This window comes from Notechis scutatus, chromosome 2 (assembly GCF_049901735.1).
Source record: "Notechis scutatus isolate UNSWTSFEM ecotype Mainland chromosome 2, rNotScu1.2, whole genome shotgun sequence".
Lineage (NCBI taxonomy): Eukaryota > Metazoa > Chordata > Lepidosauria > Squamata > Elapidae > Notechis > Notechis scutatus.
Window position 1 is genome coordinate 99,607,468 of NC_142010.1, and position 60,948 is coordinate 99,668,415.

A 60,948-nucleotide genomic window follows, 5' to 3' on the forward strand; every position below is an offset into this window, starting at 1 on the left:
CCCAGAGGATATTTCTTCCAACATGTTCCTGCATCTTATTTCTGGAGAAAAAAATACCCCTGGTGGAAGACAGTAGAATGTTGTAAAGTTTTTTTCCCCTTCCTCTTAACAATGAAGTCCCCTTAACAATGGGACTGTAACTGGACCATATGTAATTTAGAAAAGTGAGAGTAGGAGCGAAGGAATCATAACTTATTTCCCACAACAGTACAAAAAAGAGAGGTAGAATCTGATGCAATTCTTTGCCTGATTGCATAGATTCGCCTAGTCATGCTAATCTTAGCATTAAAAATCTTAAAACCCTAATTTTTCTCTGCAAAGCATGCTTGCAGGCACTCCAGTTTCATGCATTCTTTTTTATTTCACTTTTATTTTGAGGCTACCAAGAAGCATGTTTTAAATATGGGTGCTTGCAACCTGACTTTAGGTCCGGCACTATGCAATTTATGATTTTGAAGCACTGGACTGTATTATATATTCTGAAAAGGCTTCTAACACGCTCCTGCCCATCCATCAATTTTTTTTAATTAAATCTGTTATAATTGGAAAGAGATCTGGTATTACATAGTTGTCCTCTAGAGCAGTGATCCACAACCTTTTTGCCGCGACCGGCCGTCCGCGGAACAACTCCTACTGGGCATCAGCTGGGCGCCCATGAAAGTGCTTCCGGTGAGCTTTTCCGGTAGAAAGCTCACCGCCACATTTTCATCAAAAGATGGCAGCGCTTCGGTGAGCTTTTCCGGGTAGAAAGCTTTCTACCCGAAAAGCTCACCGAAGCTGCGCCGCCATCTTTTTGATGAAAACGCGCTCGTGAGCTTTCCCGTGAGGTCACCGAAGCACTTTTTCATCAAAAAGATGGCGGCGCCCAGCTGATGCCGTACCCGTAGGGCGCGCCAGCTGATGCCGGTACCGGGCCGCGGCCAAAAGGTTGGGGATCACTGCTCTAGAGAAAGAAAAAGACAGCATTTGTTTGGTGGGTAAAATCTAGAAGAGAAGAAGGATGGTGTATATTTATTAGATTCAACATAGGACTCCAAGACCTAAGCCAATATTACTACAATATTACTATATTATTACTATTGTTGAAATTGTTTAATTTGGAATACTTATCCTGCCAAGACCACCAGATAAAAGGAAGAGCACAGACAATTAGAAATAGTTCTATTATGGTTAATGGTACTATATTAAGTTAGTGCACCAAAGCCCAGAAAAGATAAATATTCCTCCATCCCCAGTTTACTATAACATGTATAAGAATTACTAGACGTGTATTGATAATTTAATAATTGCATCATGCATTCATTTCACTAAATCCTATTTATCTAGCAGGGTTTATCTTTAAATAAATATATCTAGGATTGCACTGCAAGTTGATTTGACATGATTAATAAGAAAACCATTTTTGGAGGCCTTTGGTGTCCTTTGGGGAAACCACTTATTAAAAGGAAAAAGTAAATCACTTTAGTGCAGAAAAGAAAAGGCGTGTATTTAGACAATATTTTATACAGGTAGTAAAGTTTATTAGTAAGGAAACAGAATTCAGCTACAAGTCTCATGGCTCTTTGGGTCAAGCATTCATTATAACATTATGAAGCACTTTGTGCATAGAATTTCAGACATTTTGTCATAAAACTTAGTCCATTTGGAAAATTATATTCACCAGAAGCCAAAGATTAGTTCCCCTTAAAGCTAAATTCTGAGTAATTTCTCAGATCATTGATCTCCTGCGACAAAAACTAAACTTGCACATTTAGCCTGTTTCAATGTGGATCTGGAGAAAAAGATTCACACTCTTTAAAAGGCGCTAGAAATAAAAATATAGCATCATCATGCCTGTATGGAAGCTACTATGGCTTCAACCATGGGGAGATTGTAACAAGCTGTTGTTGCTGTTGTTGTTGGAAAGAAACTTTTTTTTCTTTAAACTGCAACATTAAATATGACTCAAGCATTATAGAATATAAACCAAATCCTAAAACAGTGAAGTTTACTTTATTTACCAAAGATGGTTTTAAGATGAAGACCAAAATGTACTTTATTTTGTTATTGTTTTTTGAAATATATATTGGTAACATATATAGAGATATATAATCAAAATGACCACACACTGGGACATTTAGAGGTTTTCAGCCACAATCCTGAAAGTCGAGAAAGAAGAAGTTGGAGGAGGAAGAGATTTCTCACAGTGGGAAAGCATCCAAAGGTGCTCTCAATGCCCAAAGCCCAAACAAAAGAGGAATTCAATATTCAAATGGCAGACCAATCTTTATCCATAGCAATTTCCAAAATACATACCATTTTTCAAGGACATTAGCTTTCAAATTCTTTAACATCTTTTCCAAATAGATTTATTGTACCAATGCAAAATATTCACTCTCATAGTATCCGCCCCTCCATTTCTCCTTCCTTCAGGTATGAAGCTATAGGTGTGGCTGCAAACCCTCCTTTTATTTGATTCACTTCTTATATTCCCCATGCATACTTGCAAGCTGAGGGGCCAGGAAAATCGTAATTAGGCAGATTTGAATAAGGAAATTGGTGTGACCAATATCTTAATTTTCTTTCTGAGTTCAACTCCTCTCCCCCATCCCACTTTGCCTTTTCTTGATATTCTTCATATTGGAACACAAAACATTTGGTACGTGTGAGTAACCTTGTAAAATGAAACTTTAAAAAGAAGAGGAGCTTTAACTGATACCCCAAAAGAAAGGCTTCCCTACAATTAACTTCACTGTTTTTAAAAGTTACTATACATAGGCAACTCTTATGCAATCCAAGGAAGCAACATGGGACATGAAAATACAAGAAAACTCATGTTAGTTAGCTAGTGCAATAGTACTACAAAAACCATATTGCAAGTATTACAGAGGCCATGCTGTGTGACCCTTAAGCTCTTCCTGAAAATCAGAAGGGAATTTTAGATGGAAGATAGTTTTCTCCAAGCCTAAAGATAAGCAAGCCAGAATTATAACCACTTCATAAAAGTTCCATTGCTGTGATTGGAAGACAAATCTGCACAAGGCCACCATGAAGGTAAGGGGTGGCTGGTCCTTCCATCTGGCACAATGCTTGCACTGCTTACTCCCTCGCATTTTATGTCTTTAATGCAATTTTTTAGAGCTTTGTGTTTTTGTTTTCAAAAACCCCACAGAGTACCAAATAACAAGAAATGTTTTAAAATCGTTATCCTGCCTTTAGCATCATTCACAAGTGCACACAGCTGTGCCTTACCTTGTATGAACACAGCATTCCAACAACAACCAGACTTTAGACCCACTCATAAGCAGTATGTAGTTGCACCACATTTTATGTGTCTGAAGACTTTGCTTCCATGCTTAAAATTCTATTTTAGCAATAAATTAATGTTAAAGGTTCCAGAAGCAAAGTAAATTAAATATTCATCACACATATTTCAATTTAACGGAGTCATCACTTTCTGCATTTCTTAATACAATTTCTGAGGCTATATACAACACATGGGGTTTTTATGTGATTAATATTATTTCAATAAATTACACAATTATGTTCTGCTGGATGATGTTATATTAGGAACTAATTTTCCCAAACTCAAATACAAAGTTTGAATGAAACTTAATGTATTCACTTCCATTGTTTTAGTTTAAATGGGGATATTTTAATAAATGAAACAGGAAAATAATCCTTGAAATTAGCTCTTTTGTTCCCTGTTTTTACTTCTCTACATTATCAACATTATTCACTATTCACTTCTCTCAGTGATAGACAAGCTTCTAAGGGCCATCATGAAAGAACTCCACACTTGGTTTCTTCACCAGCTCCTTACAGTCTTTTCCATTTTTCATATGAGTCAAGCAAAGATGCACCTTAAGTTTTGGAGAAAGATGGAAGATCCCTGGCGAGTCTGGTCTATGTGGCATATGGGATAGCACAGGGATCTCTTGGATGATTCATGAAGTATGAGGCATGTTGTCATGTTGCAGCAAAATGTCTTTCTTCATATTCCAAATTCTGCTTAACTGTGTTTCAAATGTTTTGAGTGTTGTAATGAGAGGGCTTCTACACTTAAGGAAATCCATGTCAATAATCCTGCATTGGAATCACACCCAAGCTGTAACCATGATGTTTGTCATGCTCCTGTTGGAATCTGATTCCGAGGGTGAGGCCAAGCAGCTGACAGGGAGTAGGAGTGTGGCTCAGGTGGCTGTGGAAGAAACTGGGGAAGGGCACAGTCAGGCTGAGCATTCAGAGGAAGACCCAGGGCCACCCCCTCTTCATCCTAGGGCATGCAGGGAGGAATGGAGAAGGGAGCAATGTGAGTTACGGGGGTTATGGGGGAGAAAAGGGTCCTGATTCCCTTCATTAGTTGCAGCTGGGAAAACAGGATTTAAAAAGGGCGTTTGCACACAGCACCTTGCTGGAAGCAACGCGTGAATTATCTTTGTTTGTCAAGTCTTATCTAGGTTCTGGTGTCCTCCCAACTCTGTGTGTTTCGTTATCTTTTGAAGTCTGCAATTCCTTATTTTGCCCTGTCTTGTTAATTGCTGCAGTGTGATTTGTGTTGGTTTTTATTTATAATTTATACGTACTTTGGGTTCGGACTGAATTTCTTCCCTTTAAAAACTGTTCTTGGGAGAGTTGTTTCTCCAGCCGATGATAACTGGACATTGAGGGCCAAGTTGGAGGTATTAAAGGGACTTTATCTACTTTTGTGACTTTGTAGCTTTTGTGCCATGCCCCGGGTCATCACAACATTGCAAAAAAAAAAAAAATCCTCCCCTTCACCTTCTGGCAGGACAGCAATTGATAGCAAATTTCAACTCTTGTCATTTTGTCACTATGCAATGAACCCATCTTGTGCAAACTTACCAATACTGAAAAACATCCATAATGTGACCACATGTTCCTGTGAAATGCCAAGCTTGATGGCAATTTCCCTTTGAATGAGCTACCAATTGTCCTTAAACATGAAACTCATCAGTTGCTGTCACAGGTCATCCACTTCATTCTTGATCACACAAATCAGTTCTGCTCCGTTCACCATTATTATCCATTTGGGCCTATTAATGTACAATATTCACATCAGCAGGCTCATCACTATAAATAATCTATGTTTGGCAGTGAATTTCACTTGGAAGGACTCCTTCAGCAGTCAAAAATTTTACACATTGCTTAAAGTGCATGAATGAGAAGTCACTGCACAGTTATGTTTCACAAAAAATAACAGTATAACCATTTCTCATAGCAACTTTCTGCCAACTAAATGGAAAAACAGATGCTGAAAACTATACCAGCACAATTTAGAACAATGGAGATGTTAGTCTTCATTCAGCCCTATTTAAAATTAACGATTATGTTATGACAACAGAGGTAGAGAATAGTTGAATAATTTCTTTTAAAAAACAGGTTGCATCTTCCAATCTTCATCCATATAACATCAGAGAGACCCACACTCTTTATAATTAGAGACAATACACAAGAAAGATAAGTCTGTGTGGTTGATGTACAGGCCTGACCCCCAAAAGTAGCAAACTCACTGCAAAAACAGAAAATAAAACAGTTTTTCTAGGGCAATTAGGAGTTAGGTTTCCCTCTAAGTTAACAGCAAATACTTTGCTAACCTAATTGTTAAGTTTGGAGAATAATGGAGACCACACATCTGACCAGTGACTTCAACTCTTTAATAACAGTAGATAGAACAGAACAGAGCAAGGCTATGGGCAGCAGTAACCCTTTTATAGGGTTGGCTGCTACCCTATTAACCAATAATATGTGCAACAAGTTCAGCTAATACCCAATAAGAAGTGTCCTAATATTGGCCAATCAGGGGCTTGTTATGGACCAATCCTTGTTCGTTGTTTAAGGACCAATCAGGTGTGCAGGCTTTCAAAACCCGCTTTGCATTTGGGCTTAGTTACTTTTTATTGATTCACAACACCCTCCCCTTGGGCTCCGTTTGAGGGGAGCTGTAACAAAATCCTCAAGATAGACAGGCCGTTTGGTCTGTCTGGATGATTTCCGTGGTTCCACCGGGTTTGGCCTAAAGTCCGGTTCTGGTGGAGCGTTTGGATGATCTCTGTTAAGCTCCGTTTCGCTGCACGGAAATTCCGTGCTGCTTTCGTTAATAGTTGTCCCCACCAATCAGTGTTTCTTCGGGGTTTCGCAGTTCGGTTTCCCCGTGTTCACGTCCCATGGGAAAGTCAACTCCTCCCTGCTTGATTCCCGGTACTTCGCTGGGCCGTAGGGTTTCCGTTGGCCTGCTATCTGTCATATCGAAGTCAATTTCCTCGATATTTCCTCCCCTCAGTTGGTGAACCCGGGGAGCCATGGGCGCTGGGTGGTAATCTCGAACGGAGTTGGTCTATGTGGCGTTCCACACCCTCCCATCGTCTGTTAGCAGGCGGTAAGATCTAGGCCCTGTGAGGTGGGTGACGGTTGCGGGTATCCATAAAGGGTCGCCGGAGAAGTTTTTGGCAAAGATTAAATCGCCTACCTTAAATTCCCGGCATTTGCTGCTGGAGCCGAAGGCTTTTCGGTGCGTATGCGGGGTGGAGCCGGTCAAGGTGCGATCGTAGTTTCCGCCCCATGAGAAGTTCGGTAGGGCGTTTTGTTGGTAACGCTGTGGGCGTGATGTGCTGCAACAATAAAATTCGATTGATTTTTTAATCGATGTCGCGAATTCCATTTTGTGGAGGTCTTTTTTACAAACTGTACCATGCGCTCTGCACGTCCGTTCGCCGCAGGGTGCGCGGGCGAGGTTAGCGCATGGCGGATGCCCCGTCAGCAAGATATTGTTCAAATGGTAATGCTGTGAACTGTGGGCCGTTATCTGAAACCAGAACGTCCGGAAAACCATGTGTGGCAAATAGTCTGTTTAATTTGTTGATAACTGAGTCCGTTGTAGTTGTGTTCATTCGATGGATCTCGAGCCAATTTGAATAGGCGTCGACTGTAATAAGGAAAGTGTGCCCTTTTGTAGGCCCGCAAAGTCAATATGAATACGGGACCATGGTCCCCTCGGAGTTTCCCATTCGGTTGGGCTTGCTTTAGGTGGGGTGTTGCTGACGTCCTGGCAACGTTGACAAGTAGCGACCCAGGCTTCGATTCTTTTGTCGATTCCCGGCCACCAGGCGTAGCTCCGTGCGAGTGCTTTCATTCGCACGATGCCCGGATGTCCGTCGTGCAATACTGCTAAAACAGTTCGTTGCAGTTTGCCGGGATTACGACTCTATCGCCCCACAAGATGCAGCCCTTTTGGGAAAACAGTTCGGTTTGGCGGGCTTTGAAAGGCGCCCATTCAGGTGATAGTTGTTCTGTTGGCCAACCACGTTCAACCCAGCGTAGGATGTGTTGCAGGACCGGATCTCGTTTTGTTTCGAGGGCAATGTCTCTCGCCGTCAATGGCGGCGCGTGTGAAACCTCAATTTGCAGCGTTGTGATGGTTGGGGCTGGATCTTCAACCGATTCTGGGAGTGGTGTTCTGCTCAATGCATCAGCGTGGAGAATTGATTTCCCGGGCGGTGTTGCAAGGTGTAGTTGTACGCCGCCAAGAATTCAGACCAGCGGGTCATTCTGGGGGACAATATATACGGGGTTGGTTTATTACCCGCAATAATCCCCAGTAGTGGTTTATGATCAGTAATTATTGTAAACGCACGCCCATACACATATTCATGAAATCGTTTAACTGCAGCCACAATAACTAAAGCTTCTTTATCCAGCTGACTATAATTTCTTTCAGCTTTAGCTAAAGTTCGCGAAAAAAACGCGACGGGGAGCTTCTGCTCCGTTCGGTATACGTGGGCCAGGATTGCTCCAACCCCAAAGGTGAGGCGTCACAGGTAATAGTTAACGGCAGAGTCTCGTTGTACTGCATAAGTACAGAATCAGAAGTTAGCAATTTCTTTACTTGTTGGAAAGCGTATTGTTCACGTTGTCCCCAAACCCACGTTGCTTTTTGTCTAAGAGTCTATGTAATGGTTCAGCTACCGTTGCTTTATTGGGTAAAAAGACGTTATAAAAATTGATAAGTCCAAGGAGCCTGTAGATCTGCCTTGTTCCTTGGAGTGTGGGCCTTCTTAATTGCCTTTAATTTGTCCTCAGTGGGATGGATTCCTTGACTGTCCAGGAGGTATCCAAGAACTCCACCCTTTCGGTACATAACTGGCATTTATTTTTTTACTTTGAGGCCAGCGTCTTGGAACCTTTGTAAGACCATTCGGAGTCGTTTTCTAGAATGTCTCTGTTAGGGCGGCGATGAGTACATCGTCGAAATACGGTCGACCCCTCTTATTCCTTGTAACAGCCTTTCCATTAAGCTCTGAAAGATTCCTGGAGCGCGCTCACCCGAACTGGAGCCGGTTGCATTTAAATGCGCCCTATGCGTGATTATAGTTTGCACCTCCGCGGTGGCGGATCTACAGGCAATTGTTGATACGCCTGCGCTAGGTCTAGTTTAGCGAAAACTTTCCGCCGCCCAGGGAATGGAGCAGGTGTTGCACTACCGGCACTGGATATGCACTTTGCTGAAGTGCGTGGTTTAGGGTGGCCCGGTAGTCTCCGCAAATTCTCAGTGACCCATCAGGCTTGATAGGCGTCACTATTGGGGTTTCCCACCGGGCGTGGTGGTGGGTTCCAGAACGCCCTGTGCTATTAGCTTATTGAGTTGTTTGTCGATTTTAGGTTTCAGGGCGAACGGCACCTGGCGCGGCTTAAGGCGGATGGGTGCTACCTCAGGGTTCAAGTTAAATGAGATCGGGGTCCCCTTGTACTTGCCTAGTCCGTTCGCAAAACGTCTTGGAATTCTTGCACGAGGGCTTCCTCCCAATCGTTGCTCTCGGCACGGTGGACTCCGGCTAGTGATTCCGAGCGGTCTGAACCATTGCAGGCCTAAAAGACTAGGCCGGTCACGGTCAACGACAGTCAGTGGCAGTGCGACGGTGCGGTCCTTGAAAGAGACCTGAATCGGCGGGACCCGACAACGGGAATTCGGTTACCCTGGTAATCTTTGAGTATAACCCTTTGAGGGTTGAGGTCTTGGCGGCGAATCGTTGGAACGAACTGTTGGAGCGTCTTCCAGGACACCATCGAGAGGGATGATCCTGAGTCCACCTCCATCACACAAGGTTTGTTTTCGATAGCGACCTTCACTCTGATTTTCCCGGCATCTAGGGATGTAGCGTGGCCTATGGTAATTGTCTGGTGGGTCTCTTCCCGCCTGGTTTCTTCCCGCCTGGTGGAAGTGGTGGACGGTTTGTTTCTGTAGGAGTGGCTTCCCCATTGGTGATTCAGTTTGTCTCGGGGTGTGCCGATGAATCCTGAAGACTGGCATTCGGCCTGTCGGGGTTTGGAGTTGGAGTTTTGTTTGCTTCTGCAAACCTTTGCGATGTGACCTCTTTTCCCGCAAACGCGGCAGGGTGCGTCGAGGAATTTACAGCTGGATCATGGGTGATTCGCTCCACATCCTGCACAAGGTCGAAGTGAGCATTGTGTGAACTGGTCTCATTCCATTCGGAGTCGGTTGACCTCTTCCTCATCACTTTCTGACGGGATTCTAGGTCTTCGTGGTGAGTCGATACCGGGTGTCTCTCTGAGCAGGCGAGGTATCCTTGGCGAGTTGACGTAGCGGTGCACTGGTGCGGCATATTCGGGCTGCCGACTTCTTGGTTGCTTCTGCTGCAGTGGCTTCTTTAAGGGCATCGGTGAGGCTGATGTCCCCCTTAGCCATGATTTTGCTCTGGATCGTGCAGTCTTCTAGGCCCAGAACTAGGCGGTCTCGGAGGGCTTCTTCTAAGTTAGAGAATCCGCAGAGGCCTCCAAGGTTGCGGAGGTCTGCGACGTAGTTGGCAAGGCTTTCGCCTTTCCACTGGACCCTCTGGTAATATTAGTGCCTTCTGACTAAGGTTGGCACGGTGGGCGCGTGGTGGGCCCGTAGCAAAGGCTCGAGGACGTCCCAGTCCATTGCTTTTACTTGGCTGGCTTGGCAAGTGATTTTGCCATTTTAAACACGGTAGGCCCGCAGTGGGTTAGAAATACAGCTCTTTTTTTGCTGGCGGTTGCATCTTTCAAGTTGTTGGTCTCCAGAAACATCTGGAACCTATCCATGTACGACTCCCAGTCTTCGGTTTCTGGGTCGAATGGAGCGGGTGGTACGGCACCGCTGGCCATGTTGCCGTTGATAGTGCGTGTTCGACCACGTGCTCTGTTGGTTGCTCTGTAGATTAGTCAGCTCTTCGGTCTCCGCATCCCATCCTCGTCGCCAGTGTTAAGTTTGGAGAATAATGGAGACCAGACATCTGACCAGTGACTTCAACTCTTTAATAACAGTAGATAGAACAGAACAGAGCAAGGCTATGGGCAGCAGTAGCCCTTTTATAGGGTTGGCTGCTACCCTATTAACCAATAATATGTGCAACAAGTTCAACTAATACCTAATAAGAAGTGTCCTAATATTGGCCAATCAGGGGCTTGTTATGGACCAATCCTTGTTCGTTGTTTAAGGACCAATCAGGTGTGCAGGCTTTCAAAACCCGCTTTGCATTTGGGCTTAGTTACTTTTTATTGATTCACAACACTAATAATAAATAATAAAGCAAATAATAATTCTTATAGTAATTATTGAACAGGACTGTACAATCATGACTCATAATGATTGTGACAAGTTTATGATCCTGCCCAGTATTTGCAGCAAGTTTGAAACTTATAGCAAACTTACCCTGCCAGTCTTGGGGGGGGGGGTGTTCTTGTTAGTTCCTTGATTAGGCTGTTGTTTACTGTTAGCTTCTTTTTCTCGGTTGGTAGTTCCTTGATTGAGGTATTGTTGACTTCTTGACTGTTGGTCTAGTTTTAATCATAGTATTAAATATTAAAGGTGGTACTACACGAATAGCTTAACAGAGGAAGCAACTTTCCATAATGAAAACAAAGCAGCAAATCCTGTGGACAATAACAACCAGAAGATAGACACATAAACAATATGATTCTATAATGCCAGATCTCAGAAACATCTTTTAGCCACCTCAAAAGAAACATTTCAAAGCTTCAGAGGAATGCAGAACTACAGAAAATGAGACAAGGAGTAAAGACAGAAAGAAAGTTGTGTCCAGCAAAAGGACAAAGAGTCACTAGATTGGTGATTTACAGAATGAAAAGATCTCCTGAATGAGCCCATCAAGTCATGAACATGTGCTGTGGATGTGAATTTCCAATTCTTATCATGTTCTTTAATAATTAAAACTTTCTGCTAAATCATATCAGAACAAGCAATACTGCAAATTAGTTACACCATCCATTATGAACTGGTTAGATGCAGGAGTGGGATGCTACCGGTTCTGTCCGGTTCTATAGAACCGGTAGCTCTGAAGAGCAGCAGACACCGAATCGGTTCTGTGTTTGCTGCTGTTTGGCCCACCTGCCCGCCCGGGCTCTTTGCACGGCACAGCTGAGGTTGAAAAAACAGGAAAAAACAGGCTTTTCCAACGCTGCACAACTGCATGCAGCTCTTTTCAGCTGTCTGGGTGGCACAGCTTAAGGTTTTTCTACATGTGCATGCAGCAAAACCTTTATCACTGAACCGATAGTAACGCCGGTTGAATCCCACCCCTGGTTAGTTAGTATTTGAGTCATGGAAGAAAACCAAAAAGAGGGAAAAGGAAACTGTAAGCCAGGGATGGGGAACTATGGTTCTTTTATGACTTGTGGACTGGCTCAAGAATTCTGGGAGTTGAAGTCCACAAGTCATAAAGGGCTATGCAAATAATGTGGAAAAGATTTGATTTCTGGGACCATAACATGAATTTAGTGACTGATGGATTACAAACATAGGATGGGTTACACCTCACCAAGATAAACATGTTTTACCAAACATGACAAATTTGGTTAGAAAAGTATTAAACTAATATTGCAAACAAGATATATAAATCTCCTAAACATCAGATAATCCAATAATACAACTTATTAGCAATGGATATTATTTCAGAAATAACATTGGCTCATTAGTAACACCCAGATTTTGGGAAACAAGATGATCTTCAACTCTGAGAACAAGAAAATAAATATGATTTAAGAGGTGAAGCAGATCTTGGTAAGATTCTGATTATTGGAATGTAACGATCAAAGATGAACTGTGACAGAAAGGCTAGACGAAGATTTGCACTCAGCATTTAAAATATCCACATTGGCTTAGAAATCCAAATGAATAAACAGAGCATCTAGCTTAAAGTTAATTAAAGCCTGCCCAACCAAGGATAAGATACTGGTGGGTTTTTTTGTTTTTTTGGATAATTTAAAACTAAGCTATAGATTTTTTCAAAGCAGCATTGAGTAGCTGTAATGGAAGACTTTAATTACCTTAATTACCAATTTAGGGTAGACAAACTCTGTCAAATGGCCCTTTCTGAAAATGCTTAGCTTGTGTTGTTTCACAATTTGCCCCTTCAAGGTGACAGAAGCTGTTGTCCTTCATATTAACCAATAACAAAAACGGACTTGAAGGAGGAAAATAACCTTGATTGTAAGGGAAACTTAAACCAAAAATAGCTCAATAATGTCTTTGGATTCAAGAAAAATTATAAAAGTATCACAGCAATGGTGAATAGGATTCCATAGTACTAGCAGCAATGGAGAAAAGGAATTCACGGTGAAAGCAAATTCCTAAAAAAAAAAGTAAATCCTGAAAGCATAACAGTTACACAATTCCCTACAGATAGACCATGACTTACAGCCACAATTGGAACCAGAGCAGGGCAAGATTAAGTTTTTAAATGAATCAGACTACAGTAACACCTCTCCACCATGAAAAAAATCATTTTATTAACTGTGCCTGTCTGGCACATAGCTATGAATGTCACTAGGTGGCCTGTCATTTAGAATAGGATCCTTGTAATATAAACATTCTCAACTACACATGACATTTCTATATCCCAGAACAGGATTGTTAAGATTTGAGAGGTTGAAATTAGAATTTCAATTATGTAATGCAACTTCTTTGCCAGAATAGCAATGGCGATAAAAGGAAGGTTGTGGTGTTCAGCTCATGACAATTAAACCTGGTTTCATTGCCCAGATGTTTAAAATGGTGAAATTCAGAATTATATGTGAATTACATTTGCACTGTGTTCATACAACATGCTAACTCCTGCTTCGTTGAATGAATTCAGCTGCCTAGGCTCACACTAAGCATTTGTGACATGAAAGGCGGAATGGAAGGGGGAATTTGCATACAACCCTCAACAACAAACTACTGTAGTCAATCACATTTTTAGCCTAATATGTTGTACAAATCCAGTCTAGAAGTTTGGGTTGATGCAAAACTTTGCATCCGTTCTTACAGCTAACCATGTGTCCAATATTAAATATGTTCAAGTGCATATATCTGCATATTTTATCAGACCTGAAGGCTAGATAAAAAGCTTATATGTATTATTCTTACCCTATAGGAAAAGTGATTTGTTCCCAATTACCTGTAAATATGATAGGAGAAATCATCTTGTGTTTGGCTGAAGGTAGAAGATATTAAAGTAAAAGGGGGAATCGACAATTAGCTGCAAAGACTGGTGCTGAAAAACATTTTTCTTTGGTGTTTGCTTTTTATATTCTCCTTTGTGGGGGGTTCATCTCCTTTGTGGAGGGGTTCATCTTAAAATTAGAATTGTTTTTCTTTGGGATAAAAAATGGTAAATAATTTTATTATATGAAATTCTTTTTCCCAAATCTACCAGCAGCTCAAACAAGACAAGAGTTACAACTACACGTATTTACAACTACAAGTTCTTTATTATAACAATGGAACGAGTTACAACATTGTTCAAAATACAACTTTAAAATATAGCTTGTTTACTTGTTACAAGGGAGGGGGAAGATCAATTACTATTTCATCCAGAGTGGCCAGAAAATCTTTAGTAGACTGCAGACAATCTGAAAAAAATAAAAAATAAAGATTATAATATCTCCAGACAGTTAGCTCTAACTTTAGGTATTTTAAAGTGACTAAAAGTGTGTTTACTTAGTCATTCTTAAAATAGCTGTTACTGGATAATTCCTAAACATTGTTGTGCTTTTTTTTCCCTACTACCTCTATCCCTTTCTAACCAGGTGCCTTCCAAGTATCTTGGGACTTCAGTTTGCAAAACTATTAGCCCACATGACTAATAAATAGCTAGTAAACTAGAAATCATGGTTTCAGTACATGTTGCAGACCCCAAATTGAACAAGGCAGTTAAAGACAAAATATCACAACTGCTAGATTTTTCTGAATAGTGTTTACCATAGTCCCATGAAACTAAAGGTTGTCTTGGAGGCAGAGGGATGCTACTTGTAAATCTATCAGGCACATTATCAAATGTCATAAGAGGAACTCCAGTCAAAGACATATGGCTCAGCCGGTGCTCTTCAGGAACATCAAAACTCTCGAAATCTATTAATGGAAAATGGTAGAACAAAATACAATGAAATGAAACTTCCCGTTTGATCTTAAGCATAGGTCAGAAATAAACTTGATTAAAACTTTGCTTAAATTGAGTCAATATAACTTCTAACTTTTCATGATCTTTATTAACCTGGATCAAGAATAGAAGCCTACTTCATTATATGCAAGATGATATGCCAGGGGTGTCACATCTTATTGTACATATGTTTATTTGTGAAACCTGATTATTAAATGAGTCCTCTGTTGCCAAAACAAAAACAAAAACCCTGAAGCTCTTTCCTTTTTGGGCATTACCTAGAGGATTATAAGAAAAAAGATTCTCCTTCTCTGGGAATTCTTCAGGAACCATGCTGTTGTCTTCAGTTCTGCTTGTATTTTCATTTTCCTAAGTAAGAATAATAAAAAATAGTTACAACACCCTCTCAAAACAAAGATTAGAGACTGTAGCACATGAATATCTGGGGTTGTTTTATTCCAAAGCTACTAGCCTAGGTTATTAGCCCACAATGCCCCATTAAAGTCAAGATCCATAAGCAGCAGCTCCAATCTTTCAGGTAGAAGTTTTATTACTCTACATGAAGATGCCAGAGATTAAATTTGGGACTCAATTGCTTTTTTATGGAGTCATTTCACCTCCTGAGATCAAAGGCTTAAATACAAACAGTTTCTTCTGTCTGAGCATCTCAGTGTCATCCAACAGAAAATTAGCTTTACTAACCTTTTTTGACAAGAACTTTTTTCCTTTGGGGAATTGACTCTTTGTTGTTGCTAGAGGTCTGTTCAAATTTCCCAGAGCCTTCCTGACTGATTGAGATTCTGTTAGATTCACATTAGCTGTCCTTCCAACAAGAGGGGTTTTAGGATGAGATCTTTCTACAAACACTTTTGCTGTAGAAGGGGAAAGTCCTGTTATACAATGCAATTTAGATCCTATATTCCAACAATTTAGATCCTAAAGTAGGTTTAATAAAGTAGGTTTAGCATCCCCAAATGCACTAAAAGCATACAGTTGGACAATTCAGAATAGGGCTATGGAGGAATTAGTACAACCACGTTGGCTTTTATGTCAATTAGATAATAATTTTAATAAAAATTGCTTGTCTAATAAACTAAGACAATATCCTGCAGTTTAGCTCAGCTTCTTCCATTCACGGCAGAATCCACACAGCGGTCCTCTGTACAAAGCAAAAAGATGGCCGCTTTTAATTTCTCTTTCTTCCCACCCTGCTACAGTATTTTCAGAAGAGTTATATGATCAAGTTATCCCTAAAGTCTCAAGACTGACTCTTTTCTCAGTGCTTTCCATTACACAAAAGCCACATTGATATCATATTTAGGTAACTCTTCACCTTCTATCCTCTTAAAATAACAAATCATTCTGATTAGACAGCAACCAAATCAATTAATATGTTGAGCGAGCCTTTTCAGAGATAGATTTTTTTTGCTCATTTAGACTAGCTGTATTATATAAATGCAAACTCACAAGGTGCTAATAGCTGTTTTAGTTGGCCCTTAGTAGCAATAGTGGTGCCAGTTTCTCCATTCTCTTTGTCTATGAAGATATGTGTTGCCATTCCTATGGCATCAAATGATCCCTAAAACAGATACCCACAATATTATAACACATCTAAGTTTATTATCTAAACTTCTCACATCAATACAAGATTGCAAGTGTACTTTTCTCCTAAAATATCACATAACTAGGATAGCCGCTTCTAGCTCAGAATCTTTCAGAACCAAGGCAGTTATCCTAGTTCAAACTGTCTTAAGCTGACTCAGGTGGGAAGACTGAATTCCATCCAAGATTCACCTGTTCTTTTTACAGGAAACACATTTTTTGCTTAAACAATTTGAAAATGTGACTTTATAATGTTTCTTCCCAATTTAGAAAATATAGTCTGCCATCTACTACTTGCAAATATATATATAGTTCCTTGATTTGACAGTGGCAACAAGTAAATAAATTGCATTGTCTTAATGGATAGAATAGAATTCTTCATTGGCCAAGTGTGGTTGGACACACAAGGAATTTGTCTTGGTGCAAATACCCTCAGTATACATAAAAGAAAAGATACATAAAAGAAAATTTCAAGAGCTGGAAAATAATTTGATTGTAAAAATGCCATCTGTGGATAATTATGCCTCAGCAAATGACTTTGGGCTCAAAACTAAGAAAAATCAGACCAAGTTTACACTAAGATAAAAACAATTAATATTGTTAAGATAGGCCGAGATCTCAAAAGTAGGCAGTTACAATGCACTTCCATTTTGGTTTCATAAACATTTTGATGAAGTAGCTGGGTTTCTAGCTCATTAAAAGGAGACTTATTTACATCAAAGCAGGAGTTATAGTTGAGAAAGATTCAAAATTTATAGATCAGATTAAATAGAGTACAGTATAGCCATTAATTTGACCTCCAAATGCTACTTGTCTCAATTCAGTCTTCCCAACATAGTATTCAAGGATCTAAAACCTCTTGAATTAAACACTTTGAAGTTGAATTAAACTCTTTGTAGTTTAAACAATTAGCCTTTTAATTAAAAAAAAAATCTCCCTCATCCCCTATTTTGGAATATCATGCCTCATGAAGTTCTAAACCAACATTTTTGTTAGTTTTGTAACAAAGATATTATTCTATATGAATTTGTTGTGGTGTGCATGCACTATAGCAGTCAGCGTATCTTGCTCTCTGCTGCTACCTGTAAACAGAACTGAAGCCTTTATTTTTCAATTATTTCAGTTTAATACTAGTAGCCCCGGCATTTCTATGTTCATTAATAGAGCTTCTTTCAGAATTAGTTTTAGAAGGCTATCAAACAGAAAAATAGCACTGGGGTACAAGTCCATAGAAAGCATATACGACTTAAAAAAACAAAACAAAAACAAGTTTCAGCAATTATGACAAAAGATAGAACTGAAATACTGACCACCATCCCGCTTCTTCCTAAACTATTGTTTGCAGTTTTAATTTTGCAACAGAGCTAGCCTTTAAAACCTAATACGTATGAACAAACAGAAACGAAAATTAAACTATCATGAAGGAAAAAAGTTCCACATCCATTATCCCCTTATCGATCCATTACCTCGGCAAACACTTTGGTTAAAACTTGCAACGTAGCTTTCTCTACCGGATTCTTTTAAATCTTGCACTTGGTCCCTGATTGGCTGTTGCTCCTCGTATTGAGAGGTTAAAATTACTGATTGGCTCCCTTTCTAAACCAATGTTGGCGGGGGACAAGTGGAGGCTACACTGCTTTACCTTGAGTCTCATTCGCAGGCAATGCGGGATATTTAAGAGCCAAGGATTGCGATGTCGATTTGTGAAGTACGAAAGCGATACTGACTTGATCCCATAATCTTCAAGGTGGGGGGACTTCAAGCTCCAGTATAATTTAATTTAAAAAACAAACATCAGCGGGATGGCTGTGTTGATCTATATAGCAATATAATCCGCATGGGATCGTGGTATTTTACGGCATTTTACTGTGATGCTATGAACGTCTAAATCGGACCAAAGCCCCATTGAAACTCACTAGGAATTACGACCAAGTAAGTTTAGCTAGTAGTGTTTGATTAACTTTTATCTGGGCTTGGAAGGGAAGCGGAGGTTGCCGTGGCCGTGGCTAAGACTTGGATGGGAGACTGCCGCCCCTGAGACACCACGACCGTCGGCTAAGGCTGGTCGAGAAAGTCCCGGAAAAATGCAATACGACCCGCTTCTAAATCGTTGGCAAAGTAATGGCATGCTGCCCCTATAAGTCACATATTAATGATTGCTTGCATTATTCCTGTTATGATTGCGTGCCATTTAAACCATTGTGTCTAGTGATTGCATAGCTAGAGTTTCTCCATGAAGAAATAAAAACCTTTGAATTGCACGCTTCACTTTGTCAGGTGTTTTTTTTTTAACGAGGCAAAGATCCATGGAAATTTATGCCATAACAAATAATAGATCCTAATAGAGGCTTGCATGAAAGAAAATGCACTTCCACCAAGTCTTGGGTTTCAGATCCTCGGGGCTTTATAAATGTAACAAGTTTATTTAGGAATAAACTCCACCGACATTTGAAAGGCCGACTCCGAACAGCTCTAAGCTTGCACCCTCAAAAGAGTTTACTGAAAGCCAAAGCCCGGGAATGAGCGTTTTTAAAATAAGAGCGCGGCCCCTTTAAGGAGTAGTGAGAATGTGAGCGTGCTGCATTGTGGGAAGCGGAAAGACACCGGAAGTGAGGCTTAATGAGCGTCGTAGGCCCGGTGGCGCAGGAAGGCTGATCGACGGCTCGGGCGAGTGCTCTCGTTTGGGTCCGCGACACTGATCGGGGCTGGTTTGCTTTTTCCCGGGTGAAACCTGCAACCGGTGTGTAAATTACACGTGCAACTTAATCCGGGTTAAGTTGTTTCGTAGGTAGTTAAAATTCCGGGTCTCTTCGTTAATGAAGTTCAGAACTCTCCTTTTTAAGTTTCATAAAACGGGAGCGAAATCCAGTAATGCCTCTTGTGCTGCTGCTGCTACTAGATAAGCTCAAGGCAACTAAAGCTGGCCGGGAAACATGGATTATAGGTTTCATAGTCCTGGGGTTATTGGGCAGGTAGACTGGGGCTGGTGGGAGTTAGAGCCCAAAACAGTTGGAGTCTACAAGGGCGTCTGCCCCAATTTAGAAAAGCAGCATTAAAAACTAATTGGAGTTTCGAGAAGGTCTCAAAGGGAAGGTGGCTGGGGGTGCTTTTGATGATATTTTACACCGTTATGTACCGTATATTTTAGAATTTATATGGCTGGCTGGCTGGCATACTGATCCTAGACTGTTCACAACAGCCAACAAAAACCAGAGTAGTAACAACAGAACAACCCTTCCCATCAGATGCCAGACCAACCACACCATTAGTTTCCTGACTCAAGCCCAGTATTTGGGGTAAGAGCCAGCAAGGTGGTCTTCACAGCCTTCCAAAGGTCAGGACCAGCTATAGAGAAGGTGCTTCTTCAAAGCCCCAAAAGATGGCAGCCTTCAAAGGAAGGGAACTGGAACTCACCCAGGTCAGATAATGGAATGGCAGATATTCTTGGAGAGAGGCAGTCCCATAAGTAACTGATCCTATGCCATGTATTTCTTTAAAGGTGAGAAGCAGCACCTGTAAAGCAACTGGGAGCCAGTACAGTTCAAACGGCAACAGTCGCACTATAACTTGGGGGAAGCACTGGGCACCCATTCTGCAGTGAAGGATCCCCAAATTGCACAATAGTTCTGTCTGGAGGGGAGGGTTTCCTTGTCCATACAATGAAGGGACAATGACCCACAAACATTGTGTCTTTGTAGAGTTGACTTGCAGCCAATTTCTCCCCAACCATGCCCATAGAACCTCCCAATGCTGACCGAACAGTATAACCTACCTAGCATGGGTAGAGATATATGATTGGGTATAACCAGTGCGCAGGTAGTCTTTGACTTGCAATTGAGCCCATCATTTTGGACATAGGTTGTAATGGTCGTAAAGCAGGTTACAACATGCCATACCCAATTTTATGATCTGTTTTGTGGCAGTTGTAAAACAAACCAAACTGCATTTGTAAAACAAGCGGACTGCTCTATCAGGTCATTAAGTAAACCTATTGGTAGCTATAGAGTGTTTTTTTGCCAGAAATTGAAATAAACATTAGTTTCAGTCACATGATTGCAGGGTGCTGCAAACAGCCATAAATGCAAACTGGTTGCTAATACCCAAAATGTGGTCATGTGACTGGACATGGGGGTCATTGGAACTTTGAATTTGGGCTGTAAGTTCCATTTTTATGATCTGTCATATGTTGAGAATGCCTGTACAAATGATGCCAAAATCCATACCATTAAAGTTCATATTTCCATTATATGTAAGTTTGTAAAAAAAAAGTTTGTAATATCTACAAAAGGCACTTAAATTGCAAAGAAAAATGCAAGATATTTTTAAATAATACAAATGACAATAAAATATAAAAGTCTTCATTGAACTTATAAAATTGGTATAAAGTTATAATAAAACTCAGAAGTATTTTAGTGATGGATTAGCTCTCACAATTAAAAATAGCATGAAAGCTCTGTTTATGCTGGCTCTTGATCCATGGATTGCTCTCAGAAAAAAAACTGGTCTTCCATACTCATCCACATCTTGGTATCCTTGGGAGAGAATTTGCTTTTCAGGCTAGACTAGATTAATTCATCAAAAATGGTCATGATTTTTTAGCATTTATTAAAATAGTTTGAAAACTTAAAACTTTTAAAATAGTTTGAAAACCTTTTTTAGCATTTATTAAAATAGATTTGAAAACCTATTAACAAATACAAACATGTATTTGTTAATAGGCCATAGAATAGAATCTGGGAACATGGAAACTATAGCTGCTAATCCTCCTGGAGGATCAAATGGCTTGGAAGAACCCAAGAAGATGACAAGAGAAGATTGGAGAAAGAAGAAGGAATTGGAAGAACAACGAAAACTGGGAAATGCACCAGCTGAAGTCGATGAAGAAGGAAAGTAAGTATTGTTTGCAATCCCAATACAACTTTCTTTAACTTTTTTAGCATAATATAACAAAACTAGGGGGGGGACGACAGCACCCTGCTGGCCAAAATGACACGGAGGGGCACATAGCCTCCCTATACCTCATTTTTGGTCTGGACGGCCTCCTGCAGCACCCTGCCAGCCAAAACAGGATGCGGAGGAGCCTCGCACAGCACCCCCCCTGCTGGCAGCCCCATTTTGGCTGCCAGAAGCACCACAGGCCAATTCTTTGCTATTTCCAGGCCGACCGTGCAAGCCAGATTTACGCACTCCGCAGGCCAGATCTGAGCCTTGAGTTTGACAACCCTGGCATAGAGAATCTTAGTCTTCACCAGAATGCTCCATTGCTTTCTTTGCCAGTCACTGGGGGGTAAAGAACAGGAAAGACAATCAGAGACAGAATCTATGTACAGAAACGTACATAGTGATTATATAGGTGAATGTATTATATAATATAGGTGAATATATGTTATGTATGAGGTGTATTGTTGAGCCACATGAGCATCTGTGAAAATCTTGCTCGCTCTCCCATATCATACAGATAAAGTTCCAGTTAAGATCTTAAAAATATGGTATGATGGAAATTGAATTTTTTTAAAAAATTGGAAAATTAAGTGCCGCGTTCAGTGATTCCTACTTAATGACTGGAGCCTAAATTCTCATCTAATTGTAACACTACTTATTACAGAGACATCAATCCTCATATTCCCCAGTATATTTCCTCAGTACCATGGTATATAGATCCTTCAAAAAGGCCTACACTGAAACATCAGAGACCTCAACCAGAGAAACAAGAAGAATTTACATTACTAGGAGAATGGTATAAGCGAGGAGTTAAAGAGGTAGGCAGCTATATGTAAAACTGATGCTGTTGTGCAAGATTATTCATAAATGTTAGCTAACTTGTTTGGCTTTTTTATTATGACTGGTGTTTGAAAAGTCAAATTCAGTGATGGTGAATTTATACTCAAATGTGAAGGGGCATAGTTTGTTAGCTATGTCTGGCTAAAATTCCCTGCAATTAGCATTTCAGAGTGATTTATATAATTAGATAATTTCTTTGTAAAGTTAGAATGGGCTACCATATTCTATATTCTCATATAGGAGAGGACAAACTAAATACTCTATTGCTACAAATGAGTTATTTGTTTTTGTCTTTAGAATGCTGTTGCAACCAAATACCGTAAAGGTGCTTGTGAGAACTGTGGTGCATTGACTCATAAGAAGAAAGATTGCCTAGAGGTAAATAACATTCCATAAAAGCAATATGACCCTATGTCTCAGGTAAAATTTTGTAGTCTCTGTGGATTTTAAAAATTTGTATCTAATAGAATTGAGTTCTATGGAACTCAAGAGTTGCATGGAACATAAGAACAGAAGGCCTTTTTTGCTGGACCACAAGGGAGAATTCCAGTGGCATTTTTTTTTCTTTTTTTTTCTCATCATGTGCATTTTGAAACATGAGTTACTGTAGTTCTCAGCAAACGAGGCCTTTCCCCCTCCCACTGCATTGCCTCTTCTTAACTCTTCATTATATGTCAAAGCTGTCAAACTCCCGGCCCACTGGCTGGTTGCATCATGCACTAGCCATGCCCATGCCTAGTTTAGCGGAAGGGGGGAAAGTCCCAGTAAGTCCAGTGACATCGTAGTCGTGAAGATGTGAGTTTGACTTCCCTGTTGTTTGTTCTCCATATGGGCAGAGACATCTCAAGCTTGCCTTTTGAAACCTGAGCTGCCTCTGCCTGAGTCATGCATCCTCAGCAGTGGAAGGAAAAAAGTGATGAAAGTTAGCTTGGAGTGGCAGGGGCTTTGCAGAAGAAGCCAGGCCTGAAGTAGAGGCTTGGGGGCAGCAGTCGACTGATACTGCTAAAAGCTCCAGGCCTCTACTTCAGCCCCAGCACAGCTGGCGAGGAATGCCACTGTGCAGGGTAGCAGAAAGGACAGAGAGATTGGGGAGATAGCAAGGTGGATGGAGTTGTAGTTTCCCTGTAGTTGTAAGTGGACTGCCAAATGCCCAAATTTTGATCATGTGAAGGTGGAGGCACTTACAACAGGTGTAACTTTATGGGCCAGGCGTAAATCCCATTTGTTCAATGCCGGTGTAATTTTGAATGGTCTGAACAAATGGTCGTTAAGCAAGGACTGCCTGTATGAGGAAGAGGTTAATCAGATGACAAACAGGAACCACTTTTCCCAAAAGTAACAATTTGGTAAAGTAGCAAGAGAATCAAGTATGTTGTTAAATATAGCTAAATTAAGGCTATTTGCAATTGTTAAACTGCCTTTCCCCTATTTCAATCACAAAGAACCAGGAAAAACTTTTGATGTCAGAAAATTCAAGTTTCCACCCCATGACAGAGAATAAGGCATATTCTTACACATCTATTGCAGTGAGGTTATCATGGGATATGGTGGTCCAGGCCACAATGGATGGACCAATAGGATTTTAAGTTTATCATTCCAAATTTTAGGTCTTTGAAGCTCCTGTTTGTTTCTTTATTTACAACATTTTAGTAGTGTTTTCATTTAAAAGAAATCAAAGCAGTTACTTTTTCTGTAAGGAGTTATGTTCATTTGTCCCTCATGGTCCTTGGTTTCAGTGTTAACAGTGGAGCTGTAGTTCAGCCACATAAATATAGTAGCTGCATTACATCTGGAAAAAACTTAATGCTACTAAGGAAGAGTCTGCTGGAAGGAAAAAGTAGAAAAAACATCAGTACTATGTTTCCCTCATGTCTGTTAAGAAACAGGAATAATTGTAGGCAGTTGTCTTGCTGAGAAACAAAGATTGCATTCCATATTGTTCCCTGCAGAGACCTAGAAAAGTTGGAGCAAAATTTACAGGAACTAACATTGCACCAGATGAGCACATGCAGCCTCAATTGATGTTTGACTATGATGGGAAAAGAGACCGTTGGAATGGTTATAACCCAGAGGAGCATATGAAGATTGTAGAAGAATATTCGAAAGTTGATCTAGTAAGTAAATTGTTTTTTACCCCACTTTGGGTATAACATCAACCCTATCTTTTGTCATGTTGGTATAAAAATAAATAACATATTATCCAGAACTGATTCTTGTGCTAATATAAACATATAGATGTGTTTATAAAATAGTGTCATAAGCTGTTATTAGTTCATTTACTTTAGTTTTCCAAGTGTTCAGATAAGATTTTTCCTCTTCCGTGCTTGGAGACCCTGGGGATATACTATACCTGTTCATGTTTGCGTTGTAAACTAAGTACTCTTTCACCAAGCAGCACCTTTCTCTAATAATTAAGATTTCCCCCTTTCCCAAAACTTGGTTAGTCAACAATTAACCACAAAGTATCTCCATTACTAAAAAAGGAGACAAGAGAAAGGTGCATCCTCCTACACACACCATTCATAGTTTGAAGGGAACCATGGTCAATCTTTGGCTGCCTTTACTTTTGATTCCATTGATATTTTTTCATTGACTGCCTCTGAATTAAGACACCAAAGAGGCTAAACATTCTTAAGTCTTGAGAAAGTCATTGAAGAAATGAAGGAACAGATTTCAGACAAAGTTTAGCAAACTTACTAGGTGTGAGGAAGAAAGCTGAGTTAGATGTAAGTCAATTTTCTGTCTGTAAATTGCTTACACTTCTGTATTGTTGACTCTAAATTATAATTCCTTGCTCATCAAAACTAAGAAGAACATTTATTATTTCATGCTAAGTATGGAGTGGTTAGGAAATCTTTTAAGAGAAATACTACTCCTGCTTTTCCTTTAATGTACAGGCTAAACGCACACTCAAAGCTCAGAAACTGCAGGAAGAACTGGCTTCAGGAAAACTGACAGAGCAAGTGGTAAGTCAGGGGGAAAAACATCTAAATCTGAAGGATAAGGTAGTGTTTTCCTCCTTTTTAAATATATTTTTCCAGCTAGTATAGGATGTTGACACAAAAGCACTGAATATGGCTAAAATCTGTAAGGTAGAGCTTTCTTAATTGTAAATTCTTAATTGCTTCACTAGATGGCAGTGTAAACTTTATATAATTCTTCTGAATGTGAGGAATCAAAGCTTTTCAGAATGAAAAGATATTTTCATTGTTTGGAATTTATTTTCCTTTGCCTGGAAACCTAATTATTTATTTGGGTAGCTAAACATTTCTTATTCTGGTTTGCAGCAACTCCCCAAGTTTGGCAATAGAGGGGTGGTTTTTTTTTTTTGCATCACTGGCTACCTGATCTTTTGAACATTGCACACAGAATGGACTCATTTCTCTCTATATGAGCATGTGTTCTTTTTAGTAATGATGAAGTCCTGTTTCGTACTGGGTCTTGACATAACCAACACAAGATGCCATCATAAGCGCTATGATCCATTTTGATTCCTTATCTCCTTTTAACAACTACTTTTAAAATCTAAATTAGAAGCCAATTTAATTTAAACTGTTGCATTAAAATTGCAGTTTACCAACCCTGACAGTGTTCGATATTGTTATAAAAGTATTAATGTCTCAGTTCTTGATTTTAAGAATGGGTATGAAATTTCAGAAATATTTTAGTTATTTGTTTTGTCACTAAGAAAGGATGAAAGAACGATATCCCTAAAGCTATTTTGAGGAAAGAATCTTAGATAAATAAATAAGATGGCTTGAAGCTAATGATCTGCCTTGGTTTAGCTTGAGACCAAATAGAGGCCTTTCTTTTCAGAATGCCTTTTCTCAAACAATTTATCAATTATTTTGATTACTTCACTGTAAAGTTACTCTGTGCTGATTTTCAGAGACTGTTTTTGTTGTTTTCTCTAGAATTCTTCACGTCATCGATGGGGAGAAGAGGAACTAAATTTACAAACGGTGAGAGTAGGGTTTTTTTTAATAAATAACAAAAATTAAGGGTATTTTTTTGTTGTAAATATGTCTTTCACATAAATAATTTGATATTCTGTGTGGCATTCCTTGATTTTTAAGTAGCCTTTATCATTTGCCTTCTTATATGGAGATCTATAGATTCATCTCTCATTACAGCTGCAGTTTTTCAGGCAAGTGATATAATGAAAATTGGCCCAAAGCAGAACTTAAATACCTAACAACCTCAAGCTTTATATAATTGTGTTTTTATTTGCAAACCACTTAGCCAACTAATTCAGTCCTTCACTAATAGAATTATATTGATATTAGTATTTTTTCAAAAAAAAATTCACCTAAAATTTGGTATATGTGTTTTGTTATTGATGCAAGTGAAATCACACCAGTTAATGCCATGCTCTCTCTTTTTAGGAAAGAGATCATAACAGTGAAGATGAAGACGAAGACAAATATGCAGATGACATTGATATGCCTGGACAGAATTTTGACTCCAAAAGACGCATTACAGTCCGAAACTTGCGTATTCGAGAGGATATTGCCAAAGTAAGCTAGACAATATCAAGAACTGTCATTTTGAAGCTAATATTCTCCATATTATTCTAAAAGGTGTAACTTTCTTCTGCTTATCTTCCTTTCATATCAGTAGTATCATCAGGTAGTAACTAAGTATGCTACTCTATGGCTTAGGATACTGTGTGAATTCAGCATATGCAACGTAATAGTGTAAATACAGTGTAAATCGTTAAGTACTGTGTAAAATGATCAAAATAATCCAAGATAAAGAATTTCAACTATCCTCCCTTTCTGCAGAATGGCATTCCTTCCTTATAGGGATAAAAGAGAACATGGTGGATATAGTGATGGGTGATAGCTGTAATGTATCCTAACTTTGGCTTGGTCGAATTCACATTATTGATTATCTGATTTTATTGGTATTTCTACATGATGATCTTGGAATAGCTACATTAAATTGATAGTGTTATTAGCTGTATTAGAACTTCAAGTTGATATTTTTATGTTCTTGCTCTTTAGTACCTACGGAATCTAGACCCCAATTCTGCCTACTATGATCCTAAAACCAGAGCAATGAGGGAGAATCCTTATGCTAATGCAGGAAAGAATCCAGATGAGTAAGTTAGCTTCAAATTGCTTCAGCAAATACATGGTCTTATATACTGCCCTAGAATTGATACATAGGAAGGTCTTGATTTTCAGTTTGAAGAAAGTTTTTTAAAAAAAAAATAGAGAAGTGTGTCATTGTGCTCTTTCCTCAAAGCAGGTTGTTTGGAATGCTCATAGATCTTGGAAAACTTGGGAGAGTTGGTGGTGAACACAGATGAATATTAGGTGCCTACAGCTTAACTCTGCTGTAAAATAAGTACCTCAGGTTTCTGTAAAATTATCTTTAGAAAGCTTTTAACTCTCCATGAATAACCATGCCATATAGGAAAAAGTTTTTTAATCCCTTATAGTGGATGTTTTGCTTCTGAAGAACATATATCCTTTTTTCTTGCCCAGACTTTATTTGGAGATTGTTTCTCATAGTGCATTTTAATGACAGAGAAATTACAAATTACTCTGTCAATACGTTGATCTAAATTACTAACAAAGTAATTTAAAATGACATTTTAAGACCAAAAAGATTGGCTGCTGTAATCAAAATGCTATAGGAGAAGCAATAACAAATCCCAGAATCACATTAATAAACAAAGAATGGGTCTTATTAAATTTATACTTTTTAATCAAAATGGCCTTGCATTTGCTTTGCTTCTGTGCAAAATAGAACTACAAGCTAAATACTTACAGAATAAACTATTTTTCTTACAGAGTCAGTTATGCAGGAGATAACTTTGTACGTTACACGGGGGCCACCATTTCCATGGCCCAAACTCAGTGTAAGTACTAAATCTAAGGTGTATAAAAGATAAAAGACTGCTGCTCACTTGTTTTTAAGTTAAATTTGTTTTAGATAAGATTATTCTTTAAGGAAGAATATTTATATATCACACTTCATAACTGCTCATCTCCTTCATAGATGCCCAGTTTACTGCAAGGAATGTCATATTTGGTACTAGATTTCCCAAGCAAAGGTAGAGGGGGAATACTAGAGGCAGAGTCCTCTAACAGTGCCCTCTCCCAAAGTATATTAAAACCATTGATTTTTTTGAAAGGTGTATGTATATATCTTTCCAGGCTCTTCAAGGACTATAGGTGTATGCTTTCCTTATACTATCAAAGGGCCACTGACTACAGAAAGAAAATGTCCACTTTTATGATTTCTTTGGGGTATGGGAGATGGCTCAATGATTAAAGACATTGAGCTTGTCAGATGGAAAGCTGACAGCCTGGGTTTGAGACCCAAGTGCCATGAGACAAGGTGAGCTCCCGTTACTTGCCCCAGTTTCTGCCCACCTAGCAGTTCGAAAGCATGCAAATGCAAGTAGATAAATAGGTACCACTTTGGTGGAAGGATAACAGCATTCTGTGTACCTTTGGTGTGTAGCCATGCTGATCACCTGACCACCAAAAATGTCTTTCGACAACGCTGGCTCCCTCAACTAAGAAATGGACATGAGCACCACCCCTTAGAGTCAGGCATGGTTACCTTTTATCTGTACCTTTATGAATTCTTAGCAGATTGGAGCTGGAAATGGGTTAATTTATGATATCAAGAGACAGAGGGATGGATGGGATGGTACCAAGTAAAATGTCCTCTAGTCCCCTTTACCTCTCTCAGGTCCTTGGTTTAAAAATGGACCTGGCAGGGATAAGTGTTTATCCTTCACACTGGTTCTCTCTCTCCTCCTTTTGCTCTTGAAGCATCCCAGAAGATGGGAAAGAGTAAGAATCCTCTTTTCTAGGGTTTCCTTCACAGATAATTGGTTCACAATATTTTCTGAGTGCTTATTAAATAAAATAATAGTTTAATGTTCATGTATTTTAGAAAAATTGAAACTATTTTTCTTTCTTTTATTTTCAAAGTATTCGCCTGGGAGGCCTATGAAAAAGGCTCTGAAGTTCATCTTCAAGCAGATCCTACAAAACTTGAACTCTTGTACAAATCTTTCAAAGTGAAAAAAGAAGACTTTAAACATCAGCAGAAAGAAAGCATCTTAGAGAAGGTGAATTAACAGGCGTTCAGTCTCCTTCAGAATTCCCTTTTTACTATATGTTACCATTTTACTCGGGGGGGGTGGTAGAAATGTTTGCAGCACTATGGTATCATTTCCCATTTCTAAATTAATTAAAACTTTATAAAGTAAAGTAATTACATGTCAAATTATGGGAGACTTCACCAGATCGATATTATTAAAGAATAAGTCAGTTAAAAATGGAAATAATCTTGCATATATCACTAGAGAAAGCTAAAACATAATTATAAATATAGCCAACTTCAAAGTCAGAATAAACTTACGTAACTCTTGACTTGATATTTTTTTGTATGGTATCTTAAATTCCCAAATGATTTTGAGACAGTTTTTTAAACCTGGGGGCGGGGGGAGGCGGAAGGGTGCTGAACTTCAGCAGGAGGTTGTAAGGATGTTTGTGGGGAGTCCGTTGTAACTTTGAACAGTCACTAAGTGACATAACTTTATCAGTACTCTCTCCACTATGGGAATCTCATAGAAAAATCAAAATGCATTTTACATGGTGTAAAATGCTATAAAAATAATTTTTTTATTTGAAAATTTTGTATGGCCACTCATAACACAACTCTGGGTAGCTTACAATAAAAGACAAAAGTGATCAAAAACAGTAAAACCAAAACCTGGCATCTGAACCATCCTTCATAGTGCATCCAAAAAAGTCATCCTCGGGCCACAACATCACCCTGTTCCAATCTTTAGGGGGAAGAATCAGCACTTTACAGTTGTCCAGAAAGGATGAGGTCCTGACGGATCCTGGGGGAAGGCTATTCCACAAGGCAGGGGCCACTATGAAAGAGACACATTTCATAGGACCTGCTGGATAGCAACATTTAAGGGAAAGAATCTGGAGCCTCTCTACCCTATCCAGTCTGGTGAATGGGCAGATATCTTCAGGGAACGGGAGTCCTGCAAATGAATCTTTCAAACTTCTCTTTTTTTTTTTTTTCTTGTAGTATGGAGGCGAAGAACATCTGGATGCCCCACCATCTGAACTGTTACTTGCTCAGACAGAAGACTATGTGGAGTATTCTAGACATGGAACAGTTATTAAAGGTCAAGAGAAGGCTGTTGCTCGCTCCAAGTATGAGGAGGATGTAATGATCAACAACCACACAGTAAGCACCTCAAACAGGATTTGGCAATTTGTGGTTCTTGAACTAATTTCAAATACTTTCTGCATAGAATAAGTGTAACTAGCCTCTCTGCATTACTTAGCTATGGCAATCCCTGCAATCCCAATTGCCCCTGTTAACCAAATCCCACAGTCATGAGGCAAGGTAAGGTAACTTCTTGCTGGCTTCCCACAACCAAAGTCATTGGGGAAACCACAGCAGCTGGCAAGTTCCAGGTTGCAGGGAAGTAAGTAGCTGCTGCTGGATGGGAGCAAAGGGGACACTAGGGGGTACACAAGCATGTACAGGGGTGCATAAGAGTTGTGTGGATCTGGGCGTGGGTGCAAGAGTACAGGTTGAGAAGGGGTCGCATGAGGAGACATGAGAATTGGTAGGCACATAGGGTGCATAGGTCTGGCATATGAGCACAGAGGGACTGCAGGAGGCTGTATAGGCTGGGGAGACTTATCCTGATGACTTCCAACCTTCTCTGCCAGCTTCCCCATTGACTATGGGGAAACCAGCAGGGAAGGTCACAAGTGGCAATCATTTGATCATGGCTGCTACAACTGAATGTAAATGTGAACCATTTGCCAAGCATTCAGATCACAATCACGTAACTGTAGCGTACTGGGATGGCTAGAACTCTTGAGGATTGATCCTAACCACTCTTTCAGCACCATCATGACATCAGTCACTGAAAGAATGGTCATATGTCAAGGACTTGCTGTGCTGATAACTTCATCTCTGCCCTATCATGTGCTCTCCTCAATAGGTCATTCTCGGTGAATTGCTGTCATTGATTTAAAAATTGCCTGGTCTGACCTAAAAAAAATTTTTTAAGACCCTCTTTCTATTAGAAATAAATCTTTTCAAGTAATGAACAGTTAGTAAGGATTCTCTGCTTAGAATTATTCTGAGATTTACAATTGCAAAAATCTAGAAGACAATGTAATTTTTGGCTTCTATGTGTTTTTTAAATTACTTTTTCGAATTTATTTCTTTAGGGAAATGTATACTGTACAGTGCTTTTCCTTTTCCTCCACATTCTTGTCTTATTCTTGTTCTGTTAAAGTTAGCTAACTGGTATGTGATCCATTAGGGACTTTTCATGGCACAATTAAGATGAAGCCAACAGATGGAATTAGGGCTGGTTACTAACTTTACTCAGAATCAGATTTAAAACACGAGAAATCAGTTTGTAATGAGAAATCAATTTGATATCTAAACATTAAGACTCTAATTTTTGTTAGTCATTCCTGACACTATGGTGTTAGTCATCACAAAGTGTTTGATGTTAATCATGAATAGGTTCATAAGAGAGTATTGTGAAACATTTGCCATGAAGGAGATTTTAGCAGAATTGAAACTGAAGGTACTCTAGATCAGTGATCCCCAACCTTTTTTATGGCGCGGCCCGGTACCGGCATTAGCTGGGCGCCGCCATCTTTTTTTGATGAAAAAGTGCTTCCGGTGAGCTTTCTACCCGGAAAAGCTCACCGGAAGCACTTTTTCATCAAAAAAAGATGGCAGCGCCCAGCAAGCCAGCGGCCCGGTAGGACTTGTTCCACGGACCGGTACCGGTCCGCGGACCGGTGGTTGGGGACCCCTGCTCTAGATGAAGCTTGTTTCTTTCAACAGAGAATTGACCTTTCATTGAGCCACCAGTTTGTTTTCCTTATTCATTTCAAAATATTCTATGAGGAAAGGATTTAATATTTACTGGGTAAGGTTAAATGCAAGGAGAAAGTTCATCGTAATTATAGAAATGCTTACTTACTTAAATTTAGCCGTTTGAACCTACTGTCTGGGAAGGTAATGGGGATAAAATGTGAAAAATATTGCAAGTGAAATCTGTCCCATACTTTTTAGATTCCATTGATTTCATTAGTAGAATTAAGCAGATGCTAAATCCTTCAAATAAACCAATATAATAGAATAGGGACTTGGTTCTTGATACAAAGGAATTATCACATTACACGCAACTCAACTGATTAGTGCATTTTTCATTGTTTCTATTCATTTTTCTGCTGTAGAAGGTTGTACCAAACCTGTACCGAAATTTAAATAGTACATTCTTCAGGAATAGAGTATTTCTTAAATTTATCACAAACTCTTTGGGAATCAAAAAAACCATTATGAAATGTAATACATGAGGTTGCAAGCCATTATCATAAGCAGTTAATACCTTTGTTTTCCTTGCAGTGTATTTGGGGTTCTTACTGGAAAGAAGGAAGATGGGGATATAAATGCTGCTACTCATTTGTCAAGTTTTCGTATTGTACAGGAGAAGCTGGAAAGGAAATTGCTGTAAGATATAGTTTATTTAGTGGAACTATAAATTGACATTTTAAAAACAAACCTAATGCTTAACTCTCTTTGTGAAATTGGATTTTTTCTTTTTCCTACACATAGAATGCCAGTGAAGAATTGCCAAGTGAGGTGCATGAGGATGAGCAGTTAACCAAACCCAAAACTCTAATGGAGGTGGGCTTCTTTATTGTTTCGTTTTCTTTCTAGTAGGTGGCTTTCTAATGAGCCTATTGCCAGTCAAGGACAAGATAAGCTATTTTGGTATACAGAGTGTATTTATAATTTTTTTTCCAGTAGCCAGAAAGGCCCTAGAAGGGATAGCAGTGGTATAATTATGTCACAGGATGTGACAGCTTGTTCCTGTTTTAGAGGAAGATTAAGTGCAATAAGCACATTTAAGCCTTGAAGGGGTGCCACACATTTTGCTGCTTAATTTACAAAAAGTAAAAAGAAAAGAAAAAAGACTTTCTGCTATTATTCAGTTGCATGATCTTAGAGGCAATAGAAAAGTAGGTGGTGAAGTGTGGATGGCCTTCTGTTTACTTGTTTCTGTTTTATATGAAGTCCTAAAAACATTACAGCACTTTCTAGGCAGTTATAATGCAACTATTGTACAATGGCAGTTGCGCATCTGTTGCACTTGTTGAAACTTTCAGGTAGGATGGGATTCTGCCAGGTAAGTGATATAGATACATGCCATCTGCCCCTAAGAAGAAATTTAATGTGACACTCCCTTAAGTACCTATTGCCTGTAGCTTAGAATACCCTCATTCATGTCTGTCTGCATTTTATTTTATCCTCTTTCCCATTGCTACAGATACACCAACAAAAACAAAAGGAAGAAAAGAAGAAGAAAAAGAAAAAGCATAAGAAGAGTACAAGTTCTGATAGTGAGGGAGAAGACAGAAAGAAACAAGAAAAACTGAAAAAGGTATACATAAAACCACTGTCACCTGTATTATCCTCAAATCCTCTTAAAGTGTACAGACTATCTGGCATACCAAGTTCCAACATGAGAATAGAGGCTTATTTCTCTCAATTCCCATGCTGGAACTTCTTTCCTATCAGCTATCTTTCCAGCAACAGATCTTCATAAATTCATATTTATTTTCACAAACCCATATTGAATTTAAAGGAGAGAAATTGTGTTTTCCAATCAGAACACATTGGCATAATAAACCAAATTCTGGTTTTCTTGGATTTAAGGGAGAAATGGAGATTCCTGCCCTGTCTTGTGATACCACTGTGAAATTATAGTCTCAGTCTATAGAATAGTAAACCGTATTCTCACAACTATATGGGAACAAGTTCCTGTTGATTATTGAAAAAGTCAGTGGATGCTGAAGCTCTTATATTTAGCATTAATTATGAGTAGTCTGTGAAATTTGAATAAATTTGCAGTGTGATATCATTTATACAACTATTAGCTTAGACAAACATAATGTGTTCTGACCAAGGCTTCCTGAGACAGTAACAATCACATGCTGTTTCCAAAAATCTTTTTTTTAAATATTTCAATGGCTGTGAATTATATGCATTCACAGCCCATAATGAGTCCCAAACAGTTTATGAATAGTCCAACAGAAGTCTGCCACAGTCTTTCAGAATAAGGCTGATAAGCACCCACCTTTATCTCCCTTGAAATGCTGACAATGACTAAATTGCCAATTAGCTGTACAAGGCCAAACAGCACAAAGTCAACACGGAGCTTCAGATTTTAAATCAACCAGAACTAACAAAGTTGCTTCCTGCAAAGGCTCATGTCCCTTTGCTCCTCCTTTATGTCTTATGGGACGGGCCAATCATCTCCAAACCTTACTCCTGAGTCGCCCCTTTTGTCTTTACTGTTCTTGCCTTCTGGCAACTCTGTGCAAGTGCACACTGGGAACAGGCTCCCCTTGTTCCTCTGCTTTGCTGATGTCAGATTCTGGAGGCTCTGGAGTCAGCACATAACTCTCAGATGGCCCTGGCCCCATCTGTCGGACGCAGATCCCTCGTCCGAACCCTCCCCAGATTCCAGGAACTGGCCCATGTTCCTCCCCACTGTCCGACTCTGCTGCCAGCTCTGCAGGCCGCTGGTGGACCACAACATGTTTCGCTTCTGTGTTCATAGTGAGATGATTTTTTATTCTGTTCTGATATATACTGTAACTCTTGGAATATTTTATATTGGCCATTTGCTGGAATCCTTTGGATCAAATCTGACTTATTACGTGACCTATGTGGTCTATTACGGATTGCAGCTTTTTCCAGCTTTCTCATTACTTTTCCTGAGTATCTTAGCAACTTTACTCTTTGAATTGTATTGAGCATTACCATTTGCTTACTAGATAGTTGTAGTTCCAGGGACAACTGTAACACAGCGGTGAATTTGTATTTTCAGGCACTGAATGCAGAAGAAGCCCGTCTCCTTCATGTGAAAGAAATCATGCAATTAGATGAGAGAAAGAGACCATATAATAGCATGTACGAAAACCGAGAACCAACAGAGGAGGAAATGGAAGCTTACCAAATGAAGCGCCAGCGACCAGATGACCCCATGGCCTCTTTTCTGGGACAGTAGTTTTGGGCAAAAGACTTGCAAGCTCATAGGACTTGTATATAGGTGTCTAAACAGATCAATGTTGTATGTGTGTCACTTTCCCTAAGCAAGTTGTCAACTGATGTCCTGTTCTTTCGCATCATACTTACATATGGCCCACCCAGCCTAGAGCTCTCTGAGCAGAAAAAAAGTTTTTTGTTGAGCAGGTTTGCTCAAGTCCTTGTAAATTATAATGCTGAATGAATTTCTGAATTTTAAAAAAAACTATATTGATGAGAAGAGTCAGTAGATATTGCAAACATCAAACTGCACACAATTGATAGTCTGTTTCAAAAATACATAATTGTTTACTTCCCTGAATAGATTAAAGCTGACTTTGAGGAAAACTATCTGAATCTTAATAGAATTGCACAATTCTGAAATGGTTTTCAGTTTCTCAGCAGAATTTATTTTAGCATTCCAGCTATTAAATTCTGGTTATAATATTTCATTTCTAATAGGGTACATTATTCTGTCACATTTAAAGATTCTATTTTCCTATAGACATCTGTGGACTCCTGGGCCTTTTGTTTTATATCAATCTGCCTGTAACTTGTTGATCATATTGGCCTGGAATTTTAAGGGTTCAAATTCTTATCAATATGGAAATGCTTTAATCCTGATTTTTTAACAAAAATGTTGAGTCTTGTAGTAACAAAGGCTAGTTCATTAATGTAACATACGCCTGGATTTGACTAATGAGTCAAACTGAGGAGCTCAAATTGGAAGGAGATTTTGCCACGCTGACATGGCAAGTCAGAAGTTAGTGAAATGCAGAGTACGGTCCAACATTAATACATAATGCTCAATTGAGAAATATAATGGATATTTATATTAGTTGTGTAATTGCCAAACTTCCTGGCTTTAGTATTTAATTGTAGAAGAAAAAAGTCATTTTGAAGTAATTCTAAATGAATAGAATCAACTTGGCAATATACATTAGATTAATAATTTCTCCCTGGATAGTGGGACATTCCTACAGGTGCTTATTATTGCTGTTTTTATATGCCTGTCCTTTTGGCCAAAGTTATTCCTCTGGTTGTAATAGAAGGGCATTGCTGGAAAGTAATTATATACCTTATATACAGATAAGAATGCAATTGGACCCTCAAAAAGAACATGCAGAAAATAATACAGAATATTTTGACATTGTAATTGTAGCATAGACAAAAAGAGATCCCATTTTGAAATGTATTATTCCAAAAATGTATATATATTTTACACAAGCTTTTTATTTATTATTTTCAGTTTTAATAGTAATTCCCGTATTCTTTTATACTAATTATATGTTTAGGTGCAAGTATTATTTTACGGTGTTGTGCTAGATCTTACTAGAAAATTAGACTCTTAGGAAAACTAGCTTAATTTTAAAATCTGCAAACTCATACTATCTTGTTTTAAGATTTTATCTACAAAAGGAAAACGTATTTCACAAATTTTAAGTGTTTTTTCATCTGTTCTGAACTGACATTGAAAACCTCATCAAAATAGTAGAAATGTTTTAGTTGCAAGAAAGCCAGCACACCACTAAGACTTGCAATACTTTACCAAGCTTTATACAAGGGAAAAATGGGAAGAATAATAATTTTGCATGGTAACCTTCATGGTAAAGTGGATTTGCACTTTAAAACTGGATTCTAGAAAAGCTATTTTCTAGATCTGTCCAATTTTTACATATCCAGTGCAATCCAAGAAAGGTTTTTCATTTTCTGTCATATTTGGGGTTTTTTCCTAGTTTAGCTCTCATCCCATGTGTTTCCATATAATCTTTTTATACCTTTTTTTTATTTTATACTGAAAGCATTGTAATTGCTAACAGCAGGAGAACCTACCCACAGTCTACATCTACTTTTCCTCCTCTAGTGATGTGATAGGAGGCTGATATCCAAAACAGCATGTCACCACCTGTAATTTTCCTAATACAAATCACACGAGTTTATTTACCATATAAATATTGTACTATGTTCTGGCATATTAATTGTAAAAGAAGTAGTGTTGATTTTAAATATCAGCCCAGGTTTAGCCTAAACTAAATTGTAATGCTGTTCTGCTTTGCATCTGTGAACATTTCATTTTAAAGGCTCTAAATTATACTAATCTAAACAGAGCAGCTAAAGCCTGGCTTGCCTCATAAAAATCTAATATAGGCTAAGCTAATAAGCATTTTGTTTTGCTGTCAGAACATTTTATAAGATCTCTCTTGGGATACTGCACAAACTGTCCCAGATTTCATAAGCAAGAGCCAACACAACATACCATGTTTCAGTAAAGAATATAGCTGTACTATTGCACCGTTTGCCAGAACTGGAACAAAGTGGGCTAAGGCTTGGAAACAGGGCAACTAAAAAATACTGTTGGAAGAATTACCCTTCTGGTTTCAGTTCCAAGTGGGGAAAAAGACACTGGAAACATGGAGGCTGTTTGGAAAGATGGTTTAATGGTGGACAGGACCACATGACTTGGAGCTCCAAAGAAGGAAGGGCTGATGCTGGTTTTATATCCTCTGTTGGGATTTGAATTTGAGCTTGTATTCTGATTGGTTGTCAGACTCCCATGGGGCCATGCAGGGGCAACTCTGTAGGCTGTCCTGAGTCCCAGGCTTGGTTGAGCCTTGCTGGGTGATGATGTAATGAAAGGGCATGTTTTCTTTTATGTTCACTGAGAGTCTATGCACCAAGACAAATTCCTTGTGTGTCCAATCACACTTGGCCAATAAAGAATTCTATTATATTCTAAAACATACTGGGAAGATTAGTAGTATATATAGTAGTATATATATATATACAGTATTTGTCACCCTGAGCATATGCACAATTTTTTCACTATAGTATATCACTGATCTTAAAATAAATACATGCCTGCACCTGTTGAAATTTGGCAAAATTGTTAGCAACAGAGTTAAAATACCTGTGAACTAGATTAAGGCTACCTGCTGACCAGCAATGGGTAATGGTCCTCCACCTTACAGACTTCAAGACGTGGACTAGCCAGAGAATTCTGGGAGTTGAAGTCCACATATCTTAGTTGCTAAGACTGAGAAGCAAGGTTTCAGCCTCATTAGGTAACATGTTGAAGACAAGTAGCTCCTGATCCTTGGAAGCCTTTGCCTGGAACACGAGGAAAAGGGATTTCTCCAAGTATTTAGCCACATGTGTGGAGAGTTTTCTTCCCTGCGTCACGTGACACAAGGCAGACGCTCAAACACATTACACAATAATCAAAAAATGCCTCTGGCAAAGCTGAGCCAAAAAAAGCTGCTGGAAGAAACTGGGATGCAAATGCAAGGCAGCCACTTCGGCAAATGGTATTTGAGAAAACAAGCTTTTCAGATACTTCATTTAAAGGAAGTGCTTTGTGGCAGTGACTCCTGACAAAGGTGGGCAACAAGGTCGGGCTGAAGAACATTTGTTTTTAAGATTCAGCAAATTTCCGACTGGATGTCAGGCGCTGCTTGAAGAAAGTGGTGCTGGTAAGTAGTTTATTTTTAACTTCTTTTAAGCGTTTTTTAAGTAGGGCTTTCAGCCAGAGGCTATGCAAAAGTATGGGCAATTTACTGCTAAAGTAAGCATGTCACCTTAAAACGGTTGATTTCTTGAGGTTTGTATGGCACTGACAAGACGTGGGGAGACAAAGTGCAGTGCAAAAATGCTGACTTAAAGTTGCAGTTGTCTCTTGTGCAAAAAAAAAAAAAAAATAGTGTGCCAAGGAATCGCTGGAATTGTGCAGTCACACATGATCAATGACAAAGAATGAACTTCTGATGAGTTCAGTTTTGAAATTGAAAAAATAAAAGTGAGGCGGCCACAATAGTCTTTAATTTGCACATTTCTCTCATTAAACTCCACCAATGATTTGTTTTGGATTCTGCGCTCTCATAAAAAACCCATTTGATTTCAACAGAGAAGCTGTTTTTAAAGAAAGAGAGAGAGAGAAACAGAAAGAAAGAAAATCTTTGCTGTTTTTAGGGAAGGGATAAAATTAATCCGGAACTAAAATATTCATTTTAAGTAACTAAATAGTAAAACTAAGAGAACAATTGCCACACACACAAAAATAGCCAGAGGGATGTTTGACGTGGCTTTTGTGATACAAATGAAGGGAAGCTTCCTTTCTAATAAGACCCATCTGTTCCCCTTTAGCTGCTAAAAGAAATTTTAAGAGAAGGTTAAAAAAAATAGCAGATAAATTCACCTTCCATAACTAATCAAACTATATATTCCATGAAATCTATGAATGTATCTTTTCCCATGCCTTCAGCCAATAAATTTGATATGCTTTTCTCTCCATATGCTCACCATTCAACTGGTCAGTCTCCCAGACTTTCTAACTGCTCTTGGGCATATCCTGTCTCTTTCTCCTCCCCTCCCCATCAAGGGAAGAGGGAAGGGTTAAACTGGAGGCTAGTAAAAATACAGTGCCATCCCATTTCCCCCCCTTCTTCCCCTTGCAAAAAAAAAAAAAAAAATTGGCATGGTAGAAATTTGCCCCCAAATTGGTGCCAACCAATCCTGTTAGTAATTTCTAAGATCTATGAAGGAATGTATGCTTACCTGTTCAAATGTGCCTTTCATTTTTTTCCATACTGCTTTCCACTTTTGAATTTTAGGAAACCAAAACAACGTTGTGTATGAGCACTGTCTAAAATTAATACATATTACTACATTCTTCCCAGTAAAAATCACCCCAAAATTTACACATTGTTCATTGGGTAGCTTATGAAACTTTAAAAAACAATGATAATGAAAGAGAATATAAAAATTGATGTCACTAGGTAGTTATATATCACCATAGTTATGTCTGTTCACAAAAAGAGTACTCTGTGCAACCTTAGAGGCCTTTTGTGCATAAGGAAAACAAATTCCATTCCTTACTAGGACTGCTGATGTTACCTAGTTTGGGTAATGAACCATCTGCAAGAAAACAACCAAGCTCAGAGAGCACCAAGGACCCTCTCATTTCAACTTTAAGATTCTCCTTTAATGAACGTAAGTCCCAGAGGGAGACTTTAGGCATAGAAGCCAGATAAGTGACTCCTTTTCTCTCAGTCCTAGGAAAAAAGCAGAAGCAAATCAGTGCCAAGAAAACTATGTGGACTTCTCTATATACAGATAGTCCTCGACATCACAACAGTTTACTTAATGGCCATTCAAAGTTACAATGGCACTGAAAAAAGGTGATTTATGACCATTTTTCACACTTATGACCACGGCAGCGTCCCCATGGTCACCTGGTCAAAATTCAGATGCTTGGCAACTGACTCATATTTATGATGATTGCAGTGTCCCGGGGGTCATGTGATCAGCTTTTGCAACCTGATAAGCAAAGTCAATGGGTAAACCAGATTCATTTAACAATTGTGTTACTAATTTAACAGTTGCAGCGAATTCATTTAACAAATGTGGCAAGAAAGATCCTAAAATGGAGCAAAACTCGCTTAACAAACGTCTCACATAGTAACATAAATCTTGGGCTCAATTGTGGTCAATTGAGTTGAGGAGGACTACCTATAGCTGGCAGGAGTCAAAGCTGAGTTGCAGGTACAAATATGTAAGGATGAGATTAGTAACTAGCATTAAGCATGAAAGATTGATTGCCTGAAACATGTATACCAGGGGTCCCCAACCCCCGGTCCTCAGACCGGTACCGGTCCGTGGAACAAGTCCTACTGGGCCGCTGGCTTGCTGGGCGCCGCCATCTTGTTTTGATGAAAAAGTGCTTCGGTGAGCTTTTCCGGGTAGAAAGCCATTTCTACCGGAAAAGCTCACAGAGCTAAGCGCCGCCATCTTGTTTTGATGAAAAAGTGCTTCCGGTGAGGTCACCGGAAGCACTTTTTCATCAAAACAAGATGGCGGCGCCCAGCTGATGTTGGTACCGGGCCGCGCCATAAAAAGGTTGGGGATACCGGGCCGCGGCGTAAAAAAGGTTGGGGATCACTGATGTATACTATATATTGTATTTCCAAACCAATCAATTCAACAGAATTCTGATTTCCCTTTCTGCAAATAGAAAGGCCCTTTCCTTTCTTGCAGGGAACTGGATCCAATCAAATTTACTCCTGGAACTGAGGGATTTATTTATTTATTTATTTATTTATTTATTTATTTATTTATTTATTTATTTTTGCTTTCCCCCTCCCCCAAGGTATCAGCTCCCACAAGGTTCCAGCGAAGTTCTCCTTTCTGGGAGGGGCCAATATAGAAAATTCTCCAGGTCAGGATTTTGATTTATTGTTTGTATATCTATTTTAATTATTAAAACATCAGTTAGATTCTTTTGTATGTCCATGGAAAAACATCCTTTTCCATGTCATTCTTGTAGCCTTTTATCCGTAAGTTTACTTTCAATTCAGTTTGTCTTGTTAGATAAAATTTGTTCCTTAGAAACATTCTATCCATAGAGGCAAATATTTCTTTTTTTTTTTTTAAAAAAAAGTTTTATTGATTTTAACAACAAATAAAAACACACAAAACATAAAACATAACATAAGAACATCATCATTCTTCATAAATTTACAGACAGTGTATCGGTTGGTTTATCACTTCTTTTTGTGCATCTATTTCATAGTCATCATAATAATTATATTACATAATAACTCATATTATCAATCAATAATTATATATCCTAATATCCTTATTAAACAATCATTTGACTATAATTTAACTAATTCATGCTTAAGCGAGATAACTATAATTTAGTTAATTTATAACAAATCGTAAAATCATACCAAATCTATCTTAATATAATATTCTAAAAATATTATCAAAACCAAAATATATATATATTCTATTATTATATTGTTTTATCTAACCATTGATAAAAAAGATCCCAAACTTCATAGAATTGTTTATCTTCTTGTTCTCTAATTTCAAATGTCAATCTACTCATTTCAGCACATTCCAATATTTTCTTAATAATTTCTTCCTCTAATGGTATTTTCTCACTCTTCCAATTTCTAGCAAATACAATCCTAGCCGCTGTTAACACATTTACAATCAAATACTTTAAGTTTTTATTAAATGTATCAGGTAAGATTCCCAATAGAAAAATCTCTGGTTTCAAATCTATATGTTTTTTTGTCATTTCTTCCAACCATATGCGAATTCTAGTCCAGTATTTCCTGGCCTCCTCACAAGTCCACCACATATGGTAATATGAGCCAGGATCTGATGACATTTCCAACACTTTTCGGATTTATTCTTGAACATTCTTGCTATTCTTGTCGGGGAAAATGCCACCTGTAAAACATCTTATACAAATTTTCTTTATATGCTACTGACATTGTCATTTTATAATTTTGAGACCACAATTTTTGCCATTTTTCTAAATCAATCCCATATCCAAAGTTCTTCCCCAAACAATCATTGTTTCTTTGACTTGTTCTTCCTCTAATTTAATTTCCAACAAATAACTATATAGTTTTTTAATCACTTTTTCATCAGCACCTGTCAAAATCCCATCTAAATCAGTCAATTTATCATAGAATCCTTCTGTTTTAGAATCTTTAAGATACCTTGAGTGTATTTGCGCATATGAAAACCAATTCATCTTTATATCTTGTTCTTCTAGCTTTTGCATCATTTTAAGTTCACCCTTTTCATCCAGTATTTCCCCATATCTAACTGTTTGTTCCTTCTTATAAATTATGGGATAGGAAAAAGCTTCAATAGTTGATAACCAAACTGGAATTTTCAAATAACATTGTTTCTTAATTTTCTCCCAATTCAACCATAACGATTCCCGTATATAGTGCCTTCTGAAATAACCCTGCGATTTAGTTCCCTTATACCATAAAAAGCATGCCAACCCAATAATAAATCATGTCCTTCCAGTGCCAGTAATCTAGACTTTCTTAACGTTATCCATTCTTTAACCCACATTAAATTTGCAGCTTGATAATACAACTCCCAATTAGGAAGGCCAAATCCTCCTCTAATTCTAGCATCCTGTAAAAGTTTTAGTTTTATTCTCGCTTTCTTACCTTGCCATATATACTTCAACACCATTTTATTTAATTCATCAAAATAATCTTTACCAAGCCTAATTGGTATTGTTTGAAACAAATATAAAATTCTGGGTAAAATATTCATTTTAATTGTTGAGATTCTACCTATCAAAGATAATTGTAAATTTTCCCATTTTTTCAAGTCAGATGCTATCTGCTGTTTAAGTTTAATATAATTATTCTCTTTCAGTGTAGTACATCTTGACGTCAAAATTATCCCCAAGTATTTAACTTTATTCGTAACTTGAATTTTCAATAAGTCTGCCAACTCTTCTCTTTGCCTTAATAACATATTTTTTGTCAGAATCTTTGTTTTGTCTTTATTTATTTTCAAGCCAGCCATCTCACCATACGTCTCTATCTTTTCCAGTAGTTTTAAAGCTGTCTCTAAAGGATCTTCCAGAATAAAGACCAAATCGTCCGCAAAGGCTTGCAATTTAAATTCCTCCTTTTTAACTTTCATTCCTTTTATATTTGTATCCTCTCTAATATTTCTATTTAATACTTCCAAAGTCAATACAAATAACAAAGGGGATAGTGGACATCCTTGTCTTGTGCCTTTTTAATATTGATAGAGTCTGTAAATTCTCCATCTATCATCACTTTTGCTGTTTGCTTATAATATATAGCTTCTATTGCTTGAATAAATTTTCTAGCAAAACCCATCTGTTCCAATAATAATAACATAAATCTCCAATTCACGTTATCAAATGCCTTTTGAGCATCTAAAAATATCAAAGCCATTTGCTTTTCAGGGTGTGCCTCATAATATTCCAAAGTGTCCAAAATTACTCTCATGTTGTCTTTAATTTGTCTCTTTGGTAGAAATCCATTCTGATCAGGATGAATAAAATTATTTAAGTATTTTTTAAGCCTTTCTGCCAAAATTGAAGCAAAGATTTTATAATCTGCATTCAATAAAGAAATAGGTCTATAATTCTTAATTTGTGATGGATCAGTCCCTTCTTTTGGAATAAGCGTAATATAAGCTTCTGACCATGTTTTAGGTATTTTCTTATTTATCATAACTTCATTCATAATTTCTAACATTGAAATGCTCAGTGATTCTTGTAATGTTTTATAAAATTCTGCCGGAAACCATCTGGTCCTGGTGCTTTCCCGTTATTCTGTCTATTAAGTGCTTCAGTTAATTCCATCATTGTTATAGGATTTTCCAACATTTTCCCAGTTTCATCAGATATCTTGGGTAGGTTGGCATTTTGTAAATACTGTTTAATTTTCCCCTCATCAAAATCCTCCTGCTTATATAATTGCGCATAAAAATCTCGAATAATTCTCTTTTCTCCTTATTACCATGACAGACTAGACCCTGTTCATCCATTAACTGTGGTATTCTCCTTGATTCTTTCTTTTCTCAGTTTGTATGCTAACCATCTACCTGGCCTGTTTGCATCCTCAAAATAGTTCTGTTTAGCACTTCTAATTTTTGCGCCAGTTCTTCTTTCTCTGTTTGATCCATCTTATGTTTAATTATATACATTTTAAATTTAATATCTTTTTTTCTGTGGCATTCTCTGTAATTCTTTTTCCAATTTTTTATAATCATCTTCTAAAGTTTTAATCATTTGCCTCTTTCTAATATTTTTTTCTCTTTGTGTATTCCATTATCAATCCTCTTGCATATGCCTTCATTGTGTCCCAAACATTCTGTATTGAAGTATCTTCTTTTCTGTTTTCATTAAAAAGAAGGCCAGTTCCTTTTCCATCCACTGTATAAAATCTTTTTCCTTTAAAATAGTATTATTTAATGTCCATCTAGATCTTCTTTTTGTCCTTTCCATTTAATTGTCATTGGGTTGTGATCTGCCCATGTACTTGTTTCAATATTTATTTCTTGAATATTAGATAATAATTCTGCTGACGTCCAGATCATATCTATTCTGGACCATGATGAATGTCTATTCGAGTAGAAAGTATATTGTTGAGTTTTAGTATTTCTTTCTCTCCATATATCTTTTAGATTTAATTCCTCTATCATTTCAAAAAGGATTTAGGGAGGATCTTCCTATTTTGTCGTGTTATTTTTTGCTGTGTAGTCCAATTCATTGTCTACAATTCCATTAAAATCTCCCATTATAAATATATTAGCGTAGTCCAGTTCAATTATTTTCATATGTAACTTTTTATAGAATCTTTTTGTTTATCATTCGAGCATAGATTGCAACCAAAAGTATCTTTGTATTGTTATCCACTATTTCAACCATTAATACTCTTCCATCTTCATCAGTATAAATCAATTTTGCTGAAATGGTTTCTTTAATATACAATACCACTCCTCTTTTCTTACACTGGGCCAAAGAAGTAAAAATTTTCCCTATTTTTGGTCGCACCAATAATTGTTGATGTTGTTTTTAATGTGTACTTCTTGTAAACAAATTATATCAAATTTTAATTTCTCTATTTTATGAAAAATTTTCCTTCTTTTAGTAGCTGAATTCAGTCCATTTATATTCAAAGAAATCAATTTTTTTTCCTCCATAGTTATGATTTATATTTAGGTCTAACGGCTCTCGTTGATCTTACTTCACGTTGTTCTTTAGTCTCCACTTGTCCACCTACTGCACCTTCTTCTTTTCCCATCTCTATTTGGTCCTCTTGAAATTCAGTTAAGGTAGTCTCTTCTTCTATCTCTGTTTCTCTTCTTTTAAAAAATTCCTTATAAAACGATTCTGCTTCATCAATTGAGCCAATTCTGTATCTCTGTTCTTTCCATGTAACCATTAATCCTTCTGGAATCAACCATCTGTAATTCACCTCCTTTTCCAATAATACTTTAGTCAGGAAACGATATTCTCTCCTCACCTCTCTAATTTTTCTGGGTACTTGTTTTAAAACCCCGATCTCTTTATCTCCATATTTCAATGTCTTCTCTCTTGCCGCTTGTAATATCTATGCGTTCTGATAGATTTTTAGTAAATCTAACATGAACTTCTCTTGGTAACTTATTCCTCGATGCATATCTTGTAAAAACTCGGTATATCTCATCTATTCCATCCATCATTTTTCCTCTGTTATTTCCAAAGCTCCAGCCAAGATTTCTATCATTACTGCAGCAAGATCTTGTCCTTTTTCTTCCTCTATATTTTGAAATCTGAGGTAATATTCTGATCTATCCATCTCCCACTTCACCATCTCATTCTTGTTTTGTTCAAGCGTTGTCACTCTGTCATCAATATTTCCAATTTTCTCATCTCTTTGATTGTCTTTCTCTTCTAATTTTTGCAATTTCTCATCTCTTTGATTGTCTTTCTCTTCCATTTTTTGTAGTTTCTCATCATACTTCGCCATCATCTGTTGGATATTTTCAATTTTTGTTCAATACTCCCCATCCTTTGTTCAATACTCATTTTAAGTTCTTGAATTCCTTGCATAACCGGCGTTAGATCCGTTTGTCCTTTATCTTGCTTCGCCATTGTTGAAAGTCGTCCTCCAATTGATGGGGAGGCAGGAGCAGAAGTTGATGCGCCAGAAGGTAGAACTTTCTTACTCATTTGAATAACTCGGAATCTTCCCACTCTTTTAATCCAGTTGGCAGTGTAACAATTATAATCCAATTAGGGAAAGGAAAAACGTAAAAAGAAAAATCAGTAAAAAAAAACCAAAAACCCAAAATTTAAAAAGGAAAAAAAGTTTCAAGGAAAAAAAGAAAAATTGCCACCAGAAAATTTCTTTCTTCAGGTTCTTCTAGACCTTAATCCTCAGTTGCAATAGTCAAAAGGAGAATAAAACCCAATAATATTAAAAAAAATAACAATAATAATAAAAGGAAAAGAAAAGAAAAATTCTTCAGGTTCTTCACACCTTAATCCAATTGCGAAATCTCAAGAAAAAAAAAAAACATGGCCACAAAAAAGAGTATATACATACAAAGATAAAAACAAAAGTCCCCCAAAAAGAAAAAAAAAAGGAAAAAGAAACAATATTCTGAGGCTTTCCTTTAGAGAAAAAAAAATGAAAAATAATAATAATAGTAATAAGCAAAAGTGTACAAATATTACAAAAACTATAGGGTTAAGGAGGAGGGATAAAAGCTAACAACAAGTAAAGCAAAAATCACACTGCATTTTATTTAAACATCCAAGGCTCTTATTATGGCTTCTCCACAAGTTTCAAAGCCAAGCTTCAAACATTCAGATGATTGTAGAAATCCCAAAGAGACACCTGTGAAAACATTCTCCAGAGTTCCTCTCTCTATCTTATCAACTCAGTGTCCTTGGGAGAGAGTTTCTCACAGTTCTCTCAACTTCAAGTAAAGTATTTTCAAGCCTCTAGTTGGCAGTGTTGCAGAGTTACAAAGTTTCTCAACTCCACTCCCCTTCTTCCTCCCAAAAAAACCAATAGAAAAAGAAAATATGTATATATATATATGTGTATATTTAAAAAAAAAAAAAAATTACTAAAGGAAGCCTCTATTAAAAATATAAACAGTCAAAAAGGAAAGGTAATTATAGAAAAAAACAAAACAAAACCAGTCTGGTTACAATTACTAATCACAATAGAAGTTCGCTAGAAAAAAAAAAAAAAGTAAAAAGCCAAGCCTCATTTTGACATCTTCTAAAAAATCGCCACTAAGTCCATCTTATCAAATTCTGTCAAAAATCTTACAGATTCCTTCTTCTTCTAGGGTGTCCTTATCCCAAATAAAAAAATAAATCTCACCAGCCGATACACTTTCTCTTTCTTTCTTCTCTTCCTTTCGGAGCTGTCCCTGCTTCAGCAGCTTAATGGCTGCCTCTCCGCCGATGGTAAAGGGGCTTCTTCTGGATCCACCAGGGACTTGCGGTGTCCCTGTGATCGACAGAACGCGCCCCTTACTATCACCGTCTCTACGGGACGGTTTAGGTCCGTTGGGACCGACCAGGGCGAAGATATCAGCTGTAACCGGAGCCCCGAAATTACAGCTGTAACGCGGCGACGTGGCTCCGCCTTCTGAGGCAAATATTTCTGTTGTCATTGTTAATAGTAACTTCTGACTCCATTATTCAAAAATATCCTTCAGAGTTTCCAATATTTCAATATTCTGCATCATTTTGTGACTGTTAGTCAAGTTCTTTAATTGAAATATTTAGTTCTTTCTAGGATTCAGTATTTGATCCTATTATGTTTTTTACATTATTATCTTGTATTTTATGTTGGACCATTATTTTTCTTATGTTTTTATCTTATTATCTTATGGTTTCTTTGAAAAAAATCAGAACAGAAACATTTTTCCATGGAGAAGATTCCTTATAATTTATACCAAAATCTTATTTCAAATTTATCTGGACCTTGTAATTTTCTAAAATCAGTTTTAATCAACTTTTTGTTGTTTATTTCAAAAAATGTTTAAGTTCTTAAAGCTTGTTGTTTAAAAAAAAATTTCATTAAGGATTGAAGGCAAATTCATCTGGTCTTTTCAGACTTGTGAATCTAAAGGTTCCTAGTAGCTGAAAAGCAGTTAATAAGTAATTTCTAAATATTATTAGAAAAGAAAGCATGCAGATGTTCTGCTCTTTCAAAGGTGCTGATCACAATTTGTACAAGATGACTATTCCCTCATCATAGAGTGCTCAAAATCTGCCAGAGACCACTACCTCACAGTCTCCTCATGAGGGGAAACTGTTTGAAACACTTTTGGATGGTCTTCTATCCTCTCCTTTGTCTGGAGAGGTTTAAAGTGCTGGTCTGATAACCAGTTGTTTGTTCTGGGCCGCACTCATCAGCTACACTTTTTGTGTAACTGCAGTCTTCCATTCTTGCTTCAGAAATCCATAAAATATTACTTTTGGTACATAGGAGGAAGCAGATTGGGTGGATGGAAGATGATACTTTCTATTCTTGGCTTTGACAAATGGGTGGCCTCAACTCATTCTGGAAAACAGATGTGCAGATCAGTGCAATGTATCAATAGGATTGCTGAGGCCAACTAAAATTTGGTTGATTAATTGGTTAATTAAGTGCCATCAAGTTGGTTTCAATTCTAAGCAACCACACAGATTTCTGTCTCCACCTGGTCCTTCAGATATCCAACAGTGCAGCCATCCAATGTACAGCTGGTTGTCTTCTCCTTTTTTCCACCATTCCCAGTATAATAGGTTTCTCTAGAGAACTAGGGCTTTGCATCATGTATCAGAATATAATAATTTGACCTTGAACAGTTGTGCTTTGAGTGAGAACTTTGGGTTGATTTGTTTAATGAACCATTTGTTTATTTCTTGACTGTTTATGGCTATTTATGATATTCTACCAAATACTATTTGTGATATGCTACCAAATTTCAAAGGCATCAATTCTTCAAGGAGATTTCAGAGATTTTCCAAGTAAAGTGAATGACTGCACTTGTATGGTCACTGATATGAAGGTGATCCATGCTGATAACCTGTCATTCAGATTCTGAAAATAGACCTTCTAGAACAAGAGTGAATCTGGAGCAGAGGAGTTGCTGTAGTTGCTCAGCTGATATTGTCATCACCAAGATCGCAAATGAGGCATCACAGATCATTTATATTCCAGAGTGTGTGTCAGGAGAAGATGGAAACACTACTTTGAAACTGGAGCAGGAAAGGATGAATTTGGGCTGCCTCAACATGGAGATAGGACAATTGCCATATCAAAAGGACATTGCGTCTAAAAGCAGTTAGCAGGCTTTCTTCATGCCACAATTAACAGGACATTCAGTATGAGTTCATATGAACCATACATTTTTTTTCTGACTGTGTGCTTTGAAATAAAAACAGTAACCTGTTAATGATGTACTGTGTAAGTTGTTCTCCTTTCCCAGCTCAGAGCATATACTTCAGTTATAATTCTTTGGCAGCCATGGAAAAAACAGATGTTTTCTTTCTTATTCTAAGCTCCAGCTAGCAAGTTTTGTGTTTGAAGTCTGGTGGTTTACTGGTGTTTATTTCAACTCTAATTGATTCTGAAAGCATCCAAGAGAGGTCTGATACTTTAGAACAGATTTTGGGGGGTTGCCATCCTCCTGTACTATTTTTCACTAGTTCAGTGTGTACAACATGGAATGGAGGAAAATATTGGAAACTAGTCTAAAACAAAAATCATTTTCAGAGCTCATTTAATCATTCTCTTTCTTTCAGTTTCCCACTCTTATGTTTGGTCTTAATTATACATATTTTTAAATAATGGAATTCTGTACATAAAAATAATTCATGACGCATTTCTCCAGCAAGCAATTTGCAATGAGGAAACACGTCAGAAATTCTGCTTGATCTCCATTGCTCCCTTTTCCTGAAGACATACCAGAGGTGGTATTCAGCCAACCTGTATTCTGACAGGTTCTGGAAAACTGGTAGTGGAAATTTTGAGTAATTCCGAGAACCGGTAAATACCTGATTGGCCCTGCCCCCATCTATTCACTGCCTCCTGTGTCCCAGCTGACAGGCTGGGTCTTCTTTTGTTGCCCTCCACAGGAGAATGGAGCTGGAAAGCAGGTTAGTGGGATGGGGAAGAAATGGGAATTTTACAGTATCCTTCCCCTGCCATGCCTACCAAGCCACACCATACCCACCAAGCCACACCACACCTACTAAGCCATGCCCACAGAACCGGTAGTAAAAAAAATTGAATACCATCACTGAGACATACAGACTGTTTCTATCATTCCTAATTCCCCCAGTTTAAGCTACTCTATAGTCTGATTTTATATTCTGTGATTTAAATTTAAATCTTCTCTCTTTGACTTGGAGTCAGAAAATTACACTCACATGCATTCTGTTTTAAAATACGAGATCTCTTTCTCTCTGTCACATGCATACATTTATATATCTGCATCTCTTTCTCCATGATTTGCACTCTATATTAAATTTCATTGAATTTCATTTTGTTAGATATGGCCCAGTGTTCTAGTCTTTCAAGATCCATCTGGATCTTGAGCCTATCTTCTTGGGTGTTAGCTATTCCTGCCAGCTTTTGTATCATCTGCAAATTTTGTAAGTTCCCCTTCTATTCCCTCATCTAAGTCGTTAATGAAGATATCGAAGAGTACTGGGCCTAAGAAAGAACCTTGTGCCACCCCACTGCTTACTTCCCTCCATGTAGACTTAGACCCATTAAGGACTACTCGTTGAGTACGGTTTGCCAGCCAGTTGCGAATCCATCTAGTGGTGGTGCTATCTATTCCACTTTTTTCTAGCTTAGTAAGAAGTAGGTTGTGGTCTACTTTGTCGAATGACTTGCTGAAATCTAAATATACTGTATTATGTCCACAGTATTTTGCTGGTCTACTAATTTAGTCACTACGTTGAAGAATGAAATAAGATTGGTTTGGCATGATCTGTTCTTAGCAAACCCATGCTGACTGCTAGTTATTACTTTACTTGTTTCTAGATGTTGGCAGATCTGTTTTTTTACTGTCTTTTCCAGTATCTTCCCGGGTATTGATGTTAGGCTGATTGGTCTATAGTTTCCTGGATCTGTTTTTTTTTTTCCTGCTGCTTCCCTTCTCCATATCTAGTCTGACAACATCATTTCAGGACCTAATAATATTATTCACACCTTCACAAATTTATGTATTTACTTATCTGCCAATATGACACATACTATTAGTTTCTATCAGTGCTCCACTATTTTCTGCATGTATTATTTCATTCATTGGTTTATTAATCTACATCCTTCATTTTTGAAGAGACCACAAGCATACTTGGATCTCCCCTACTTTTATAACTTCATCATGACACTATGAGTTTAGACACTGAGAAAGAATGAAGGGTCCCAGTTCATCCATGAGCTCTGTGGTTGAGAAGGGACTTGAACTTTCCCATAACTGTGGGTTCTACATTATGCTGGGGTAGTCTCAGTATACCAGCCAGGTAGGTTAGTCTCATTCTACAAAGGAAAGAAAGAAATTGGTGGAAATCTGAAATAAGTGGGGAAGTATTTCAGTCTTTCAGACAAGCAGACAGTGTTATTACCCATTTAAAGAAGGCAACTATAAAAAAAAACCAAGAGCTCTTTAAAACTTTCCATTTTGTATCTTGTGGCTTGAAAAAAGAGACTTGCTAAAGAAAAATCCCACTATTTGCATAAATCAGCTATCCAATAGAGAGAATGAATTTGTATGTTACTATTTAACAATTGCTTATTGATCATAACAATAATGACCCTTATTAATAACATAATCTACTTCTTTTAATGTCTTCATTCCATGTTAATGCTTATAATTCCATCAGCCGCCGGTGGATCTATGCTTCTAATTCTGGTAACATGGCATGGGTCGGATTATGTGTGCTCTAGTGCTGTACTTAAAAGCTGCTTCCAGAATAGATCTGATAGTCCTGAAGCACCAAAAGAGTCCGTGGGTGCGTGTTTTCTGCAGCAGTTTATCAAAACCATCCTTCTGAAAAGATTTTAGGATGCATTCCTACTTCCTCTGAGCCCCAACCTTAAATGTTAATGACGTAACGTGTTCCACTCCTGTTAATGCTCCTGCCAGCCCTAGCTGCTTCTTGAAACATGCACCCATCATTGCTTCTGCTTAATTTCTTGCAGGTATCACCATGATCTTCCTTTTTCTGGTTGCCTGGATTGCTCCCTGTATAGTTAATCAATTTTTCAGTAGCTTTGCCAAAGCAGACGTTCAGAAAAATCCCAAGCAAGTCATCTGCAGTGTGCTAGGACCACAAGGTCCTCCAGGTGCTCCCGGAGCTCTGGGTGCTCCTGGGAATATAGGAAGGATGGGTTTCCCAGGAAAAGATGGACGAGATGGAGAAGATGGACAGAAAGGAGAGCCGGGGGATGAAGGTGAGAGATGGCTTCTTTTTCAAGATACTTTTCTACTTCAGAAGGAATCCAAAAAAGAATGGGGAAATCTAAATCAGCCTCTACAGTACTAAATCCATTTTCTTTCATAAGACCTTTCTACATAGTAGCTCTCTTCAAAATCAAATTAAGGAAGAATGTCATTTTTTAATATATTTGAACAACCAAAGTGTTGGTTATGGCATCTTATTGGAATTTATTATTTCAGAAGTCCATAATCATAACTTATGATAGAGGTGCAAAAAAATGCCATTCAGAGGCTTCATGCGGCCCACCTCTTTTATGGTATCCCAAAACTTCCCAGAGAAGCTGGGGCTGAAACTTTAGATCCTTTGGTGAGTGGATTTTAAATAGCAAAATGCCCCCCACCCCCCACCCCGATTTAGAGCTGTTTAGGGGTGCCCAACCATCAGGTCCACTTACACAAGCTGCAGGCGAACACATACACACGTGAAGCTCCATTTGCACAAATGAAGCGGACCCATTCACTCTCCTGCCACCGGTCCACAAAGCCAGAAAGATTGGGAACTGCTGCTTTAAGGCAGATATTGTGTTTGTTTGTTTTTTTTAAAAAGACCCAAAACTCTTTCCCAAAACAGGTTTTGAACCTCCTCATTTTGGAAACAGTGTGACATATTATGAAAAATGTAATATGGTCCTTCACATGACAGATGTTACATTCACCAATTATAGGTTGCAAGAGTAATTACTGACTTGAATTAGCATGTTAATTAGCATTAACATGCTAATTCAAGCTTTAGCTGGGGTTAACCCTGTTTACAAACCATAATGGCTTGTTTACATATGAGTTTGCACTTCATATTCAGCACATTGTGGGACCCCAGACAATAAAACATGGTCAAATGGTCTATTCTATATCTCCATCAGAAATGAGATGAGTGGTAGGATGGTAAATGGTAAAATGACTCCTTACCTTTAAACAGCAAGTAAAAACAGTCTATCCAGGTATATGTTTGAAGGAAGGAGACAAAATGACCAAAGAAGGCTTTTTGGGTGCTCTGTATTTGCAATTTTAACTGAGCTTTTTATCAGTTGGACATGGTTGGGCAGGCTTTAGATGATTCAGTTCATGTTTTGTAAAAAAAAATGCAGTGTAAATTAAATGAAACTGAAAGGACACAGGTATTAATATTCCCTCTGGCTCCTAGGTCTGCTCAGGGATGATACAGAGGAGAAGGATTGTGTCTGGAATGATGAAACCAAATTGGGCTGTAATTTAGCTGACTTTGTTTATAAATAGAAATTATCTAACTCTTGGTTGGATGCAGCATAACCTTCCTGCCAACGAGACTCCTAACCATTAACAAAAATCAGGAGCAGCCTTTTTTCAACTTTTTGAACTATCAAATGTTATAATGCATATGTTTTTGTGAGCTATAGTTCACTTTATCAGATGCACAGAGCTGCTGGACTGATAAAGGAATTAAATTGGATTTTTTTTTTTCATCCTAGTGTCTTTTTGTAACTGCAGGGTCTACTTTTTTCAAATCAACCAAGTGTTGATCCTTTGATTGCAAACAGATATTAACCTACTGGCTTATCATCAGAACTGATGTCATGGGCTAAGAGGGAGTAACCGAACCAAAGTCACTCAGCCAGCTTTCATGCCTGTGGCAGGACTAGAACTCACAGTCTCTCAGTTTCTAGCCAGGTGCCTTAACCACCACTTAAACTGCCTCTCAAATGATTCATGAGTTTAATATAGGATTTAAATTGTGATGATGTAGATTGAGCAATCCCTCACTCAATTGTGTTGGCAAAATTGGGATTCTTTCCAAAATGGCTACATGTGATCTTTATTAAAAGTGCATACTTTTTAATAAAAAATTGTTTCTTGGAAAAGATCAGATCCATACACCCACACCCTGATTTTCGCCTATCATAGATTAACATAGTGTTCCTTCCACAAGCTCCTCACTTAGAGAGAGGGCTTTGAAATCTATTAAGCTTTGTACTGTTAGTAGAAAGAGGATATGATTTTCACCAATTACATTCTTCCTCCTAAAAAATATTCTCTAGAAGGTTGACAGAGCTTTCAAAACAATGGGGGTGTGGAAAGCAGAAGAATTGGCAAGAAGCATTTCCCACCCCACCCTGTTTCAGAGAGTGGAAATTGTTGAATGCAATTTCACTTGGGATCCTTCCATTTGCGCCAGAACTCTGATCCAACTCCTATTTAGCATACAAATAGGGAATAATAACTGCAAATATGAACAATAATTCAACTGGCAGTTTTAGCATACAGTTACTGCTTCTTCTGTTGTATCTTTCTGTGAGAGATATTCTATTTTTTTAAAAAAAACAACTTTAAATTTCATTATAAGATAAAAGGAAGAAACAAAAGTACAGAAAGAAGAAAAAAGTAATGACTTCTGGCTTTGTTTGATGCAGTAGATTACAAAAAAAAATGTTAGAGATATTGATTCGAATCCCACAGAACAGTAAACCAGAATTTTAAAACCATGATTTGTTACAATGTTTTCTACAATGTTTTCATTTATATGTTCAGTAATAGTTTAGATATTATGACAAGCCCAGAACAAAACAAACTCTATTGTAACTTTGCAGGAAGCAAGAATCCTTTTTTCTTTCTTTCTTTCAACTACCTATCTAGAAGAGAATATATTTTCTCCACATTTTCTAATATTTATTTTTAGTTATTTATTTTGATTTGTCAATTGCTTATGAGATAATAGGTATAAGTATATACATAGTTATGAATACATAAAATGGGTACATATAAGAAAAATAAAAGAAACAATAGGACAGGGACGGTAGGCACGTTGGTGTGCTTATGCACGCCCCCTACAGACCTCTTAGGAAAGGGGTGAGGTCAATAGTAGACAGTCTAAGGTTAAAGTTTTTGGGGTTTGGGAAAGAAACCACAGAGTCAGGTAGAGTATTCCAGACATTGACCACTCTGTTGCTGAAGTCGTATTTCCTGCAATCAAGTTTGGTGCAGTTAACCTTGAGTTTGTATCTATTGTGTGCTCTTGTGTTGTTATGGTGGAAGCTGAAGTATTCATTGACAGGTAAGTCATTGCAATGTATGATTTTATATACCATACTTAGATCAGACCGAAGACGGTGTAATTCAAGGTTTTCTAGGTCTAGAATTTCAAGTCTGGTGGCATAAGGCAGGATCCCCAACCTTTTCGACGCTCGCGCCCGGTTCCGGCGTCAGCCGCGCGGTCCCGGTTCCGGCGTCAGCTGGGCGCCGCCATCTTTTTGACGAAAATCACTTCCGGTGACGTCACGAAGTGATTTTCGTCAAAAATGAGCGCGCTAGCGCTTCTGGTGAGCTTTTTCGGGTAGAAATGGCTTTCTACCCGGAAAAGCTCACCTGAAGCGCTAGGCGCCGCCATCTTTTTGACGAAAAATTGCTTTTTTACCAAAAAGATGGCGGCGCCCAGCAACCAGCGGCCCGGTAAGGCTTGTTCCGGCCGGTACCGGTCCGCGGACCGCGGTTGGGGACCCTGGCATAAGGTATTCTACAACGAGTAGAGGAGTGGAGAACTCTTCTTGTGAAATATTTCTGGACTTTCTCAACTGTGCCAATATCAGATACGTAATGTGAGTTCCAGACTGATGAGCTGTATTCGAGTATTGGTCTAGCAAATGTTTTGTATGCTCTAGTTAGTAGTGTGATATTACCAGAGAAAAAGCTACATAGGATTAGGTTAACAACGCTTAATGCCTTTTTGGCTATGTAGTTACAGTGGGCTCTAGCACTTAGATCATTAGAGATGAGTATTCCAAGGTCCTTGACAGAGTTTGGATCATCAACAAGGTCTTGACTATTCAGCTTGTATTTTATTTTCTGATATTTTTTGCCAATATGTAAGACAGAGCATTTATTTGTTGAGATTAGAAGTAGCCATTTGTTTGACCATTCTGATACATAGTCAAGATCTTTTTTTTTTTTTTTTTTTAAACAAGTTTTATTAATTTTTAAAACACACAAATTATCATTATTCATTACATGTTTAAACCTTTTTCCCTTATAAATTTAACAAGTCAGATAAATTATGATTCTGTTTTAAACCATTTCCATATAATATACCAAAACCTCTTATTCAATTTCTCTTTACTTCTCTTTACTCTTATTCAATATCATTATTATTATTTCATCTGTTTCTTTCTGACTTAGTTACCATTATTCTCATTCTATATTTCTACAAGTTTTTACCAATTCTCCCCCAAAAAAGACATATACACACAACACACAAAACATAAAAAAATATCTTTTTGAAAGTAACTTGGACCCAGGTGTCTCTCTCTTCATGGACTTTAATTATATTCATGCTCATCTTACATGTCATTACTTATTTTATTTACCATTCTAAGCCTTCTATATTAACTTCTCCACATATTTCACACTTCTTAATTCTACCTTAATTAATCATCTTAGTTTAAATCATTATATTTGTATCTTTTGTCCATTTTTATCATCCCTTTGTCTCATCCCTTATGAAAAAAAAAGAAAATCAGTTTCTCCTGAAATCATTAATCAGAGTATGATGCCTTTCTATCTCCCCCTAAGTTAATCAAATTAATCTTTAAAATAATATCTAATACCCAATCAGATTTTGCTTGGTACATTCTATCTAACTAATACATCCAACACAATTAAATGCATAATTAGAGAATAAATCCAAATATTAAAAAGAAATACTATAATAAAAATTTTATAATAACATCAATACCATAATTTTATTAAACTCTTTAATTAAAACAATATTCTAAACCTCTCCTATTATTAAGTTTTAATACCAATCATTTTTAAACATTTTAACATTTTAATCTCTTATCAACTCTTAAACCATTGCAATACTACCATCTCATCTTATGTACCTTGCAAAATCTTTTTTTTTAAAAAAAATTATACTTTATCCATTATCCATAAAAAATTCCTTTTTCCATTCAATTTCAAAACGTTGTAGCTTTTCTCCACCTTTTCCCTTTCTTTCTTTTCCCAACAAACCTTTCTACCCCCCTTCTTCTAGCCTCTGCCTTACCGGCTTCCCTTCTCTGTCGTATTTCTTTTCCCCTTTGTTTACACTCATCATATTGGTTTTGCACTTTATTTTTCCCTTTCTTAAATGTTTTTTAGATCTTAAGTCCTTAAATCCTTTAGTTTTCTTCTTTTCTCTTCTTTTCTTTTCTTTCTCTCTTCCTTTTTTCTGGATCAAATTCTGAGATTCATTAAAGATGGCTCCTTCCTTTCTTTCTTGTTCCTCTGCTGTCTTCATCTGTTGTAATTTTTGTTGATAATTAGTAAGCGCCATTTCTAAGAAAAGAAAAGCTTCTTCCACACCATTTCTCAGTTCCTCAACAGAAAGAGCCATTATAAATCTTTTCTTTTCTTTTCTCCTTCTTTCTTCTTACAACAACCAGAATATTCAAAAGAAAATAAAAAGATAAAACAGTCCCAAAGTTATCAATCAGTCCAAACCAAGGCAGAGTTCTCACTTTCTCCTTCTGGGGTGATATCAATCAAAGAGAAAGAAAGTCCAAATCTGTTTAAAGTCTTGTTACAATATATTCTAGTCTTCAAATCCTTAAGGCATCTGCTCCAACAAATCTTAGCATACAAATATTTTCTTTTTAATCCTCTCTTCCCACTCATCGCTTAAATCCAATTTCCACCTAAAAGAATAGGTTTCTTAATATCCAGTTATTTATTCCGTAGGAAAAGAGGGAAAGCTATCCTTTCAGCACCTTCCAGCAGCCGCTTTTTTCCTCTTCTGGCAGGTATTATTCAGAAAGTCATACTATTCAGGAATTTTATTAAATATGTCTTAGAGTCCTAGGAACCAAGAAAAACTTTCTCCTCTCAATCACTTTCTCCACTTCCTCCTGCGCATTCTTACCCGGCTGCCAGCTTCTTTGTGGCGGCCATTACGGACCGCCGCTGCACCGTCCTGGGAAAAGGGGTTCTGCCGGCCAGGAGGGGGTCTGCAGCACCCCAAACCCTTCTCCGGATCCCCCTACCTTCAGCTGCCCCTGCAGGGCAGCCTAGCTCAGCACCCGGCTGGGTCGGAGCCCCAAAACGGCTAGCGGCAGGGATCGCGCAGCTTCGCAAATCCCTGCCGCCGCGGCCGACAAACCGGAAGTTCCCATAGTCAAGATCTTTTTGAAGGGTAGCAGTATTGTCTGTGGTATTGAACAACTTTACATCATCAGCGAAGAGAATGCAGTTGCTCTTAAGATGATCACCGAGGTCATTTATGTAGAGTATGAAGAGAGTTGGTCCTAAAACACTGCCTTGGGGGACACCACTATTGACAGGTACAGAATTTGATAGGACACTCCCAATTTTGACCATTTGTTGTCTGTTTGACAGGAATGCTTCTGTCCAGAGATACCATAAGATTTTAGTTTTAGGAGTAGTTTGTCGTGTACCCCTGAATCAAAGGCTTTACAGAAGTCTATGTAGATTGCGTCTATTGTTTTATCCTGATTGAGTTGTGTAGTCCATATGTTTTTGCAGTGTAAAAGTTGCAGATTGCAGGATAATAGAATGAACAGGACAAAAAAGATGGGGATACGATTCCCATCAAATAATGCAGTTCAAAACCTCCCAACAGACAGCCCTTTTTAAATATTTCCTGGGTTGCAGAACCAGTTTTGACCCTCTGATTGCTATGTCCAAAAGATCCATGAATCCCTTGTATGATTACTCATTGAGGTTGTGTTTTCTTGTAGGTACCCAAGGCAGGATGGGAAATCCAGGAAAGTCAGGACCAAAAGGGAAACCAGGAGCCATTGGCAAAGCTGGTCTCCGTGGTCTAAAAGGCTCCAAGGGCCCCACTGGAAAAAGCGGGCAGCCTGGAAAGAAAGGGCCCCGAGGAGCCCAAGGAGACCTTGGAATGTCTGGCCCTTGCAAATGCAATGTCAAGAAAGCCAAATCAGCTTTCTCTGTTGCTGTGACAAACAGTTACCCAAAAGAAAGGCTGCCCATCAAATTTGACAGGATCCTCATGAATGAAGGTGGAAATTACAACGCTTCCAGTGGGAAATTTATATGCAACATCCCCGGCGTCTATTATTTCACTTATGATATCACACTGGCCAATAAACATTTGGCTATTGGGCTGGTGTGTAATGGTCAGTACAAGATAAAGACTTTTGATGCCAATACCGGGAATCATGACATTGCTTCTGGATCGACAATCCTTTCCCTAAAGCAGAAGGATGAGGTGTGGCTGCAGATATTTTACTCAGAACAAAATGGGCTGTTCTATGATCCCTACTGGACAGATAGCATTTTTACTGGGTTTCTGATATACGCTGATCAGGATTATGTCAATGATCTATAAAGGGCACTGCCAACCTCAACCAACCTAATGGGAGACAAGAACCATGGAAAATTATGTACATTTATCTTAGAAAAAGTCCTTCAGCCACAAAAGCAGGCCTAAGGGGACAATGGCCTAAAGCTCTCCAAATATTTATATAATTAATCTAAACCATGGAGTTGCTTTGCCTCAGATGGTACAGACACTTTATTCTTTTCCATAGACTTGCATTCACAAATGGTTTCCAAATGAGAGGGAAGGGGAGAAAAAAAGATAACGTTTTATTGGTGGATATGACTCCATGATCTGGTTGGAAATAATGGCTTGATCTAAAGCTCTCCTGAGAAGAGGATCCTGGATTTACACTCCATCATTGCCTGTTCATGATGCCAGTATCCACAGGCAAAATAGAATTAATGGGACGATTTTATACTCCAATAGCATGTTAGTGCTGCAGACTACAATAGTACAATAGCAAGAAAGTTAAAATAGGCAAAGGCTACATTAATCTAGATCAGGGATGTCAAACTCAAGGCCCACAGGCTGGATCTTGCCCATGGGGTGTTTAGATCTGGCCCACAGGGTCGCCCTGGAAACAGCAAAGGCACGTGGCCCTCCTGGGCTGTTTTCTCTGGCAGAGTGCCAGTTTAAAAAAAACTACTAGCAAAAGTGGTATTTGATCACACAAGTGACATCGAGCTGGCCACACCCACCCTGGCCCACCAAGGTCAAACACAACCCTGATGCGGCTCTCAATGAAATCGAGTTTGACACCCTTGATCTAAATTTTTCTGATTTTTAAAAGATTGAATCTCTTAATCTCTCTATTCCCTTTCTAAGCATTGAGAATTTATTTTAAATTTGCCTTAAACCATTTCATTTGGAAATACCCAAAGCTAAGGGATAGCCAAATAATTG

General features: G+C 38.1%; 3 protein-coding genes across 5 annotated transcripts; 2 read left to right on the plus strand and 1 right to left on the minus strand.

Moving 5' to 3' along the window:
• Nucleotides 1-13,732: 13,732 nt before the first annotated feature.
• PTTG1 (PTTG1 regulator of sister chromatid separation, securin) lies at nucleotides 13,733-17,612 on the minus strand. Its single transcript, XM_026681654.2, has 6 exons — nucleotides 17,486-17,612; nucleotides 15,885-15,996; nucleotides 15,120-15,289; nucleotides 14,696-14,786; nucleotides 14,240-14,389; nucleotides 13,733-13,890 (listed from the first exon to the last, which is right to left on the minus strand). The coding sequence occupies exons 2-6, from the start codon at nucleotides 15,973-15,975 to the stop codon at nucleotides 13,817-13,819; spliced, it is 576 nt and encodes a 191-aa protein (XP_026537439.1). The 5' UTR covers nucleotides 15,976-15,996; nucleotides 17,486-17,612; the 3' UTR covers nucleotides 13,733-13,816.
• A 1,018-nt stretch (nucleotides 17,613-18,630) lies between these two features.
• SLU7 (spliceosome associated SLU7) lies at nucleotides 18,631-35,841 on the plus strand. Of its 2 annotated transcripts, none has more exons than XM_026681610.2 (16): nucleotides 18,631-18,759; nucleotides 20,738-20,909; nucleotides 21,625-21,778; nucleotides 22,098-22,178; nucleotides 23,750-23,914; nucleotides 24,698-24,766; nucleotides 25,715-25,762; nucleotides 26,186-26,317; nucleotides 26,807-26,904; nucleotides 27,602-27,669; nucleotides 28,757-28,896; nucleotides 29,877-30,038; nucleotides 32,241-32,345; nucleotides 32,451-32,522; nucleotides 33,166-33,279; nucleotides 34,732-35,841. In XM_026681610.2, the coding sequence occupies exons 2-16, from the start codon at nucleotides 20,761-20,763 to the stop codon at nucleotides 34,909-34,911; spliced, it is 1,737 nt and encodes a 578-aa protein (XP_026537395.1). In that variant the 5' UTR covers nucleotides 18,631-18,759; nucleotides 20,738-20,760; the 3' UTR covers nucleotides 34,912-35,841. The 2 variants fall into 2 exon arrangements, with proteins under 2 accessions (XP_026537395.1, XP_026537396.1); XM_026681611.2 differs by having other exon boundaries at nucleotides 18,631-18,686.
• A 2,329-nt stretch (nucleotides 35,842-38,170) lies between these two features.
• On the plus strand, nucleotides 38,171-60,347 carry C1QTNF2 (C1q and TNF related 2). 2 transcript variants are annotated; one of them, XM_087955508.1, is made up of 4 exons: nucleotides 38,171-38,398; nucleotides 41,071-41,139; nucleotides 52,439-52,690; nucleotides 59,438-60,347. In XM_087955508.1, exons 3-4 carry the CDS (start codon nucleotides 52,447-52,449, stop codon nucleotides 60,049-60,051), a joined length of 858 nt encoding a protein of 285 aa, XP_087811634.1. In that variant the 5' UTR covers nucleotides 38,171-38,398; nucleotides 41,071-41,139; nucleotides 52,439-52,446; the 3' UTR covers nucleotides 60,052-60,347. The 2 variants fall into 2 exon arrangements, with proteins under 2 accessions (XP_087811634.1, XP_026537417.1); XM_026681632.2 differs by lacking the exon at nucleotides 41,071-41,139 and having other exon boundaries at nucleotides 38,200-38,398; nucleotides 59,438-60,341.
• The last annotated feature ends 601 nt before the right edge of the window (nucleotides 60,348-60,948 follow it).

What these genes read in the sequence shown, in the direction of transcription:
- C1QTNF2 (XM_087955508.1), top strand. Translation starts at nt 52,447, where the DNA reads ATGATCTTCCTTTTTCTGGTTGCCTGGATTGCTCCCTGTATAGTTAAT. An exon ending in AGGAGAGCCGGGGGATGAAG is followed by an intron (nt 52,691 to 59,437) that starts GTGAGAGATGGC and finishes GTTTTCTTGTAG; the next exon opens with GTACCCAAGGCAGGATGGGA.
- SLU7 (XM_026681610.2), top strand. Translation starts at nt 20,761, where the DNA reads ATGGAAACTATAGCTGCTAATCCTCCTGGAGGATCAAATGGCTTGGAA. An exon ending in GAAGTCGATGAAGAAGGAAA is followed by an intron (nt 20,910 to 21,624) that starts GTAAGTATTGTT and finishes TACTTATTACAG; the next exon opens with AGACATCAATCCTCATATTC. An exon ending in AACAAGAAAAACTGAAAAAG is followed by an intron (nt 33,280 to 34,731) that starts GTATACATAAAA and finishes TTGTATTTTCAG; the next exon opens with GCACTGAATGCAGAAGAAGC.
- PTTG1 (XM_026681654.2), bottom strand. Translation starts at nt 15,975, where the DNA reads ATGGCAACACATATCTTCATAGACAAAGAGAATGGAGAAACTGGCACC. An exon ending in AAAAGTTCTTGTCAAAAAAG is followed by an intron (nt 14,787 to 15,119) that starts GTTAGTAAAGCT and finishes ATTCTTACTTAG; the next exon opens with GAAAATGAAAATACAAGCAG. An exon ending in TTTAGTTTCATGGGACTATG is followed by an intron (nt 13,891 to 14,239) that starts GTAAACACTATT and finishes TATTTTTTTCAG; the next exon opens with ATTGTCTGCAGTCTACTAAA.